General features: G+C 57.7%; 4 protein-coding genes and 1 long non-coding RNA gene across 13 annotated transcripts; 3 read left to right on the forward strand and 2 right to left on the reverse strand.

Annotated features, from left to right (window-relative positions):
• Window positions 1-1,550: 1,550 nt before the first annotated feature.
• Window positions 1,551-6,063, forward strand: LOC142819682 (uncharacterized; the record flags this gene model as incomplete). Its single annotated transcript, XM_075908215.1, has 5 exons — window positions 1,551-1,660; window positions 2,983-3,099; window positions 3,760-3,851; window positions 4,290-4,430; window positions 5,193-6,063. Coding segments are annotated over 5 exons (726 nt in total), but the record flags the coding sequence as incomplete, so codon positions are not given.
• Window positions 6,064-11,139: 5,076 nt separating this feature from the next.
• Window positions 11,140-20,997, forward strand: LOC142819535 (phospholipase A2 inhibitor gamma subunit B-like). 5 transcript variants are annotated; one of them, XM_075907399.1, is made up of 6 exons: window positions 11,140-11,280; window positions 11,893-12,008; window positions 17,840-17,956; window positions 19,129-19,281; window positions 19,607-19,747; window positions 20,530-20,991. In XM_075907399.1, the coding sequence occupies exons 2-6, from the start codon at window positions 11,960-11,962 to the stop codon at window positions 20,742-20,744; spliced, it is 675 nt and encodes a 224-aa protein (XP_075763514.1). In that variant the 5' UTR covers window positions 11,140-11,280; window positions 11,893-11,959; the 3' UTR covers window positions 20,745-20,991. The 5 variants fall into 5 exon arrangements, with proteins under 5 accessions (XP_075763514.1, XP_075763515.1, XP_075763510.1 ...); XM_075907400.1 differs by lacking the exons at window positions 11,140-11,280; window positions 11,893-12,008 and adding an exon at window positions 17,213-17,495 and having other exon boundaries at window positions 20,530-20,988; XM_075907395.1 differs by lacking the exons at window positions 11,140-11,280; window positions 11,893-12,008 and having other exon boundaries at window positions 17,521-17,956; window positions 20,530-20,997.
• A 6,671-nt stretch (window positions 20,998-27,668) lies between these two features.
• Window positions 27,669-33,805, forward strand: LOC112545390 (phospholipase A2 inhibitor PIP-like). Of its 3 annotated transcripts, XM_075907357.1 has the most exons (7): window positions 27,683-27,827; window positions 28,684-28,819; window positions 30,337-30,441; window positions 31,183-31,299; window positions 32,064-32,216; window positions 32,462-32,602; window positions 33,436-33,805. In XM_075907357.1, exons 3-7 carry the CDS (start codon window positions 30,393-30,395, stop codon window positions 33,648-33,650), a joined length of 675 nt encoding a protein of 224 aa, XP_075763472.1. In that variant the 5' UTR covers window positions 27,683-27,827; window positions 28,684-28,819; window positions 30,337-30,392; the 3' UTR covers window positions 33,651-33,805. The 3 variants fall into 3 exon arrangements, with proteins under 3 accessions (XP_075763471.1, XP_075763472.1, XP_075763473.1); XM_075907356.1 differs by lacking the exon at window positions 28,684-28,819 and having other exon boundaries at window positions 27,669-27,827; XM_075907358.1 differs by lacking the exons at window positions 27,683-27,827; window positions 28,684-28,819 and adding an exon at window positions 28,933-29,061.
• Window positions 33,806-36,455: 2,650 nt separating this feature from the next.
• Window positions 36,456-42,541, reverse strand: LOC142819526 (uncharacterized). Its single transcript, XR_012897446.1, has 3 exons — window positions 42,222-42,541; window positions 38,078-38,218; window positions 36,456-36,580 (listed from the first exon to the last, which is right to left on the reverse strand). It is a non-coding gene; the product is annotated as an uncharacterized LOC142819526 (long non-coding RNA).
• Window positions 42,542-47,281: 4,740 nt separating this feature from the next.
• On the reverse strand, window positions 47,282-56,229 carry LOC142819570 (phospholipase A2 inhibitor gamma subunit B-like). 3 transcript variants are annotated; one of them, XM_075907573.1, is made up of 6 exons: window positions 56,069-56,229; window positions 51,808-51,988; window positions 49,994-50,110; window positions 49,402-49,554; window positions 48,866-49,009; window positions 47,282-47,621 (listed from the first exon to the last, which is right to left on the reverse strand). In XM_075907573.1, exons 2-6 carry the CDS (start codon window positions 51,854-51,856, stop codon window positions 47,404-47,406), a joined length of 681 nt encoding a protein of 226 aa, XP_075763688.1. In that variant the 5' UTR covers window positions 51,857-51,988; window positions 56,069-56,229; the 3' UTR covers window positions 47,282-47,403. The 3 variants fall into 3 exon arrangements, with proteins under 3 accessions (XP_075763688.1, XP_075763690.1, XP_075763691.1); XM_075907575.1 differs by lacking the exon at window positions 56,069-56,229 and adding an exon at window positions 53,626-53,743; XM_075907576.1 differs by lacking the exon at window positions 56,069-56,229 and adding an exon at window positions 52,251-52,515.
• Between the last annotated feature and the right edge of the window lie 11,033 nt (window positions 56,230-67,262).

The raw sequence follows: 67,262 nt of genomic DNA on the forward strand, positions 1-67,262 counted from the left end.
CCCACCTCCACCTCCCTCACCCCTGCGGCCTCCTTCTCATCGAATCCTAGAACCGTAGACCCGGCAGGGACCTCGAGAGGCATCGAGTCCAGTCACCTGCCCCCACGGCAGGGCCCAGCACCATCTCCACCATCCCTGAGAGGCGTCTGTCTGAGCTGCTCTTCAGTATCTCTGGGGATGGAGATTCCACAACCTCCCCAGGCAACTTATCCCAGTGTTCAACCACCCTGCAGGCAGGACATTTTCCCTACTGTTCACTGTCAACCTCCCTTGCTGCAGTTTCAGCCCATTGCTTGTCCTGTCCCCAGAGGCCAAGGGGAGCAAGTTTTCTCCCTCCTCCGTGTGACGCCCTTTTGGCTACTTGAAAGCTGCTCTCAGTCCCGTCTCCGTCTGCTCTTCCCCCGACTGGACAAACCCAGCATTTGCCATTGTCCCTCACGTGCTCTGATTTCTAGGCCTTTCGGCAGCTGCCGTTTCCTTGACTTGCTCCAGCTCCCACGTGAATGCCAGGAAGGAAGACGAGAGTCCTGCTCTCACGCACCTAAAACTGAACCTGGGCGCCCGGCCGCCCTGTCCTTGGTGTGACCCACGACTCCTCGCCCTCCAGGGAGCTCGCTTCATTGATTCCCCTCTTCCGATTCCTGGCAGGAAGAAGAACCGGCTGGCTTTGTGCGGGGCCAAGGGACGGGCAGGGCGAGCGAGGAGAGCTGGCGAGTGCAGACGCTACCTGATCAAGGAAGAACCTCCGCGTAGCTGCTGCCTGGCATCACCGCGGGAACCCAGCCCGGCTATATTAGCCAGAGGGCGCGACAGGCACCAGCCTGCCCCGAGCGGGAGGCACAAGTGACGGGTCCGGCTTCTCCGCTTGGCCAACGTCACCCCCAGGAAACATCTCCCTGCAGAGTCATTGGTGAGTCACAGCCCTCGGGTCTACGGGTGCTTGGAGCACTGGACCTCACTCTGGTTCCACCCCTATGGGCTGCATGGTGCCGACCCCCATCTCATCTCCTTGCAGCCCCTCTGGGATCGCCCCCCAGCTGGAGACTGGGCCGTCCCTCCTCTGATCTCCTTGCAGCCCCTCTGGGATCGCCCCCCAGGTGGAGACTGGACCGTCCCTCCTCTGATCTCCTTGCAGCCCCTCTGGGATCGCCCCCCAGGTGGAGACTGGACCGTCCCTCCTCTGATCTCCTTGCAGCCCCTCTGGGATCTCCCCCCAGCTGGAGACTGGACCGTCCCTCCTCTGATCTCCGTGCAGCCCCTCTGGGATCACCCCCCAGGTGGAGACTGGGCCGTCCCTCCTGTGATCTCCTTGCAGCCCCTCTGGGATCTCCCCCCAGCTGGAGACTGGGCCGTCCCTCCTCTGATCTCTGTGCAGCCCCTCTGGGATCACCCCCCAGCTGGAGACTGGGCCGTCCCTCCTCTGATCTCTGTGCAGCCCCTCTGGGATCGCCCCCCGGCTGGAGACTGGGCCGTCCCTCCTCTCATCTCCTTGCAGCCCCTCTGGGATCGCCCCCCGGCTGGAGACTGGGCCGTCCCTCCTCTGATCTCCTTGCAGCCCCTCTGGGATCTCCCCCTGGCTGGAGACTCGGCTGGACCGGCTGCCCCAGCACCATGATGGCGTTTCTGGCCGCCTGCCTCCTTGCTTCTCTGCTGGCCACGGGTGAGTGGGGCTGGGCCCCCCATTTCTCACCTACGCTAAGGAGTCCACAGCTCCGAGCCGCCCCGCAGGGGTTCTCCTCGTTGATGTGGCCGAGCAGTGGTGGGGGGTGTCCGGGTGATGGCAGGCGAGGGGGGAGGGCCGGGGGCTGCACAGTCCCTGTGGCAGCGAGGGCAACAACTGTGGAAACAGGAGATGATATTGATACTGCACATCACTCGACACGTGTCCTGGTCGCCGCCTGTCAGCACCGGCCGGAGGCCAAGGACACACCCGAGGGGATTTTCCTCCAGTCTCTGGCACGGAGCCGGTTTCTGTAACAGGAGGAGGAGGTGCAGTCACGCAGGTCGCAGGAAATGATAATGGTGTTTCCACAGCAGGGCGCCCACTGGGGGGCAAGGGGCTGTTGTTTCTGTGATGGGGTGCTCACAGACGACCCCTCGGGGTGACTCCCGGGGTGCTGACCCGGCCACTGCCTCTCGCCTTCCTGTTCTCGGGGACTCCTCCCCACCCAGTCCTGCGGGGCCAGCTCCCTGGTCCCCTCCAGCCAAGACCCCCAGCTGAGGTCCCTGGCCCCCAAGAAGCAGCACAGACACTGAACCACTTCAGGTCCAAGGAGAGGGCAGTTTGGGGCCCAGCTTCCTGGGATCCCCCTCCCCAACTGGGATCAGACCCTGAAGGATTAGGTGAGCCCCTCTAGCAATGAAAGGGGGATGTGCACACCGGTTGCCCCCAGGTCACAATTCCTGACACCGGGTGTGATAGAAAACACGAGATTTATTAAGTACAAGGAGGAAGATAGAAGTGGGAACAGGCCAGAAGAGGCAGGCAAAGCCGGTTACTAATCAAACAAAGCGCCTGGGTAATTCGACACCGAAAGCTCAGGAGAAACTGACTCTCACTCACCCGAAAACCTCTTTCCGATCTGCCCCTCCAAGGCCCCCTGGGCCCTCCGGCTCCTTCCCTTGGGGGCAGCCCAGGCCAAAGACCCCGGCCCCTGACTCTTTCCAGGTGTTTTAAGGGACAGAGGGGGCCCCCGCCAAGCCCCACTCAGGCTAAAGGACAGAGGAGGTTTGTGCCAGTTGCTCCTCCAGCCTCCGACGGGTTTGCCTGGGTTGGCACGTTCACACCCCACAAAGGATTCCCCAGGCGGTATGGCTAACACACAGAAATGATCCCCACAGCACAGCGAGATACAGCGAGCCAGAGGGTCATGCCATGAAGATGGGTGGGTCCCACAAAGGGAGGGGGGTGACTCACTGCCCCGCCCTGTGCCTCAGTTTCCCCACAAATCGAGCCCCACCCTCTTTTCTCTCCGTCCCCAGGGTCCGGCCTGCAGTGCGAGGTGTGCGCCGCGGTAGAAGAGGACTGCTCGGGCAGCCTGTAGCCCTGCCCCGCCGGGCAAGACTCCTGTGGCATCATCCTCACCGAAGTCACGCTGGGTAGGTGGGCTGGAGGCTGGCGCCGGGGGAGGGCTCCGGGTGCCTGGGCTCTGCTCCACCCCTCCTCCGGGGCCGGAGCGGGCTGGCTGGGTGGAGCATCCCCTGTAGCTGCCCAGGTGACGAACCTGCCGGCGCCCCCAGGGGAAGGGCCAAAGGCAGCCTGTGAGTGGGAGCCACCTGGGCCAGCCAATAGGGAATGCCGAGGGGGAGGGTGTGGCCTAAGCCCCGCCCCCCACTGAGAGGTTGGCCCTTAGTCCTCTCTGGGCTCTGGATGGGCGCCACGGCCGGGAAGCTCTTGTCGGGAATCCGGGGTCTGGACTGGGCCCTTCCTGACAAAATACAGTCATGAAGGAGACCCCAGCAGGTGGGGGGCACATCAGGGGTGGCCCCCCCGCCCCCGCGTGGAGCTGCTGGTGGAAATTTTCACATTGGAACGACACTTCAGGTAGGTGATTCAGTGCCCCTAAGAGTCAGCACAGCTCAGTGGAGGGGAGGGGGATGAAGGATCCTACTGCCGGCTCAGGGGCTGAAATCACTTGGTCTGGCAGGATGAGTCACTGCCCTGCTCTCTGCCTCAGTTTCCCCACAGTGCAGATGAGGGGGGTGTTGATGGGGTGGATGTGGAAGGGGAATCTATCTCCGGCTTTTCCTCCTGTGCAGATGGGGTGAAGTTCCTGAGCATCATGAAGGGCTGCGTGACGCCCAGCCAGTGTACAGCCGGCCCCACCTCGGTGTATTTGGGGAACGCAAGGGTGAGGATGGGCACCGCCTGCTGCACGGGAGATGCCTGCAGGACAGTCAACGTCACACGTAAATTTTCCCCTTTCAGCCAGGCCTCCTCGGGCCCTGAGCATCCCCCACTCCTGGAAATATCCACCGCCTCAACTTCCTGAGTCTGGTCCTCCCATCCTGCAGGGGGCGTCCCGTGGAATAACACTCAGTGCCTGGGAGGGTGGGGCTGTAGCTTCCCCTCAAGTGTGAACCCAGCTGACCCCACCTGGGGTGGGATCCAGGGTTCTTTGCTGCAAACCTCTCTCCTGCCCCTGCTGCCTCCGGCATCCCCAGAGCTGCAGCGCCCCCTGCAGGGGGCCTGGGGCTGAGCAGTGCAGACCCCAGCTGCTCTTCCTGTCCCGACACCCCTTGGGGCTTGTCCCTTGAATTGCCTGTGTTTGCCCCCCCCCTCTTCCCAGTGCCCCCACCTGACACCGAACCCAATGGCCGGCGCTGCCCAGCCTGCTTCTCTGCTTCCACTGCTCCCTGCAGAGAGGAGACCGTAAATTGTACCGAATCCGAGTTCCAATGTATCGAGTCTGCTGGGACCATCAACATGGGTAACGTGTGTCTGCTTTGTCGGGGTTATTTCTCCTGTGTTATCCTAGTCCACAAAGGGCAGAAGCCAGGTGTTGGGGGGAGGGAAGATACTGGCTGCAGGTCGGTACACTTGGGTTCTGTTCGAGCGGTGCCCTCCGGTCCTTCCCTGTGTCTCAAGGTCTCCTCCATCCAATGTTAGTTTATAGTTTCATCTGTAACCCCTTTGTGGGAGGAGCTGGCTTAGTGCTGGGACTCCTGCTGTGCCAAGGCCTCGACCGAGCACTGACCCAGATTGGGGTGCTCTCCTGTGATGAAGGACACCTCATGAGATATGACCCTTGTTCCCAAAGCAACTGTCATCCAAAAGGGGCAAAAGAAGGATTTTCCTTCCCATTTTAAAGATGAGGAAACTGAGGCAAGGAGCGGTGATGAGAAGCTAGTTTTGTTCAGTCCGATCCTGGTGTCTTAGCTCACCACCCGGCCACCTTGCTTGACGATCCCACTTCTGACACCAGCACTAAGCTGCTGCTTTGCCGATGAGCGGTGGGATGAATCCAACTGAGCCAATCCAAGCGTCAGTGGTGGGCTCTAGCTCGGGACTGCAAGTGTCTTGGTTATGGACACAGCGGGAGCCTGTGTCAGAGCGGAGGGGAAGGGGAAGGCCATCGTGGGCCAGGCAGTCTGGGAGGAGCAGAGCCAACGGGGAGATGGAGGATGAGGGCGGGGCTGCTGTGTCCCAATCCAGACTGAGGACCGAGTTACTGCTCTCCCCCCGCATGCAGGTGAAAGACCATTCGAGTTCACCATGAAGGGCTGCGCTTCTGCCTCTGCCTGCGACCAGTTCCAAATGGGTTCGGGGACCTTTCTGGTACCCTACTTGACTCTGACCACGGCCAAATGCACAGCGGCCTCCAGTGGAACGAACGTGTCCCTGTCAACTCCGCCCCCCAGCCCAGCCTCCAGGACCTCCCGTGGTGCGGGCGTGGCTCTAGGACCAGCCAGGCTCCTCCCAGCCCTCGCTGGCCTCCTCCTGTGGCTTCTGTCCTGAGTCCCCTACCCCGGGCCAAGCACCATTGCGCTCTGGTGTCCCTCTACAGCCGTTGCTACCTGCCTGCCCCCGCACGAGACTTCTGTGCCCGGGGTGGGGTCACCGCTTCTGGAGGTGGCTGCTAGTGACCGCTTGGGCTTCATCGCACTGGAATTCTCATGGGAGGGGCTATCAAGAGGCAACTGGCTTGAACTGCAGCAAGGGAGGTTCGGGTTGGACATTAGGAAAAACTTCCTGCCTGACAGGGTGGGGAAACACTGGGATGAATTGCCTGGGGGGGTTTCTGGGGTCTCCAGGTTGGACACACACCTGTGAGCGATGGTCTTGGTGGGGTTTGGTCCTGCCCTCATGGGACGGAACTTGACGGCCTCTCGAGGTCCTGCCGGTTCTGGGATTGTAGAAAGCCGTATTTCACAACCTTCTTTTATTAAGTACCCCTTTTTTAAAAAAAGAAGGCATACGTCCCCCCAGTAACTACAGTTTTCCAACCCACAACATTTTTTTCTACCATCGCAACACGTTTGTTTCATCGTAGCCGGACGGGCGATTACATTTTTGGGTGCAAAAACTACAAAAATAATAAAGCGCTGCAACATTTAAAACAATCATTCACTTTTCTCCCAATGTCAGCCGTGTTGATGTGCCTCCCCCCCCTTCCCCGACTTCTCCTGAGCACCCCCAGAGGACTTTTCCCACTGCTTGAGAAATGCTGATATAAAGCCAGGGTTGGACTGGAGACAGGTTGCCCTGCAAGGGGGCAGTTAATGAGTCCAGAGGAGGATGGTGCGGGGCAGGGAGCGAGGTGGGTTGCAGAGGGAGGTAGTAACGAGCTTGACACCGCGAGAGGAGGGAGTGCCGGTGAACCTAGAGGTAATTCCCAGAACGGCCAGTAGGAGGTGCCATGTAGTGACTCATAGGCTGATAGAATCCCAGGGCTGGCAGAGCCCTCAGGAGGCATCGAGTCCAGCCCCCTGCCCAAGGCAGGACCAGCCCAACTCAATCAGCCCAGCCAGGGCTTTGTGCAGCTGGGACCGAAACACCCCTGGGGATGGAGACTCCACCCCCTCCCTAGGGAACCCAGCCCAGCGCTTCCCCACCCATCTAGGGAAATGGTTTTTCCCAATATCCAACCTAGACACCCCCCCCCCCCACTGAAACTTGAGTCCGTTCCAGGTGTCACAGGGCGAGAGGTCGGAATGTCGCTCCCAGCCTGGGACGTCCCCCGGGGCCACCCTACGCCTGGGTGCAGGCAGGGAGCGGCTTGCGGGGAAGGCCAGGCTGGAAAGATGGGGGGGGGGGGGCGTTCAGCCCAGCAGAGCCCAGACGGAGGCGCTGGCACGGAGGAGGGTGGGAGGAATCCCACGGAACCCAGCCTGGGCTCGCCGACGGCACGAGCAGGCAGCCGGGGGAAGGCAGACAAGAGGCCGGACTTTCCGCCACAATGCACATGCGCTCTGCTGGGCTCTGTCTGCCCCGCTGTGTGCCGAGCGGGTACCCGTGCGCCCCTTGGCATCCCCTGTCAACGCCTGCAGCCAGCGATGGGGAAATAGCTCCTGTCACCCGGCTGGTGGGAGGGGGGAGCCGGGTCTGGCCAGCCTGGGCCGGAGAAGGGCCCTGTTCAGTGTTTGTCTCCCGACGCCTCTCCCCCAAAGCCGGGCGGTTTTAGTCTCCGAGCCCCAGCCGGTGCTGCCCTGAGGCGGTTCAGTTGCCCCTGGTGGAATCAGAGGATGTTTCTGTCCGTCCCCCGGCGTCTCACGTGGCAAATACAGATTTTTTTTATTCATCGGTGGGACTTTTCACAGGTCCTGAGGGCTCTACTGGTACCAGGTTGTACCCGCCTGGGGACAGGTCTCTCTGCCGCCTTCCCTCCGAGCGGAGCGTGACCGAGAAATGGCCTTGCTTGGAGGGCACGTTGTCCTGATAACACGCAAGCCGGCTCATGTCACGGCGTGTTTTCATTTTGGCGCGGCTGGGAATCGGCCGGCAGGCTCCCGGCAGCCGTGCGCCCCGGATCCCTGCATCCCGTTAGGAAACGGAACTGTTCCTGGAGGCTAACCCCGGCTTTCAGATCTGTCCTTTGGGAAGTCCCCCTTTTTTTTGTAAGCTCCGCTTTTACATGCGTTGTTATGTTCTGAATCGTTGCACCGTTGGTATCCTGAACAGGAGTGTGTCGCTTTGTGCTGGAGAAATATCAAAGGCATCGCACAAGTAGATTACAGTGCTGAAGACTTTCTCTCTGGTTACTGAGTAATCTAATAGGAAAAGAAAACACAACACCCCTGGGGAAAAGCGATAACGTTCCTATTTACTGGAAATGCACCGTCAGGCGTTGAAGAGCTGACAGGAAAACCTGGCCAATCTATGGTTGTGTTTTCTTTCCCATTCTTGCTTTAAAGCTTTGTCTCTCCTTGTTATTTTAAGCCAGTGCTAACATGAATGTCTTTGATATTTTATGAAAAAAAAAACCCACTGATAAGTCCTGTGGCATCTTTTAGGGACTAACCGGTTTCTTAGGATGTGAGCTTTTGTGAATGGGAGTGGCGGTCAGAGAGGCAGGGGTCTATGGAAGGAAGGAGTTAACCTGAACGTCGCTGGACAGTCAGCGATGGATTTGAAAGTAGCCCCCCTTCCAGAAAAGAATTGCAAACCCCAGTTACAAATGGGGAGAGAGGCGCTGGAATTCATTTGCAAATCCAGCACTACTAGTTTAGGACTGAAGAAGGATCTTAACTTGTTAACGCAGTACAAAGGCAAATCCCCCTCCTTGGATAGTCACATCTCCACGCCAAATGCTATGAATGACCCACTTCCACCCTGACTTGACAAGCCTCATTCACACAAGGAACTTTTCCCCTATATAGACCCTGCCTCTCTTACTCCCACTCCAATTCATCTGATGAAGTGGGTTCTACCAACCAAAGCTGATGCCCTAATTAATCTGTTAGCATGTCAGGTGTCCCAAGACCCTTGCTGTTTTTTGCAGATACAGACTAACCCCTCTGAGACGAACTGTTTAGGGTGCGTCTAGACAGCACCCTTCTGTTGGAATAGGCTACACAATTTGCGCTACGCACATTGCATAGCTTATTCCGCATTGAAATAAAAAGAGCTGATTTTGAAATTTGGCACCATCTACACAAAATTTCAAAATAAGGCACTATTCTGACAAATCCCTTAACCCTTGTAGAACATGGCATTGCTGTTTCAGGATACTTCCAGTATTACAGTTATTAGTCTGCATATTAGTTATTCCAGGTTTTAGAAGGAGATTTAAGGGGAAACTCAACTTTTTTAGACTTTATAAGAACATAAGAACATAAGAACGGCCGTACTGGGTCAGACCAAAGGTCCATCTAGCCCAGTATCCTGTCTGCCAACAGTGGCCAGCACCAGATGCCCCAGAGAGGGTGGACTGAAGACAATGATCAAGTGATTTGTCTCCTGCCATCCCTCTCCAGCCTCTGACAAACAGAGGCCAGAGACACCATTTCTATCCCCTAGCTAATAGCCTTTTATGGACCTAACCTCCATGACTTTATCTAGCTTCTCTTTAAACTCTGTTATAGTCCTAGCCTTCACAGCCTCCTCTGGCAAGGAGTTCCACAGGTTGACTACACACTGTGTGAAGAAGAACTTTCTTTTATTAGTTTTAAACCTGCTCCCCATTAATTTCATTTGGTGTCCTCTAGTTCTTCTATTATGGGAACTAATAAATAACTTTTCTTTATCGGCCCTCTCCACACCACTCATGATTTTACAGACCTCTATCCTATCCCCCCTCAGTCTCCTCTTTTCTAAACTGAAAAGTCCCAGTCGCTTTAACCTCTCTTTATATGGGACCCGTTGCAAACCCCTCATCATCACCGTATCATGAGAAATGAGACACACAAATGCTGCGGGTTTGCTTATGATTAAGAGTGAGGGGGAATTTGAGAGCAGCCTTCAACTTCCTGATGGGGGGTTCCAAAGAGGATGGAGAGAGGCTGTTCTCCATAGTGACAGACGGCAGAACAAGGAGCAATGGTCTCAAGTTGCGGTGGGAGAGGTCCAGGTTGGATATTAGGAAAAACTATTTTCCTAGGCGGGTGGGGAAGCACTGGAATGGGTTCCCTAGGGAAGTAGTGGAGTCTCCATCCCTAGAGGTGTTTAAGACTCGGCTTGACAAGTCCCTGGCTGGGTTGATATAGTTGGAATTGATCCTGCCTAGAGCAGGGGCTGGGATTGATGACCTTCTGAGGTCTCTTCCAGTTCTATGGTTCTATGATTCTATGATTTTCCAAAAGGTGATATAAACTCAAAAGAAGAAAGGCTGGGGGTGTTTGAGAGGGATTGGTGTGACGGGGAAGGAGCAGTGAAAGAGCACAATTTTCGGCATACCTTTTATTCGTCAGTTAAAGTGATCCGTTCCTATGTCTAGACCAGTGGTCCCCAACCACTGGAGGTTGCCGGGCGCCAGGGGGCGTGGCTGTTCGCCCACCGGGCACCAGAGGGCGGGGACACTTGCGTGCCCTGGGTCAGGGCCCCCGCATAGGTGCGTGCCCGGGGGCAGGGCCCCCTCCAAGTGCCACGTGCCTGGGGCCGGTGCCCCTCCCAAGTGCCACGTGCCCGGGGCCAGCGCCCCCTCCAAGCACCACGTGCCCAGAGCGCAGGCGGCCAATCCGCAGCGCTCCCGGGGCCGGCGCTCACCGTGCGCCATGCGCCCGGGGCCAGCTCCGGCACCATGCATTCACCATGTGCCCAGGGCCAGGCCAGCCCTGAGCACTTGGCAGGCGCACACAAATGACCCCGTGGGCGCCCGCAGGCACCGTGTTGGGGACCACTGGTCTAGACAGTATTTGGTCCTGCCGTGAGGGCAGGGGATTGGACGCGGTGACCTCTCAAGGTCCCTTCCAGTCCTAGTGTTCTCGGATTCGATGAGTCCTGTATTAAGGCTCCAAAGCTGGACTGAGACAGTCAGAGCACAGTGAGGCGCATTGGAAAAGAGAATCCCAGCTCTACGTACAAAACAAGGGGGGCGAGATTAGCTGTTACCGTCCGAGAGAGAGATCTCGGAGTCACCATGGACTCCCAGGGCAGACAGAGACCTCAGAGTCAAGTCCAGCCCCCTGCCCAAAGCAGGACAGACCCCAACTCAATCATCCCAGCCAGGGCTTTGTCCAGCCGGGACTGGAACACCCCTAGGGATGGAGATTCCACCCCCTCCCTAGGGAACCCAGCCCAGCGCTTCCCCACCTGCCTAGGGAAATTGTTTGTCCTAATCTCCAACCTAGACCTGCCCTTTGCAACTTGAGCCCCATTGCTCCTTGTTCTTCCACCTGCCACCCCGGAGTGCTCTGAAAACATCTGCTGAAAATGCAGCAGCAGGCGACACTGGGACCTGGATGTCCAAGGCCTTCTTCAACTCTGTCCAGCGTCCCACCCCATAGAACCCACTCTAACCACTAGGTCCCACTTCCCCCCCAGGACCGGGGTAGGATGCAAGAGTCCCGCCCTTCATCGGCACGGCCCCAGGAACAGAACCCAGGAGTCCTGTCCCTGGCCATGTGACTGACCGCCTCCCTGGCAGGAAGGGAGGGAAGTGTGCCGGAGGGCAGCGGTGCCCAATGGGCAGGTCTGGCAGGGGGAAGGGGAGTCACAAGCCCTACCAGGAGCAACATGCCAATCTGTTAACAGGCTCTCTATCGCGTCACCGCAGGCACCTGATAAAAAGAGCGAGAGGCCGAGACAGCCCCGGGGGAACAGGGAACAGGGAGAGACTGGTCCAGCTTTTCCATAGCCGGCGCCTGCTTCACCCCGGCAAACTGAGATTTAAGGAGCGTTTGGTAAGTGATACCCCTCAGGCTGTGTGTGCTGTGACCACTAGACCGCGCTCTCCTTTGGAAACCAGGGACAGTAGCTGGGTGTCCTGGCTCTTAGCCATGCTACTTTAACCCGCTAGACCCTGCTCGGGAGTCCTGTTCCCAGCCCCTCCTGCTCTAACCGCTAGACCCCACTCCCCTTCCATTGGGGGCTGCGTCCTGGCTCTCAGCCCCATTCCTCCACCACACTGGCTGAGTATACAGGGAACTTTCTGCAGTCCAAAGCTCCCAGTTTAAGGGGGGCGGATAAGTGGGGGTTCCTAGATCCGCTGTCCTGGGTGGAACCCGACGCAGCCTGGCCAGCCCCAGCCTAGCAGGCGGAGGGCTGAGTTATTTCTTTGTCGGCTCCGTCCCCCTCTGGTCTCTGGTTCTCGCGGGTGATTCTCCTGCGTCCCCAGAGACACTCGCCTTCCGCTGCAGCAGGCACGTGGGAGGGTCGCATCTGACCCCTCCCTGCGGGCGCACGGACACACCAGCCGCAGCGAGGCCGGAGGGGCGGCTCTCCCCAAGCTCTGTGGTTCCCCCGCCTGCCGACCGGCTCGCCCATGGCCAGTCCCTCTCCCGGTCTCGTTTCAGCCCGTCCAGGACAAATCCTGCAGCCGGAGACGGGACCGCCCCGCGCCCAGCGGCTGCTCCCGGCACCATGCTGGCTTCTCTGGCCGCCTGCCTCCTCGTTGCTCTGCTGGCCACCGGTGAGTGGGGCTGGTTTCCCGACATCTCCAACGGGCCCCCAGCTCCGAGCTGCCGGCTGGGGGACAGTGGGAACGAAGGCACCAAACCCAGCAGCAGACTAAGCCACTGGTGCTGGCTGAGGAGAGGGCTGGTCCCCACACAGGCCCCGTGGCAGTGGGTAAAACCATTGTGGCAATGGGACGAAATCTTTCTTATTTCCGTCACTAGAGACGTGTCTGGCCGGGGTGGGCAAGGTCCCAGAATCTGTCCAGGAGAGAGTCAGATGCCATTCAGCTGACAGGGCCAGCAGCCTGTGTCTCTATGCATGGTGCACATCCACACACTCCCCGGTGCAGAGAACAAAATGTATTCCGCACATGGGTAGAACCATTGAGAGGCATGTGCCCCTGTACTCCTCGTGTTTGGGCTCAGAAACAAGCAGTACCAGAGATGAGGAGAGGGGAGTGTCCTGGTCAGGAATCTCCCCGGAAAGGAGATTTTCCCTGTGAGTTTGAAAGGTGACAGGTTATGTCCCTCTCAGGAGCTCAAGGCAAGCTCACGGGCATTTCTGCCAGGTGCCTGGCTAGGGTCAATGGGCCGTAGCTCTATTGAATCATAGATCATAGATCTGGAAGAGACCTCAGGAGTCATCAAGTCCAGCCCCCTGCTCTAGGCAGGACCAACCCAACTAAATCAACCCAGCCAGGGCTTTGACAAGCCGAGACTTAACCACCTCTAGGGATGGAGATTCCAGCCCCTCCCTAGGGAACCCATTCCAGTGCTTCACCACCCTCCTAGGGAAATAGTTTTTCCTAATATCCAACCTAGACCTCCCCCCCTGTAACTTGAGTCTATTGCTCCTTGTTCTGCCATCCCTCAGTGCTGTGAACAGCCTCTCTCCATCCTCTTTGGAACCCCCCTTCAGGGAGCTGAAGGCTGCTCTCAAATCCCCCCTCGCTCTTCGCGTCTGCAGACTGAACAAACCCAAATCCCTCAGCCTCTCCTCATAAGTCATATGTTCCAGCCCCTTCATCATTTTGGTCGCCCTCCGCTGGACCCTCTCCAATGCGTCCACATCCTTTCTATAGTGGGGGGCCCAGAACTGGACACAATACTCCAGATGTGGCCTCACCAGAGCCAAATAAAGGGGAATAATCACATCTCTGGATCTGTTGGCAATGCTCCTCCTAATGCCCCTAATACACCATCAGCCTTCTTGGCTACAAGGTCCACCTGTTGACTCATCTCCAGCTTCTCATCCACTGTAACCTCAGGGCCTTTTCTGCAGAACTGCTACTTACCCAGTCGGTCCCCGGCCTGTAACAATGCCTGGGATTCTTTTGTCCCAAGGGCAGGACTCTACACTTGTCCTTGTTGAACCTCATCAGATTTCTTTTGGACCCTGTCCCTGCCCTCCAGTGTATCTACCTCTCCCCCCAGCTTAGTGTCATCTGCTAACTTGCTGAGGGTGCAACCCATCCCCTCATCCAGGTCATTAATAAAGATATTGAGCAAAACCGGCCCTAGAACCAAGCCTTGGGGCACTTCACTAGAAACCAACAGCCATCCTGACATCGAACCATTGATCACTACCTGCTGGGCCCGACCTTCTAGCCATCTTACCGTCCATTTATCCATTCCACATTCCCTTAACTTGCTGGCAAGAATATTGTGGGAGACCGTATCAAAAGCTTTGCTGAAGTCAAGGCATATCACATCCACTGACTTTCCCACGTCCACAGAGCCAGTTACCTCATCATAGAAGCTAATCAGATTGGTCAGGCACGACTTGCCCTTCATGAATCCATGCTGACTATTCCTAATCACTTTCTCCTCTTTCAAGTGCTTCAAAATGGATTCCTTGAGGATCCCCTCCTTGATTTTTCCGGGGACTGGGGTGAGGCTGACTGGTCTGTAGTTCCCTAGATCGTCCTTGTTCCCTTTTTAAAGATGGGCACCACATTTCCCTTTTTTGAATCATCTGGGATCTCTCCCGATCTCCATGAGTTTTCAAAGATAAAGGCCAAAGGCTCCTCCATGACATTTGCCAACTCCCTCAGTGCCCTCGGATGCATTAAATCCAGACCCATGGATTTGTGGATTTGGTGCCAATGGCATCCGGGGGAAGCGAGGGGGGAGGACGGGGGGGGGGAGGAGGGGACAAATCTAGACCCCTCATGGTCTCAGCCCTGAGGGTGACGGTAGCTCCCTTGGCTCAGTGCAGGACGGCTGGTAACATTACGTGTGTTCAAGGGAGTGCCGCGTTCCTCACAGTGTGCAGTGCAAACGTGAAAACTACCAGGACGTGGGCTGAGCCGCTGATAAAGAGAAACACTGCGGAGCTGAGTTCTGTGTATTTACCTTCTTATCTTTAAGACTTTGCTGGTCCCATGGGGAGGGGAGGACACGTGCGGTGTGTGTGTGTGTGTGTGTGTGTGTGTCTGTGTGTGTGTGTGTGTCTGTGTGTGTGTGTGATACACACACACTCCGTACACCTCTTTCGCACGGGGTGCAGGAAGGTGACTGACCGGCCCTCCCTGCTTGGCATGCTGTGCCCTGCATGTCTGGCTGGGCGCCCAGAACAGACCTGCCTTGCCTGGACCCTGGTACTATGTGTGTCTGAGACCAAACACATGGGGCACAGGATCACATGCAATGGTCGCTCTACATTTTTTTATCCGTATGTGGAATGAATTTTGTTCTGTGCACCAAGGAAGGTGTGGATGTGCACCACCCAGAGACACACAGGCTGCGGGCTGTGAGCACTCTGCTAATCAGCTGGGTGGCATTTGACTCTCTCCTGGGCAGCCACCCAAGTGCCAGCTGACAGGAAGCACTGGTCACATGATACCCCCTCTGGGCTCACACCAGAATGTGGCCTTTCAGTACTGCGTGGGGACTGGGGGGAAGGGGGAATCCTGGCCCATGTCTGCAGAGCTCAGGCCTCCCTCCACCTCTTCCTCACCCCCCAATCCACTCCTGTCGTGTGGGCAGGAAGGGGTGTAACAAGGCAAGTGCTGGTTAGACATTACAGACAGCAGCAATTCTGGGCAGCCACGGCCCAGAACTGAGGATTCTTATCTTGGCATTTAAAACTAATAAAAGAAAGTTCTTCTTCACACAGCGTGTAGTCAACCTGTGGAACTCCTTGCCAGAGGAGGCTGTGAAGGCTAGGACTATAACAGAGTTTAAAGAGAAGCTAGATAATTTCATGGAGGTTAGGTCCATAAAAGGCTATTAGCCAGGGGATAGAAATGGTGTTCCTGGCCTCTGTTTGTCAGAGGCTGGAGAGGGATGGCAGGAGACAAATTGCTTGATCATTGTCTTCGGTCCACCCTCTCTGGGGCACCTGGTGCTGGCCACTGTCGGCAGACAGGCTACTGGGCTAGATGGACCTTTGGTCTGACCCAGTACGGCCGTTCTTATGTTCTTATGAAAAAGTTCAGAAAAAGGCAACAAAATTGATGAGGGGCTTGGAACGGTGTCCTATGAAGAGAGATTAAAAAACCCTGGGACTTTTCACCTCAGAAAAGAGGAGACTAAGGGGGGGATATAAAATCTTGGCTGGTATGGAGAAAGCGAATAAGGAAAAGTTATTTACTTTTCCCCGTAACATAAGAACTAGGGGGCATCAAATGAAATGAATAGGCGCAGGTTTAAAACAAACCAAAGGAAGTTTTTCTTCACACGGCGCATGGTCAACCTGTGGAACTCCTCGCCAGAGGATGTGATGAAGTCCAGGACTTTCCAAAAAGAGTTCCAAAAAGAGCTAGATAAAGACATGGAGGCTAGGTCCATCAATGGCTATTAGCCAGGCTGGGTAGGAATAGGGTCCCCAGCCTTTGTGTGCCAGAGGCTGGGAATGGATGATGGGGAGGAATTACTGGATAATTCCCTGTTCTGTTCCCTCCCTCTGGGGCAACAGGCATTGGCCACTGCAGTCAGACAGCACCCTGGGCTGGATGGGTCATTGCTCTGACCCAGTCTGGCTGTTCTGATGGTCTTAGGTATGTTGTTAGCCTTCACTGACAGGGTCCCCCAAAACAGCCTGGAGAGAATTCCTGTCTCACCAGACTGGCCAGCAAGAAGTCATACAAACAATTCCCCCTGGAACCCCAATTCCCCTGCATCACCCCCACTAGCCCCTCTTCTACGGATGTGTGGTTACGAAAACCAGTCTCGACAAATAACAGGTTCTTCTAGTCCCAAAGGACCAGCCGCAGCCTCAGGGCTGTATGTAACTCAGTTCCCACCCCAAAATTGCGCTGTTGTCAAGCCTTTGGCTAATTCCACACTGCGGAGCTTTTCCGGGATAGCGGCGGTATCTCGGAAAAGCTCTGCCGCTTCCAGGGAACGCATCCGCTTTTTCGGAGCAGTTTCCAAAAAAGCAGACACATTCTTTTAGCTTCTCTGTACTCCTCGTTGTATGGGGAATAAGGGGTGTTCCGAAAGAGAAGGTTTTTCCTACATTTGGCCCTGTGTAGATGGGCCAAATTTCAGAAAAGCCTCTTCCAAAAAAAAAAGTAAAAAAGAATATTCAAATGAAGGTTCACAATTTGCGTATCTTTTTTCAATGTAACTCTGCAGTCTAGACATAGCCTCAGGTATCTCAGATCTAAAGGTGTCTGGAAAGAAAGAAAGAAAGAAAGAAAGAAAGAAAGAAAGAAAGAAAGAAAGAAAGAAAGAAAGAAAGAAAGAAAGAAAGAAGAGATGGAGGACGGAGGGATGAAGGAAGGATGAAGGGAGGAAGGGAGAAGGGAGAAGGGAGGGAGGAATGGAGGAAGAATGAAGGGATGGAGGACGAAGGGAGGGAGTGAGGGAGTGAGGGAGGGAGGATGAAAGGAGGGAGGAAGGGAGAAAGGGAGGGAGGGAGGAAGGACGAAGGGAGGGAGGGAGGAAGGAAGGCTGAAGGGAGGAAGGGAGAAGGGAGTGAGGAATGGAGGAAGGAGGGAGGGATGGAGGGAGGGAGGATGAAAGGAGGGAGGGAGAAAGGGAGAGATGAATGGAGGAAGGACGAAGGGATGGAGGGAGGGAGGATGAAAGGAGGGAGGAAGGGAGAAGGGAGGGAGAAAGGGAGAGATGAATGGAGGAAGGAGGGAGGAAGGACGGAGGGAGGGAGGGAGAGATGAATGGAGGAAGGAGGGAGGAAGGACGGAGGGAGGGAGGAGGGAGAAAGGGAGGGAGGGAGGGAGTTTGAATCATTACAAGAATCAGATACAACAATTGCAAAACTGGATGGAGCAAACTGCTGCCTTGAGTCAAGTCTCGGGCCCCTTTGTGTGGCTGCTCCCCAAGCTGTGTAAATCCACAGCCCTGAGACTCAAGCAGGAGCGAAGCTGGAGCAGGAGCAGAGCAAACCGGTGGAGTCCTGGGGCCTTTGTGTCCCCCCGCCCCCTGGGAGGTGTCATTGCAGGAGCCGTCACGGCAAACCAGCTGCCCACGCCTGCCTCAGGGCTTGGGGCGGAGGTCGTGGCTCCCACGCTGGTCGGAGCGCCCCCAGATGGCAGGTGATGCAGGCAAGGAAAGGCACTGCCTTCCCCAGAACACGGATGTGGCCCTGCCCACGCTCCAGCCAGCCGGGAAGGCTGGGGTCGCAGTGTGGGGTCGGGGCCAGGGCTGCCTGGCTGCTCTGGGGGCTGGGGTGAGGGACCCCTGCACTCAATGCTGGTGGGCAGGCGGTTGGGGAGCCGGGACTGGCCAGCAGCAGGACCCACCAGCACTGAGGGGGGAGATGGAAAAGAAGGGGCACTCGGCCTGGTTTTAGGAAAAAGCCGGGACAGCTGCAGGCGGCTTCACGACGGGACCGTCCCTTTAAAAACGGGGTGTCTGGTCCTCTCCTCTGCTTCCCCAGGGGCCGGCCTGCAGTGCGAGGTGTGCGCCTCAACAGGACAGAACTGCACGGGCAAACTGCAGCCCTGCCCCGCCGGGCAAGACTCCTGCGGCACCGTCCTCACCGAAGTCACGCTGGGTAGGTGGGCTGGGGGTGGCGCCGGAGGGGGAGCCCGGGCGCCTGGACTCTGCCCTGTGCTTCCCTGGGGCCGGAGCAGGGTGGGTGGGTGCAGACAGGCCGTGGCTGGGTGCCTGGACTCCTGGGGCAATGTTCGATTCCTGTCCCGGCAAAGGGGGGAGGAGACAAAGCCGGAGCCTCCCTCCCACAGCTCCGGGGCCTGCACGGTGGCAGAGCCGGAGCCAGAACCGGGGCGGGGAGCTCGGGGAAGCGGCTCCGGGATTCCAAATGACCCGGTGGCTGCAGCTGTGTCCCCTGGGGCTACCCTGGGGAATCTGCCCAGGTGACGAGCCAGCCCGGGGCCCACTAGGGATGGGATGGGACAAAGCCAGTGCAGCAGTGGGAGGCACCCGAGTCAGCCAATAGGAAATGCCGAGGAGACGGGTGTGGCCTAAGCCCCGCCCCTCACTCAGAGTCCCGCCCTATGTCTGTGCCAGATTCTGGAAGGGAGGAGTCTGGACCAATTGGCCCCAGAGGCCAGGAGTTCAGCTGGGCCAGGGGGAGCCAAGTTCAAATCCCCACATGGCCCAGATAAGGCTGGGGACTTGGGCCTGGATCGCTCCCCTCCTGCCTGGTGCCCGCTCCCGGGGTGGGTCCCTCTGGCTCCCGGGGTGACGCCCGCTGTATGGAATAGTTACACATTCCCTGCCCACGATCTCCCCCACCCACTGGGCTCCTGGGCATCTGGGGGGCAGCCCCAATCTCCTTCCACCGGGGCTTTGTGCAGGGCATGAGCTGGTGGGCACGCTCTCAGACAGTCCTCGGATCAGGCCCTGCAGGGGATGTTGGCAGGGGACGCCTGGTCTGGGAATCCTGCCGCAGTTACGGGCCAAGCTGGACCCACGGTGGTGGGATTTCCAGCCCTGCCCATACTCTTTGGAGGAAACTTTGGCAAGAGAAGGACTTTATGGGCAGGAGATTCGGGGCCCCCAGGGGTTGGGGGGAGCTGGAGGATCGAAATGCTGGAGTTAGGGGCTGAAATCATTCGGCTGGCCCTGTGGGCCCTCGGGTGAGTCACTGCCCCGCTCCGTGCCTCAGTTTCCCAAGGGGAGAGGACGGTAGGTGGCTCAGGGTCCGTGGTGATGGGGCGGGAGTGGAAGGGGGGTAAATCCCAGACATCTCCCCCCATGCAGTAGGGGTGAAGATCCTGATGGTTAACAAGGGCTGCGTGACGTCCAGCCAGTGCAAAGCCGGCCTCGTCTCTGCAAATTTTGGGAATGAAGTGGCATCACGGACGGCCATCGCCTGCTGCGTGGAAGACGCCTGCAGAACAGTCAACTTCACAAGTAAATCTCCCCTCCCTGCTGCTCCTCCTCCAGCCCTCGGCCTCTCCCGCTGCCTGGATCCTCCCCCTGCCCCGTTCACTTCCCCAGCCTGCTCCTCCTGCCCTGCAGGGGGCGTCCCATTGAGTAACACCACGCCCCTGCCTTGGTGGCAGATCTGGGGCTCCCTGCTGCAAACCTCTGCCCTGCTTCCCCCTTCCTCAGAGCTGCAGCGCCCCCTGCAGGGGCATCCAGGGCTGAGCGGTGCAGCCCTCAGCTGCTCTCCTTACTCCGACGCCCCCTGGGGCTCGTCCCCTGAACTGACTGCGTTTGCCCCCCCCATTCCCAGTGCCTCCTGCTGACACCACCCTGAACGGCCTGCACTGCTGCGGCTGCTTTGCTCTGACCACGGAGCAGTGCCTTGAAGATCCGATCAAGTGTACTGGAGCCGAGACCCAATGCATCGACGCTGTGGGGACCATCTCAGCCGGTATCTTCTGTCCATCTGTTCTGGGTTGTTTTTCCCCCCATAGGGAGAAAGCTAGAGGGTGGGTGTGGAGGACGCTAGGTAAAGGGGACACCTGAGTCTCTTCCCAGTGCTGGCCTCTACTTGTCTTTAGTTCAGTCTCTAGCCCCTTTGTGGTAGGGTCTGGTTTAATGTTGTGGGAGCCCCTGGAATGCTGGGCACAACCCAGACCCCTAGCTAAGATAAGGGACCCATGGTATGCTGGGCACTGAAACTCATAGGGAGATATAGTCCATGCCACAAATATCCTGCAATCTGTGTAGGCAAAGTGAGAATCATTTCTCCCCCATTTTAGAGGTAGGTAAACTGAGGCACTAAGAAGTGCTTTGACTTACCCACATAGGTAGGCTATGGAAGGGCTGGGAATTGATCCTAGTTTTGTGAAGTCTTATCATGATACCTTCATTCACCGCAAGGCCAGCCTGCTTTGAGATCCCACTGCTGCCACCAGCACTGAGTTGCTGCTTTGTAGACGACCAGTGGGGTGACTACAGCTCTGATCCAATCCAAGTGTTGCTGGTGGGCTCTAGACTGGAGCTGAAAGTGACTTGCTCAAGAACACACAGTGACTCTGTGTCAAAGGGGGTGGGCACCCAGGGCCAGACCAGCTGGCGGGAGCAGAGCAAATGGGAGGCTGTGGGGGAACGTGGAAGGGCATGGATGAGCGGGAGGCTATTTTGTCCTGCTCCAACTTGAGGAATGGAGCTGCGCCCCTGAGAAGCCCCTGCTTCCTCTCCCCCCAACAGGTGGCTCCCCAGTGGAGATGGTCATGAAGGGCTGCGTTACCGCTTCCATGTGCACCCACTTAAAAGAAGATTTCTGGACCTTCGCAGGCATCAGTTCCAACCTCACCACAGACAACTGCACAGAAGCCTCTGGTGCAGGGGGCATGGGCCCAGGGGCAGCCGGGCTCCTCCTGCCGGCCCTCGCTGGCCTCCTCCTGCTGAAACTTCACCCCTGATTCCCTCTGCCCCCGTGCAACGGCGACACTGCACTCACATACACCCCGCAGCCTGGGGCAGCTGCTCTCCAGCCCCAGGGCTTCTCGGCTCCTAGATGGAGTCAAGTTCCCCTGAGGTGGCTGCACTGAATAAACCACGGAGAGCAAACCTGTTGGGATGTTTATGTATTTTATTTACAGTGGGGAAGACATTGAATGTCGTGAGTGGGGCATGAAGGAGCCAGTTCAGAACGTCAGAGGTCGCCGCCTCTCCATAAAGATCTCTTGGCACTGGAAAAGGTTCAGAAAAGGGCAACACAAATGGTGAAGGGTTTGGAACGAGTCTCATATGCAGAGAGATTAAAACGACGGGGACTTTTCAGCTTAGAAAAGAGGAGACTAAGGGGGGATATGAGAGAAGTCTATAAAGTCAGAGTGGTGTGGAAGAAGTGAAGAAGGGAAAGTTGTTTACTTATTCCCACAATATAAGAACTAGGGGGCACCAAATGAAATAAAGAGGCAGCAGGTTTCAAACAAACCAAAGGAGGTTTTTCTTTACTCAGCCCAGAGTCAACTTGTGGAACTCCTTGCCTGAGGAGGCGGTGAAGGCTAGAACTTTAACAGGGATCAGAAAAGAGCTAAATAGATTCATGGAAGTTAGGTCCATCAATGGCTATTAGCCAGGATGGGTAGGAATGGTCCCTGGCCTCTGTTTCTGTGGAGGTGGGTGACAGGGGAGGGATCACGTGAGGATTACCTGTTGTGATCCCCCCCTCTGGGGCATCTGGTATTGGCCACTGTTGGCAGACAGGATACTGGGTTAGATGGACCATTGGTCTGACCCAGTTTGGCCGTTCTTATATTCTTAGGGGCCTCAGCTAGTCCTGTGTCAGGCCTCTGCAAGTGACACAACTAGAAGTTCCCAGGCCAGGTGCACCTCACAGCAATTTAGAACAGACCTGTTTCTGTTCCTGTCTTCCTCTCTGGGCTTTTGGCAGAAAGAGGTTTAGGGTTTGTCCCTAAACATCTTTCTAATGGCTGCCAATGACCCCATCCTCTAGGAATTTACCCAGTTTTTTGAATCCTCCTGATATTTTTGCCCAACCCCACATCCCCTGGCAATGAGTTCCACAGATTAATTGTGCACTGTTGGGGAAACAGGTATGATCTCTGTTGGGGAAACAGGTATGATGGCAAAAGACCAGCTTGGCTTAACAAGGAGATCTTGCACGATCTCAAAATAAAAAAGGAGTCATATAAAAAATGGAAACTAGGACAACTAACAAAGGATGAATATAGGCAAGCAACACGGGAATGCAGGGGCAAGATTAGAAAGGCAAAGGCACAAAATGAGATCAAACTAGCTACAGGCATAAAGGGAAACAAGAAGACTTTTTATAAATACATTAAAAGCAAGAGGAAGACCAAGGACAGGGTAGGCCCACTGCTTAGTGAGGAGGGAGAAGCAGTAACAGGAAACTTGGAAATGGCGGAGATGCTCAATGACTTCTTTGTTTCGGTCTTCACCGAGAAGTCTGGAGGTGTGCCTAACGTAGTGAATACAAGCAGAGAGAGGGTAAGTTTAGAAGATAGGATACACAAAGAACAAGTTAAAAGTCACTTAGGAAAGTTAGATGTCAGCAAGTCACCAGGTCCTGATGAAATGCATCCCAGGATACTCAAGGAGCTGATAGAGGAGGTGTCTGAGCCTTTAGCTATGATCTTTGAAAAATCATGGCAGACAGGGGAGATTCCAGAAGACTGGAAAAGGGCAAATATTGTGCCCATCTATAAAAAGGGGAATAAGAACAACCCAGGAAACTATAGACCGGTCAGTTTAACGTCTGTCCCAGGGAAGATAATGGAGCAGGTAATTAAGGAAATCATATGCAAACACTTGGAAGGTAATAAAGTGATAGGGAATAGCCAGCATGGGTTTGTGAAGAACAAGTCATGCCAAACTAATCTGATAGCTTTCTTTGATAGGATAACGAGCCTTGTGGATAAGGGAGAAGCGGTGGATGTCATATACCTAGACTTTAGTAAGGCATTTGATACGGTCACGCATGATATTCTTATTGATAAACTAGGCAAATATAACTTAGATAGGGCCACGATAAGGTGGGTGCATAATTGGCTGGATAACCGTAGTCAGAGAGTTGTTGTTAACGGTTCTAAATCCTGCTGGAAAGGGATAACAAGTGGAGTTCCTCAAGGGTCTGTTTTGGGACCCGTACTGTTCAATATCTTCATCAATGATGTAGATATTGGGATAGAGAGTACGCTTATTAAGTTTGCAGATGATACCAAACTGGGTGGGGTTGCGACTTCTTTGGAGGATAGGGACATAATTCAAAATGACCTTAGCAAGTTAGAGAAATGGTCAGAGGTAAACAGGATGAGGTTTAATAAAGAGAAATGCAAAGTGCTCCACTTAGGAAGGAACAATCAGTTCCATACATACAAGATGGGAAGCGACTGTCTAGGAAGGAGCATGGCGGAAAGGGATCTAGGGGTCATAGTGGACCACAAGTTGAATATGAGTCAACAGTGTGATGCTGTTGCAAAAAAAGCAAATAAGATTCTAGGTTGTATCAACAGGTGTATTGTAAGCAAAACTCGTGAAGTCATTCTGCCGCTCTACTCTGCACTAGTTAGGCCTCAGCTGGAGTATTGTGTCCAGTTCTGGGCGCCACATTTCAAGAAAGATGTGGAGAAATTGGAAAGGGTACAGAGAAGAGCGACAAGAATGATTAAAGGTCTAGAGAACATGACCTATGAAGCCAGGCTTCATGAACTGGGCTTGTTTAGTTTGGAAAAAAGAAGATTAAGGGGGGACATGATAGCGGTTTTCAAATATCTAAAAGGGTGTCACAAGGAGGAAGGAGAAAATTTGTTCCTCTTGGTTTCTGAGGACAGGACAAGGAGTAATGGGCTTAAAGTGCAGCAGGGGAGGTTTAGGTTGGACATTAGGAAAAACTTCCTGCCTGTCAGGGTGGTCAAACACTGGGATAAGTTGCCTGGGGAGATTGTGGAATCCCCATCTCTGGAGATATTTAAAAGCAGGTTGGACAGACACCTGCCAGGGATGGTCTAGATCAGGGGTTCCCAACCTTTTTCGGTCCCCAAACCCCCTTGGCTTTTAGTAAAACTTCCCGTACCCCCTATTCAATATGAAAGGAAATAAATTCTAGACTCTAGAATCCACAACTTTTCTCACTAACATTACTACTGTGGGAATATTTCAATTAGGAGAACGTAGTTATTTACCAAATATTCTCTGTACCCCCTGACAAGCTTCTCGTACCCCCTGGGGGTACGCATACCCCAGGTCGGGAACCCCGGGTCTATATGGTGCTTGGTCCTGCTGTGAAGGTGGAAGACTGGACTTGAGGTCCCTTCCAGTTCTACTCTGTGGGCTCCTCGGGGTTTTATCTGGCTGGATGACATCAGGGAGGAAAGATGGCAGTGGCCGTTTTTGTTATTAAATATCTGGGCCTGGCCTGGCTTGGAGCCTCCTGCTCTGTTGTTATCTGTGCTAGAGTCGGTGGCCCTGTTACACCCGGCGCCCCTTGCTCGGAAATGCGAATTCTGTTCATAACAGGGCATTGTCCAGGCTAGAGAAAGGCAAGTGTTTGCTCTGGAGCATGGGTGCGCGGCTCACCCCAGGTCGGCCACCCTGGCCGGATACAGACACATGCGGTGGGTCTAGATGAGCAGGTACAACTCGCTTCCCAAGCCAGGAGCGACCAAGGACCGCGCGGCGGGCGAGTGCCGGTCCCCCCACGCCCTGTGCTGCCAGGAGAGCTAGTGAAGGGGGAGGGGGAGAGACAGAAGGGGGCATGAGGGGAAGGGATTTCAAATCCTGCTTGGAAAAAAACTCTGGCTTGCCCGATGCTGTTAATGCCTGTTGAGCTTCATGAGTGTTTTGGGCAAAGGATGCCGGAGGAGGGGGATGAATGAAACCAACTTGCCCCCCCATGTTTACTATCCTGGGGGCCAGGACAGTCCCAGTCTCCCCTCCTACGAGGCAGTGCGGAGGACAGATGCCCCCAATCCCAGGCAGAGCAAAGCAGCTCTGTACTTGCAGCAATGGGGGGACTCGCCTCCTCCCCCCCACATACACCCCTTGCCTCGGTTTACCCCTCAGCCACCAGCAAACTGCCCCCAAGGCCTTCCCTCCTATTCTCCCGACACTGCCGCCTACAGGCTGGGAGCAACCAGCATTGGGGGGGAGGGATCCAAGCAAGCAGGGTCTCCTGCTGCCGACCAAGCCCGACCCTGCAGAGGTGGGTTTCCACCCCCATTTGGGGCGTGGCTTGTACTGAGCATGCTCAGTAACACTTCTGAAGCCTCTGCCCTCAGTCTATCACCCAGGCTGTCACTCCCCTCCCCCACCAAGGCATGCACAGGTCAGCCCCCTCCTCCCAAAATCTGAAATGGCACCACTAGGCCCCCAACTCTACACTACCCATGGTGCCCTGGCAACCAGACAGCCAGGCCAGCCACTCTCCAGGGCTGGAGTAAGAGTGAGCCCAGCCCACCAGCCATCTCTTTTATACCGCCCTCCTGGGCTCTGATTGGCTGCCACAAGGCCTCTCCTGATTGGCCCCTCGCCACAGCCCCCTCTCAGGGATCTTTTAACCCTTTGCCTGCCTGGCATGGGGAGGCCTCTTGGTACAGGGACTCCGTGGAGAGGCTCCGGGAAGGGCGTCTCCGTGCCGCCTAGAAACGCCCCGCAGCCGGCAGGGCTGCCCGCGTCGCAGTCAGTGGGTGGGGTCCCAGATGCTTTCACAAAAAATACTGAACCAAAAAAAAAAAAAGGAAGGAAGGAAGGAAGTGACCAGGGCTGAAATGCCGCCACAGCCCTTTTAATTCCCGGGCGGCTCCCCAGCCGCTCCCCCGCCCCCGCCAGGCGCTGATCGGGAATCAGGGGACTCAGCCCCAAATGCTCAGGGGCTGGAAGCGACGCCCGGGCTCCCAGACCCCCCTCCGTCCCCCGCTGGGCTGCACCCGCTCCCGCACCGGGGGGCCCAGCGCGTTCCCAACGGGCCTGCCCTGCAGGTGGCCCTGCAGCAGGGGGCGCTCCAGGAGCGCGAGGTGGAACGTGGCTGTGGGGGCAATAACGGGAGATTCTCTGCTGAGCTGGCTGGAGTCAGCCCGGCCCTGGGGTCTCCTCGGGGGTGCAGTGCCCGGCCCGGGCTGCCTCGTTACTCCACTCGATGCGGGGGAGGGGAGAGGGGGATGCGTCAGCAGGAGGAGCCCACAGGGTGGGCAGCAGGACCCCGGCGGGTCGCACAGCTGTGCTGACCGTTCTGGAGGCTACTCTGCATCTGGCCCCAGTTAGATCTGCAGGGAGCTGATCAGTGTGAGGGGTGCAGCTCTCTTCCTGGAGATGGATAAGGACACAACCGCCTGCCTGGCCTCAGATCTGCCTCTGGGCGCCCCATGCTCAGTGTTGGTGGAAGCGGTGGGATCTCAGACACAGGTGGTTTGTAGTGTGTTAAAGCCCATCCTCCAAAGAGCCTGCAATCTGCAAGCAAAGTGGGGAATCATTCTCCCCAGTTAAGTGGTGGGGAAACTGAGGCAGGGAATGGTACCGGGACTGGCCCAAACTCACACAAAGAGGTTGTGGCGGAGCTGGGAACTGAAGCTAGTGTCGCAGAACCCATCTTGGTGTGTGAACGGACAATGAAGCCACCGTTCTTTGAGATCCCACCACTGCCACCAACATTGAGCTGCTGCTCTGCAAGAGCCTGACCCAATCTGGGTGTCATCAGTGGCTTCTAGAGGGGGCGGCAGGTGAATTGTTCAGGGACCCACGGTCAGTTCATGTAAAGGAGAAGGGGGGAGGCCACGCGGGGCCAGATAGGCGGTGGGGTAAGGGGGAACAGAGCCGAAGGGGAGCTAGGGGCTGTGGGCGGCCGACGTGGGGCTCCCAGAGGCAGATCTGAGGAGAGGGAGCCCTTAGATGTGTGTGCCAGGGGCAGAAACTTGAGGTGTGGAGGGAACTTTCGCAGCACAATTGTGAAGGCCCAGGGGTGGCAGCTGCCGGGGCCTGGCCAGTAGCTGGAGGTAGGGCGCTGGGATGCCACTGGTGCCGCGCTCTGGGGGCAGGCACAGGGAGTAGCTGGAAGCCAGCTGGGAGCATGGGTGAGTTTAGCTGCAGGCTGGTCTTCACCGTCTCGGGCCCCAGGCGGTTTAACCACCCTCTGGAGAGGCCGTTTGGCAGTTTCCTGCAGGAGAAGAGCCGGATGGCGCAAGGCAGGTCCCTCCGCAGCGCCGAGACCGGGCACACATGCCCCTCCCCCTGCCAGGAAGAGGCCCAGCACCCCGAGTTCCCGTCTGGGGTGTGGACACAGCTCCCCACCCCCCTCCGCTCCACTCCGCTTGCAAAACGGTGTCCAATGTGGTGCGGCCGGAGCAATGGCTGGGGGAGAAGGGGGGCTCGGATCCTGGGCCAGGCCTCCCGGGGGTCAGACGCCGCAGCGGGGCCCCGCACTGTGGGCGAGTGACACCCAGCACATCCCGTGTCCTTTCTGGAGAGTCCCCAGGAGTCCCAGATCCGCCCCCCGCTCTGGGGAACCCTGGAGACCTGACTGCCTGTCCCAACCCCCCCCCCCCCGCTCGATGTGGGGCCACTGCTCCCCCAGGCCTCGAACCCAGGAATCCTGCCACCCCCACCCCTGCTCCAACCACTGCACCTCGCTCCCCCAGAAGCCGGCTGTTCAGCAACCCGCCCTTAGCCAGGCAGGAATAGAACCCAGGCGTCCTGCTGCCCCACCCATTGGGGGCCCCCCTCCCGCCAGGGCCCCCAGCCCCACGACCGAAAGGAGCCGCGGATTCGATGTCCCTGTGAGTTTCTCTGCAGGAAGCAGGGAACGTTTCTCAATCTGCTCATCCGTGCGCATTGTGTCACCGGGGGGGGGGGGGGGGCGGAAGAGGGGGAGGGCTGACCAGGGGACTCGACACGCACCCAGCCCCACACAAGCGTCGTCACTCGGTGCGCTGGCCACAGCCCGTCTCTGAGGAGGGGACAGACACCGGCGCCTTTGCCCGTAACGACCCCCCAAACGTTACTCAGCCGAGCCCTGAGGGGTTCTGGTAAGTGACACCTTTTCGTCTCCTGGGGCTCTAACTCCTACACCCCACTGCCCTCCGCCAGCAGGAATAGAGCCCAGGAATCCGGGAGCTCAGCCCCCCAACCTGACGCTGAGACCCCACTCCCTTCCCACAGCAGGGCTAGAACCCAGCATGCAGAATCCCAGCCCCCCCCCCGCGCTAACTCCTAGACTCCACTGCCCTCCCACAGCAGGGCTAGAACCCAGCATGCAGAATCCCAGCCCCCCCCGCGCTAACTCCTAGACTCCACTGCCCTCCCACAGCAGGGCTAGAACCCAGCATGCAGAATCCCAGCCCCCCCACGCTAACTCCTAGACTCCACTGCCCTCCCACAGCAGGGCTAGAACCCAGCATGCAGAATCCCAGGCCCCCCGCGCTAACTCCTAGACTCCACTGCCCTCCCACAGCAGGGCTAGAACCCAGCATACAGAATCCCAGGCCCCCCGCGCTAACTCCTAGACTCCACTGCCCTCCCACAGCAGGGCTAGAACCCAGCATGCAGAATCCCAGGCCCCCCGCGCTAACTCCTAGACTCCACTGCCCTCCCACAGCAGGGCTAGAACCCAGCATGCAGAATCCCAGGCCCCCACGCGCTAACTCCTAGACTCCACTGCCCTCCCACAGCAGGGCTAGAACCCAGCATGCAGAATCCCAGGCCCCCACGCGCTAACTCCTAGACTCCACTGCCCTCCCACAGCAGGGCTAGAACCCAGCATACAGAATCCCAGCCCCCACGCGCTAACTCCTAGACTCCACTGCCCTCCCACAGCAGGGCTAGAACCCAGGAGTCCTGCCACTCCCATACCCTGCTCTAACCACTGCACCTCGCTTCCCACAGGCCGGCTCTTCAGCGACCCGCCTTGAGCCAGCCGGGAATAGACCCCAGGCGTCCTACTGCCCCAGCCATTGGGGGCTCCCCTCCCGCCAGGACCCCCACCCCCACGGCCGAAAGGAGCCGCGGATTCGCCCTCCCTGTGGGTTTCTCTTCAGGAAGCATGAAACATTTCTCAATCTGCTCATCCATCCACATTGTGTCACCGGGGGGGGGGGGGGGGGGGGAGGGCTGGCCACGGGACTTGACACGCACCGAGCCCCACACAAGCGTAGGTGCCCCAGCTCCAGCCTGTCTCTGGGGCGGGGACAGGCACTGGCTCCTCTGCCCGTCACCACCCGTCTGCTCCCCAAAGGTTACTAAGCCGAGCCCTGAGACCATCCAGTAAGTGACACCCGCTGCTCGCCTGGGGCACTAACTCCTACACCCCACTGCCCTCCCCTAGCAGGAACAGACCCCAGGGATTCGGGATCCCAGTCCCCCTGCGCTAACTCCTACACTCCACTGCCCTCCCCTAGCAGGAATAGACCCCAGGGATTCGGGATCCCAGTCCCCCCTGTGCTAACTCCTACACCCCACTGCCCTCCCCTAGCAGGAATAGAACCCAGGGATTCGGGATCCCAGTCCCCCTGCGCTAACTCCTACACCCCACTGCCCTCCCCTAGCAGGAATAGAACCCAGGGATTCGGGATCCCAGTCCCCCTGCGCTAACTCCTACACCCCACTGCCCTCCCCTAGCAGGAATAGACCCCAGGGATTCGGGATCCCAGTCCCCCCCTGTGCTAACTCCTACACCACACTGCCCTCCCCTAGCAGGAATAGACCCCAGGGATTCGGGATCCCAGTCCCCCCTGTGCTAACTCCTACACCCCACTGCCCTCCCCTAGCAGGAATAGACCCCAGGGATTCAGGATCCCAGTCCCCCCTGCGCTAACTCCTACACCCCACTGCCCTCCCCTAGCAGGAATAGACCCCAGGGATTCAGGATCCCAGTCCCCCCTGCGCTAACTCCTACACCCCACTGCCCTCCCCTAGTAGGAATAGACCCCAGGGATTCAGGATCCCAGTCCCCCCTGCGCTAACTCCTACACCCCACTGCCCTCCCCTAGCAGGAATAGACCCCAGGGATTCAGGATCCCAGTCCCCCCTGCGCTAACTCCTACACCTCACTGCCCTCCCCTAGCAGGAACAGACCCCAGGGATTCTGGATCCCAGTCCCCCTGCGCTAACTCCTACACCCCACTGCCCTCCCCTGCCAGGGATTCGGGATCCCAGTCCCCTGAAAACAGCAGGGGGAGAACCCAGGAGTCCTGCCCCCCCCTTCTTCAACTACTAGGCCCTACTGCTCTGCTGGCGCCAGCAGCGGAGCCCAGCCGGGTGCCCCGTCTCTCTCCCTGGGCCGTGCAGAGCAGCCGCCTGGTCGTGCTCCTCTCGGTCTCCCAGTCTTGGGGCTGGGCTCTCAGAGTCGAAGGCGTTTGCCGGTCCAGACTCGCCGGGTCAGTGTCGGGCTCTGGCTTCGGGAGGGGGGTGGGGGGGAAGCCTCCAGCTCTGCAGGGGCCGAGGGGCAGCTGCCCCAGAACTGTGGCAAAGGGCTCGGGGGTTCCCCCCGCGCTGCCGTCCGGCTCCCGCCTGGGCAGCCTCTGACTGATCCCGTTCCAGCCTGTCTAGGACCGATCCCCCGGCTGCCCCAGCGCCCAGCGGCTGCTCCTGGCACCATGAAGGCTCCTCTGGCCGCCTGCCTCCTCGCTGCTCTGCTGGCCACGGGTGAGTGGGGCTGGTTCCCCGGCGGCCCCAGCTCCCAGCTGCCTGCCGGGGGCCCTGGGCATGGAACCGAGCAGCAGGCACCGAGCCAGGGGCTCAGCCGGGGTGTTGGGGGGACAGTGGGTGAGGGGCAGGAGTGACACAGCTCCCAGGGCAATGGAGCAGGGCCTAGCCATTGTCAGTAGGCCAGGGTGCCAGTGGGGCAGGGCCTAGCCAGTGGGGCAGGGTGCAAGTGGGGCAGAGCCTAGTCATTGGGGCAGGGCCTACCCAATGCGGTAGGGCCTAGCCAGTGGGGCAGGGTGCAAGTGGGGCAGGGCCTAGCTAGTGGGGCAGGGTGCGAGTGGGGCAGGGCCTAGCCAGTGGGGCAGGGTGCAAGTGGGGCAAGGCCTAGCCAGTGGGGTAGGGCCTAGCCAGTGGGGCAGGGTGCCTGTGGGGCAGGGCCTAGCCAGTGGGGCAGGGTGCCAGTGGGACAGGACCTAACATTGTCAGTGGGGCCCTGCCCTGGAGCAACACCAGCACCCGCCCGCTGGGGTCTCCTCTGGGGCTGGTGATGGGGAACCCCCTGGGGGCCCCCAATCTGAGCGGCCCGGGGCGGGAGGGGCCCAGCCACCGAGCAGTGTGGAGTGCCTGGAGCCCACTGGGGGCAGGAGCAAAGAGGCAGCGCGGAGCAGGGGGGACCCGGGCGTGGGGCCGGGTGCTCCCCTGGGGGGCCCAGCGGGGGGCTCACGCTCCCTCCCTCCCCAGGGGCCGGCCTGCGGTGCGAGGTTTGCTCTGGGCCCGAGGAGGACTGTAGCGGCGACCAGAAGAACTGCCCCGCTGGGAAAGACTCGTGCGCCGCCGCGCAGATAGAAACGACCAGGGGTAGGTGACGGGGCCGTGGAGGGGGCGGGACCTGGGACACCTGGGCCCCCCCTCGGCCCAGCGGTTAAGCAGTCGCCGATGCCAGCCAATGGGAAAGGCCGCAGAGACGGTTGTGGCCGGAGCTCCGCCCCTCCCCCGGAGGTGGTTCAGCCTAGCCCCCCACTCTGCTGGGCTGGGCAGCGGGGACCCCTCGCCGGGTGCCGGGTCAGAGCTGGGCCAGTGGGGAGCCCAGTTCAAATCCCCCTTCAGCCGGAGTTGGGAGGCAACTTGAGCCCAATCTCCCCCCTACACCCTGATTCTCCCCTTCAAATGGGGAGCCCCCAACCCACTGGGCTGCTGGGTCCATTGGGGCACCCCCCACATCCCCTCCCCGGCTGGGCTCTGCGCAGGGCCCGATGCGGGGAGAGCGCCCCCAGGGGTCCCCTGGATCAGGCCCCCAGGGGTCATCGGCAGGGGACCCCTCGTCTGGGAATCCCGCGGGAGGCACGGGCTGAGCTGGGAACTTTGGCAACTGAAGTATTTTAGGGGCAGGAGATTCGGGGGCCCCCCATGTTCAGAGGCAGCGTTAGGCCCTAAATGCTGGAATTCAGGAGAGAAATTGCTTGGTCTGGCCTCTTGGAACTTCGAGCGAGTCACATCCCTGCCCCGTGCCTCAGTTTCCCCAGGGAGAGGACGGTGGATGGCTCAGGCCTGTCAATAAGAAGAGGATGTTGATGGGATGGGAGTGGGAGGAGGTTAAATCTCAGGCGTTTCCTCTCACGCAGGGCGAGAGAAAAACCAGACCTCACACAAGGGCTGTATGAGCTCCCGCGAGTGCAACGCCGGACCCACCTTCATGACTTTTGGGAAGGGGAAGACAAAAAGAGCGATCATCGCCTGCTGCCAGGTGGACGGCTGCTCCCCAGACGTGGCTAAAGGTACAGCGCCCTGTCCCCGCCCCCGTCTCTGCACCTCCTGCTTCCTGGGACCTCCCCGCCCCCATCCTCCCTTCAATGGGGCGCCCCATTGAATAACACAGAGCCCGGGATGGGTGGCAGGTGGGGGAAGGGCTCTAGGCAGGCACCAGGTGTGAGCCTCCCCAACTGCTCTCCCTGCCCTGATGCCCCGTGGGGCTCGTCCCCCGAGCTGACTGTGTTTGCCCCCCACCCCACCCCGTTCCCAGTGCCCTCGCTAGACACCACACCCAATGGCCGGCGCTGTCGTGGCTGCTACAGTCTGCCCCCCGAGCAGTGTCATGAAGAGACCATCGACTGTGTGGGAGCTGAGACCAAATGCATCGAAGTCTCTGGAACCACAAAAGCTGGTAACTTCCATGAACTTTTTTGGGGGGGATTTTCCTTGGCCGTTTCCCTTCCTCTGCCCCCCGTAGGGCAGAAGCCAGACACCGGGTGGGGCCCATTAGAGAAAGGTGTCGTCAGCAGATCAGGACACTAGGCCTCCGTGCCTCTGGACTGACCTCACACCCGGGTCTTCCCTCCTCATGCCTCTCGCTCTCCACCCGACCTCATCAGTGCAGGGCCTGGCTCAGCACAGGGGGCCCTGGCCATGCTGGGCCCTGCCCTCACAAGGAACTGAGCCATGCTAGGCACTACAGGCTTGCAGGGAGGTATTGCCCATGCCCCAATGAGCCTGCAGTCTGAGTCGGCACGGTGGGGAAACGCTCCCCAGTTAAAAAGTGGGGAAACTGAGGCAGGGAATGGTGCCAGGACTAGCCCCAACTCACACAAGAAGGTTGTGGTTGAGCTGGGAACTGACGCTAGTTTTGCAGAGTCCCCTTATGGCGCTTTAACGCACGACAAAGCCTCCGTTCTTCGAGATCCCACCGCTGCCACCAACACTGAGTTGCTGCTCTGCAAGAGTCCGACCCAGTACAGGTGTCCTCAGTGAATGGGGGAGGCAGGTGACTTGAAGGACACCCCATGCATGCATGGGAAGGAGAAGGGGGAGGCCATGGCAAGCCAGACCAGCGAGAGGGAGCAGAGCCGAAGGGGAGATGGAGGCTGGGGAAGGCCGACGGGGAACGTGGGGCCCAGAGGCAGATCTGAGCCAGGCAGGCTCCTGTGTCCTAGTCCATCCCCAGGAAGAGAGCTGCACCCCTCACACTGATCATCTTCCCCCCGCCCTTTTCCCACGCAGGTGGGACTGCCCGAAAGGCCATCATGAAGGGCTGTGTGACCCCGGCCGCCTGCACCTATATCACAGAAGGACAGGGGCCCTTTGCGGGGATCAATGCTGATCCAGCCGATGTCAAATGCACAGAAGCCTCCAGTGTGATCAGCAGAGCCGTGCGCCCCGCCGGGGTCCTGCTTCCTGCCCTCGCCGGCCTCCTCCTGCTGATGCTCCGCTCCTGAACCCACCCCCCCAAAACGCTGGAGCACCGCCCACACCGGGCCCCCTGCTGCCCGCATTAGCCCCTCTCTGCTGCTCTCCCCCAGGGGCCCTGGCCCCAGCCGGATTCGCTCCCCCTGTGCAACGTGCTGCTTAATAAAACAAATGGGAGAGCAAATTCTTTGAGACTTGGGTCTTGATTGTGTGCGCGTGGCGGGGAGGGGCATTGATGAAGTGGGCGGGGCTGTGAAGAAGCCAATTAGTCTGAGCGTGGTGTAACAAGGCAGCCCAGCTGATGCCCTCTCCAGCCCTGGAGAAGTTGGCAGTAGCTGCCCATCTGCTCCAGGAGCGGGGGTAGGAGGGCGAAAGTAGCCGGTGTGGGTGAGGCATTTCCCCACAATCCCAGGCTTCAGAGTCTGGTCTCCCCCAGCCAAACCACAAAGTTGGGGGCACAGCCCAGAGCTCTGTGAAGGCTCAGTCATGGGGACCTGACATAGCCCCCCAGGGAAAACAGCCCCCATGGGACCAGAACCCCAGACCGATCCGTCTGACTCCGTCAAAAAGCTTTATACAGAGCTCGTTAGGACACCAGGCGCATTCCCCCCTTATCAGTGAATTAGAGGCAATTCTTGTCCCCCTGCCCGGTTACAATTATTTACACTGGGTCCATTGATCAACCAAAGCGCTTGTATTAAATATCAAGAGCAGATCTCAGTGGCTGCAGGCGATGGCAGCCAGATCAAAGTTAGTTACTAAGCGCAATAAAACAAACTGCACCCGCCCAGCCTCGTGCGCTCAGAACACCTGGTGCAAATTCTAATTTCTCACCCTCCTCCCGACTTCAGGCAAAGTCCGTTTCGGGCCAGCGCGGATCTTTCGGGCCTGCGTCCAGCACCGCGCATCTCCATCCCTGCCACTCGAGTTCTTTAGTTTCCAGCTGTTTGCAGGTATCCTCGAGGACCTGGGAGCCGGCTGTGAAGCTAGATTAAGACAAACAGGCTATGTCTGCACTCGCGGCTTCTTGCGCGAGTAATATGCAAATGAGGCTAAGCGTGGAATATCGCCGAGCCCCATTTGCATACCTAACGAGCCACCATTGTTTTCAGAAGAGGCTCTTGCGCAAGAAGGAGCATCTACACTGGCCCTTCTTGCGCGAGAAAAACCCTCTTGCCGTTACACCTATTACTTTTCAGGAAGAACGGCCTTGCGCAAGAGGGCTTTTCTCACGTAAGAAGGGGCAGTGTAGATGCTCCTTCTTGCGCAAGAGCCTCTTCTGAAAAAAATGGTGGCTCGTTAGGTATGCAAATGAGGCTCGGCGATATTCCACGCTGAGCCTCATTTGCATATTACTCGTGCAAGAAGCCGCGAGTGTGGACATAGGCCCAGTGTTTGCTTCCCATCCCTTCAGTTGCATTTCCCCAGGGGGAGAAGTCTGTTCCCCATCACACACCCCTCCCTAGGTTGTATCAACAGGTGTGTTGTAAGCAAAACTCGTGAAGTCATTCTGCCGCTCTACTCTGCACTAGTTAGGCCTCAGCTGGAGTACTGTGTCCAGTTCTGGGCGCCACATTTCAAGAAAGATGTGGAGAAATTGGAAAGGGTACAGAGAAGAGCGACAAGAATGATTAAAGGTCTAGAGAACATGACCTATGAAGCCAGGCTTCATGAACTGGGCTTGTTTAGTTTGGAAAAAAGAAGATTAAGGGGGGACATGATAGCGGTTTTCAAATATCTAAAAGGGTGTCACAAGGAGGAAGGCGAAAATTTGTTCCTCTTGGTTTCTGAGGACAGGACAAGGAGTAATGGGCTTAAAGTGCAGCAGGGGAGGTTTAGATTGGACATTAGGAAAAAATTCCTAACTGTCAGGGTGGTCAAATATTGGAATAAATTGCCAAGGGAGGTGGTGGAATCTCCCTCTCTGGAGATATTTAAGAACAGGTTAGATAGACATCTGTCAGGGATGGTGTAGGTGGAGCTTGGTCCTGCCTTGAGGGCGGGGGGCTGGACTCGATGACCTCTCGAGGTCCCTTCCAGTCCTATTATTCTATGATTCTATGATTCTATGAAAAGCACAACCTTCAAGGTGGATTCCAGCTCTAGAGGACTCAGGCTACCTCTAGCTGGCAGGCTTCCTTCGGAAGACGCTTTTCTGGAACAACTTCGTCCCAAAGAGCGTCTACATGCCAGAAGTGCAAAGAATAAGCGATGTGCATTTTTGAAGGCGCGTCCACACTGAACGGACACGACATCGCATTTCGGTTGTGATGAGTATGGATTCAGTGGTCACGAGGGCACTGCTGTTAGTTCCTGGAGGCCTCCTCTTTTGAAAAGACTCCCTGTCCCCCGTCCACATGCTTTTTTGGAAAAAAAGCTTCCTCCTCCTAGAAGGAGGTTCACCGCGGTCAGAAACCCCCTGCCGTTCTTTCAGTTTTCTGTCGAAAAGGGCAGTGCGGATAAGTATTGTTTTCAGGCAAAGTTCTGCAGTGTGGACACACCCTCAGCGGTGTGAGAGACGGAGCGTTGTCAGGGACACCGCTGGGGGCCTGCGTTCGGGAGTCTGGCTTTCAGTCACAGCCCAGAGCGGTCTGAGGCTGCAAAAGGGGCGCTCGTACACAAAAAACAGTGGCTGCTTTTGGGAGGGTGTCACCCCTATCGCTAGAGACAGCCGCACGCCCAGCCTCCCTCCTCGACAATCAGCGAAAGGAGCAATGAAGCCTCTTAGCGGAGTCGAGAGCAGCGGAGGATGGAGCGACGGCCCAAGGCGCCCGGCTGGGCGGCCTGACCTACCCCCACAGCCATGCAGAGAAGAGCCGCAGCCCAAGGGAGAGCCTGGGAGAACTGAGCTGTGCGGTCCTTGGTTGGGGGCCGGCAGGGGGTTTCTAGGCATGGAAGCTGCCTAGTGTTGCCAGGTGTCCGGTTCCAAACGGGACTGTCCGGTATTTGAGGTTTCTGTCTGGGAAACAAATTGAGAAAATCCTGGACTTAGAAATGTCGGGTATTTTCTAATTAAGGAAGTTGTGTTATTATCATGAGTCTCAGAACGCAGTCGTGTACTGCCCGGCTGGGAGACATGCTCACGCTGCGTACGCAGCAACGCTGTAGAGGGGGCGGGCGGGGCCGGGGAGGGATTGAATCCCCAGGGCTGGACTCATCCATGTGCGGGAAACATCAGCACCCTGGGATCTGCATGTGCCCAGGCCAGCCCCACTCCCCGTCAGCTGGCTCCCCCCACCAGTGCCCCCAACGTCCTGGCCAGCCCCTCTCCCTGCCGGCCAGTTCCCGCTCCAGCTGCCCCTGACCTCCTCCCAGCCAGCCCTCCTCTCTGCTGGCTGGTTCCCCCCTGGCCAGGCCCACTCCCCCTAACCTCCTCCCAGCCAGCCCCGCTCCCTGCTGGCTGGTTCCCCCCTGGCCAGGCCCACTCCCCCTAACCTCGTCCCAGCCAGCCCCGCTCCCTGCTGGCTGGTTCCCCCCGGCCAGGCCCACTCCCCCTAACCTCCTCCCAGCCAGCCCCGCTCCCTGCTGGCTGGTTCCCCCCTGGCCAGGCCCACTCCCCCTAACCTCGTCCCAGCCAGCCCCGCTCCCTGCTGGCTGGTTCCCCCCGGCCAGGCCCACTCCCCCTAACCTCCTCCCAGCCAGCCCCGCTCCCTGCTGGCTGGTTCCCCCCTGGCCAGGCCCACTCCCCCTAACCTCCTCCCAGCCAGCCCTCCTCTCTGCTGGCTGGTTCCCCCCCTGGCCAGGCCCACTCCCCCTAACCTCCTCCCAGCCAGCCCTCCTCTCTGCTGGCTGGTTCCCCCCCTGGCCAGGCCCACTCCCCCTAACCTCCTCCCAGCCAGCCCTCCTCTCTGCTGGCTGGTTCCCCCCCTGGCCAGGCCCACTCCCCCTAACCTCCTCCCAGCCAGCCCCGCTCCCTGCTGGCTGGTTCCCCCCTGGCCAGGCCCACTCCCCCTAACCTCGTCCCAGCCAGCCCTGCTTCCCACCAGCTGCCCCCCAACCCCATCTGAGATCAAGCATGTCTGGTATTTTTTTGAAATCGCCCGGTAACCCTAAAGCCGCCTGCTGCTTCATCTGAGAACAGACCCGGGCCCGTTCGTGGCCGACAGGGCTGCGCTCAGCCAGACGGAACTGCCCCTTCCATTCCCCAGCACCATGGTGGGGCTCTACACAACTAGCGTCAGTTCCCAGCTCAGCTGCAACCTTCTTGTGTGACTTTGGGCTAGTCTGGGCACCACTCCTGCCTCAGTTTCCCCACGCCTAAACTGGATGGAGAAGATCGAGCGGCACAAGGAGGGAAAGACAATGGTCCAAGGTTGCTCCAGAAGCAGGCCCTGGGCATACAATCCAGGTGTCCTGATCTGCTGGTGACACCTTTCCCTAATAGGCCTCACCCAGTGTCTGGCTCCTGCCCTCCGGGGGCGGAGCAGGAACGGCAGAAAAAGTTTGTGGAAGTTACCAGGTTTTGTGGTTTCAGAAGCTTCGATATATTGGGTCTCGTGTCCCACACACTCGACGGTCTCTTCGTGACACTCCTCAAGGGACACAGCGTTGCAGCCGTGGCAACGCCGGCCATGGGGTCTGCTGTCAGGCGGGGGCACTGGGAACAGGAGGGGAAAACACAGTCAGCTCAAGGGACGAGCCCCCGGGGCATCAGGCAGGAAGAGCTGCTGGGGGCTGTATTGCTCGGCCCCTATAGCTCTGGCGATGCAGGGACCAGCAGGGCTAGGGGAGAAGTTTGCAGCAGGGAGCCCGGGATCTTGCCCTGGGTTGGGTTCACACTGGGAGGGGCATCCTAGAGCCCCGCCTACTAACCAACTCCCACCCAGCAGCTCTGTATTATTCAATGGGGAGCCCCCTGCAGGGTGGGAGGACCTGGGGGGAGGTCCCAGGCAGCAGGAGGTGCAGGGACGGGGGAGGGGATGGGGCGCTGTGCCTTTTCCCACATCTGGGGAGCAGCCGTCCCCCCGGCAGCAGGTGACACTCGTCCATGTTCCCTTTGTCTTCCCTATATTCACAACCACGGGTCCGGCTCTGCACTCGCGGGAGCTCAGACAGGCCTTGGCATCCGTTTGGAATTTTCATCCCTCCGCATGGGAGGAGACTCCTGAGATGTACCCTCCTCCCACTCCCACCCCATCAACACCCTCTTCACATCGACAGCCCTGAGCCAGCAGCCTTCCTCTCCCCGAGGGGAAACTGAGGCACGGGGCAGGGAAGTGACTTGCTCAAGGTTCCACAGGGCCAGACCAAGCGATTTCTGTTCCGAACTGCAGCATTTAGGGCCTAAAGCTGCTGCTGAATATGGGGACCCCGAATCTCCTGCCCCTGAAGTTCTTCAGTTGCCAGAGTTGCCAGCCAGGGGTACATCAGGGGGCTCACACCCCACTATCGAGTGTCCAGCTCATCCCTGGCTATGGCAGGATTCCCAGACGAGGCATCCCTGCCAATAGCGCCGGCAGGGCCTGATCCCGGGGTCCCTCTGGGAGCGCTGTCCCCACATTGGGCCTGGTACAACGGAGGATCTCCCCATCCCCTGGGGACTGGTAGCATCCCCCTCCATTGACACTGACGGCTGACCCATGTCAGACCCTGGTGCCCCGCTGCTTGGCTCAGGCAGAGCAGGAGGCTTCCTTGCACGGGGACCGATGCTAAACGACCTCTGGGGGAGGGGCGGGGCTTAGGCAACAACCGTTTCCTCGGCATTTCCTATTGGCTGGCCAGGCAGCTCCACCTACAGAACCCAGGCCTCCAGGCTCCATGACTGCTGCTCCAACCCGGCCCCCATGGCCTTCCCAGAGCCGGGCTGATGGGAGGGCCCAGGCGTCCCTGCTCCCAGCCTGCTCCCCGCCCCTGTCGGTTACAGCCGCTCACCCACCCAGTGTCATTTCTACCAGCGCCGTGGCGCACCAGTCGGTCCCAGCCCCACAGGGCCGGCGGATGCCCCGGCAGCTGACCCTGGAACGACGCAGACCTTGCACCCCACACCGGCCCCTGTTGAAGGGGGGAGAACGTGAGCCCCTGGCTGAGTCCTGCCCCACTGGCACCAGCTGGGCCCTCCCCACTGACATCAGCTGTGTCCTGCCCCACTGATACCGGCTGTGTCCTGCCCCATTGGCACCAGCTGGGCCCCACCCTACAGACACCAGCTGGGTCCCTCCTCACTGGTACGAGCTGGGCCCTGCCCCACTGGCACCGGCTGGCCCTCCCCATTGACACCAGCTAGCCTGCCCCACTGACACCGTCTGGCCCTCCCCATTGACACCAGCTAGCCGCCCCACTGGCACCGGCTGGCCCTCCCCATTGACACCAGCTAGCCTGCCCCACTGACACCGGCTGGCCCTCCCCACTAACACGGGCTAGGCCCTGCCCCACTGGTACGGGCTGGGCCCTGCCCCACTGGCACCGGCTGGGCCCTGCCCCACTGTAGGGTTGCCAGGTGTCCAGTATTGTACTGGACAATCCGGTATTTGCATGTTCTGTCTGGTAAAAAAAATTCAGAAAATACCAAACATGTGCAATGTGCAATGTCCGGTATTTTCTGATTTTTCCAGCTGCGCACCTAGGGTTGCCAGATGGTTTAAATAAAAATACTGAACAACCCCTCTCTCCTCCCCCCCCAAAAGAAAACACTGGGGAAAAAATTCTGTTGGGAAAAAAAGGAGACCCTCCCCCCCCAAAAAAGGACTACAAGAGTTATTATGCAAAAAACATTAAGGGTGCGTCTAGATTGGCAAGATTTTGTGCAAAAACAAGTGCTTTTGCTCAAAAACTTGCCAGCTGTCTACACTGGTCGCTTGAATTTGCGCAAGAGCAGTGACTTTGTAATGTACGAAATCAGTGGTTCTTGCGCAAATACTTTCACGCTCCCGCTTGGGAAAAAGCCCTCTTGCGCCAGAATACTTGCGCAATAGGGCCAGTGTAGACAGGGAAGAACTGTTTTGCGCAAAAAAGCCCCAATGGCTAAAATGGCGATCGGGGCTTTCTTGTGCAAAATCGTGTCTAGACTGGCCACGGATGCTTTTGCGCAAAAGCACTTTCTGTGCACAAGCACCCGTGCCAATCTAGATGCACTTTTCCGCAAAAAAGCCCCGATCGTCATTTTCGCCATTAGGGCTTTTTTGCGGAAAAGGCTACTGTGCTGTCTACACTGGCCCTTTTCCGGAACAGTTTTTCCGGAAAAGGACTTTTGCCCGAACGGGAGCAGCATAGTTTTTCCGGAAAAACACTGACAATTTTACAGTAGATCGTCATTGCTTTTCCGGAAAAGCAAGTGGCCAGTGTAGACAGCTAGCAAGTTATTCCGGAAAAGCGGCTGCTTTTCCGGAATAAGTGGCCCAGTGTAGACACAGCCAACCAGAAAAATTAAAAAATAAAGCCACATGGCCCCTTTAAGAAAATCCTGGGCTCTCTCACTGACTTGGAAAAGGGGGGGGGTCTAGTGGTTAGATCGGGGGCGGGGGGGGGGGGTTGAGAGACAGTACTCCTAGGTATCTCACTAGCTTGGGAAGGGGAGGTCTAATGGTTAGAGCTGGAGAGGTGCTGGGAGCCAGGACTCCTGGGTACTCTGACTGGCTCACAAAGGAGAGTCTAGTAGTTAGAGCTGGGGTGGGGGGATTCCTGGGTTCTCTGCCTGACTCTGGCTGCAGTGTCAGATTTAGTGGCCGGAGGGAGGGGGCTGGGTGCCTGTAGGGGAGCCTGGAGAACCCCCGTCTTCCCCAGAATAATAATGTCTGCATTGGCCGACCCTGCCTTAACTGAACTAACGATGCCGCCTTGAGCAAAGTGCGGGTTTGTAACACAGCAAACCCAGGCCCGACTCACGTCGGGTGCAGGTAGCAGGCAGGTCAGGCTGGGGGGAGTTCTCTAAACAATCGTGTGTAGGGAGCATGGCCCAGTAACACCCTGCCAAGAACATTGGGAGGAACCCGGTACCAGTACACAACATTTCTGACAAGCAAAAATCACAGGTACAGCCAGAAAATTGACAATCAAGTATCTCATTTTCGCAACAGCCTGAATAGCAGCATGTATCCCAAATATGGGCACAATAGAGGTCGTACACAATATGGCCGATTGGTAGATATTACTAGAACGACCAAGTCTGGCGTTGCTATCAAATGGGCTTAGTAAGAAGAATCGATGGAAGGGAGGGAGCCAGTTTGACCCACACGTCCTGCTCGATGTAACTAGAAGTAATAGCCCCCTTCACACTGGCCACCCAGCGCAGGGTATCAAAGGGACCACTGCCTCCTGCCCGGCACTGTAGGGAGCCTACGGGTGCAGTGTAAGTGAACTAGGCTTAACTATTGTATTACAATAATCTAGTAATTGCTCTGGCATTGCTGGGCGCTGTGTTCATGGCTTTAGAATGGATCGGATTGAAGGTTGAAATTCAACAGCCCTTGTTTGTAAGGCTTGTAAAATTTAACCAACTCTATCAACTGCTTAAAGCTCGCAGTGAATAGGAAAGTGGTGAAGTGTCTCTGGAGTGTCCTGGTCGCCCCGAGCCCCAGGGCAGTGCCCAGAGAGTTGGATTCCAACCCCTGCTCTGGGAGGAGAGTGTTTCCTAGGGGTTAGAGCACCACTAGGGTGCCACTTACCAAATGCTCCTTAGAGTTGGGTTTGCTGGGTGTGAAATCAGGGCCCCGTTCCGCCAAGCTGCACCCGTCTCTCACTTGGGTCTGTCCCAGAGAGGTTGGTGCTGGGGCTGCTTCGCTTTCATGGTTTATACACCAGTGGCTGTGGCGTAACTTAGAAGATTTAATGGGTTTCCACTCAGCTCCAAAATAGAGTCTCTAACTTTTTATTCCTCTCACCAGCCCTGCCCTGCCTCCAGGCCTCTGTGCACCCTGGCACATCCCCCGGCCTTCCTGCCGGGAATTCCAGGAAAGCGAGACTCTTTTAACCCTTTGCCTGCTCTCGGCTATAGAGACTCGGTGGAGAAGCTCCGGGAAGAGCACCTCTGTGCCCCTGAGAAACGCCCTGCAGCTGGCAGAGCAGCCTTTGTCTCACGAAGTGGGTGGGCTCCCCCCCCCCGAGGGTGGTGAGTGGTGCACTCAGGGGGAAGCAGCAGACTTAGCCCCAAATGCTCAGGGGCTGGAAGGGACGGCCGGCCCTGGTCCCCTCGGAGGTGTTGCATTCTAATGTGTGAAATCAGGGCTTCTTGCTCAAGAACTCTGACACTCCCGCTCAGGAATAAGCCCCCTCGCGCAACTGTTCTTGCTCAAGAGGCCAGTGTAGACAGGCAACGTTAATTTCTTGTGCAAGAAACCCCTATGGTTAAAATGGCCATCGGAGCTTTCTTGCCCAAAGGCCTGTGCCAGTGTAGACGCTCACTTGTGCAAATACTTTAGTGCAAGAACTCTTGCATCAAAGAGTATTTGTGCAAGATCACGCCAATGTAGCCGTAGCCCTGGGGTCCGTCCAGAAAGGACACGGGATGGGCTGGGTGTCACCTGCCCACAGTGCGGGGCCCACAGCCCTGCTGCTGCGTCTGACCCCTGGGAGGCCCAGCCCAGGGTCCGAGCCCCGCCCCCCTCAGCCATTGCTCTGGCTGCACCGCATTAGACACCGGTTTGCAAGCGACGAGGAGCAGAGGAGGGTGGGGACTCAGGCTGCTGGATCTCTCCCTGGCATGGGGAGGGGCGTGCGGGCCAAGTGCTGGGTTGATGATCAATGTCAATTTCCCCGTGCGAAGGGCTCCCCCTCTCCCAGGAGGCCCTTTGTGGGCACGAACGTCTCCGCCCGCTGGCTCTGGAGGGGAGGTGCCCCCAGGAGGCTTTTCTGGTCGGTCACCTGGGACCAGGCTTCTTCCGACCCCCTTTGTGTTGCTGTTGGGGGGGTGCCGTAGTGGGGGTCTGTCTGCTCTGTAACCCGGTGTCCCCTGTGCTGGGATGTGTGATTCCCACGGACTCACCCACATGTGCATTGGCCCAGACACCCAGGCCCAGCCTGAGGAGAGAACAAGGCGCTTCCCGGGGGGAGACAAAGGGAGGGAGGGGGAGACGAACACCAGGTTTGGGGGAAGGGTTAGTTGCTGGCCGGGGAACACAAAGGAAACGGCCTTAGCTGAGGGCTGAGGGTCTGGGGGGGACAATGGACCCCCCACCCCAAGGGGTCTGAGGCATCCTGGCCCTGACTCCTGTAGCCACGTCACGTCTGTGCTGGGCTGTATCCCGGAGAAGCAATAAACCCTCTTTATTCCACTGGCTGGTGGAGTCTGTTCTTGCTGCTACGGGGCTGCAGGATCAGGGGAACCCCGACTCGGCGTCACAGGGGGACTTTGGGACCCGGCCCTGGGACCCTGTAAGTAGCAGCTACCTGTTCAGTGTCACTGCTCCCCCTGCTACTCGCTCTCGGGGCCACGGCCCCAGGAGGCTGCTCCACCCACCCCCGCTCTCAGGGCTGTGAGGTCGAGATCTCACCCCAGGGCTCTGCAATTCGCCCTTGTCTATCACAGCCGGTCTGCCGCTGGACCTGGGTCTGGGCCAGATCCCAAGGCCAGTGCCCACTCGGAGCTGTCCCAGGTACCACTGTCCTCTCAGACTAAGTCCCGGCTACTGCATTTTTCAGCAAAAGGTATGGAAACGGCTCTCTGCAGTGTGTGCACCTTTTCCCAATAGCATTGTTGGAGGGAGAAGGGGGGTCTGATGTCAGAGTGTCCCTCCTGCCCCCACTCCTGTACCCCGTCTCCTCACAGAGAGGAGGAGCTGGAGGGAGCTTGGCAATGCAAGTCTCATTCTCTCTCACACACACCCGGCCCAGCACTCTCCTCTCCCGACCCAGCATGTTACCCCCAAAGTTCCCACTGGAGACCCCCCAGGGTTACAGGAGGGTGGACGTATTGATTGAGGAATTCACACTCCACTAGATGGTTCAGCTAAAGAGGGCAGAGCTGCCACTGAAGGTTTAAAATAAGAGGAACCAGCTCTCCCTCCTCCCCTCCCTCCTCCCTCCCCACCACTTTCCCTCTCTCACACACCAATACACACCCCCCTTCATTCATTCACACACACTCATTCTGCCCTCAGACCCTCACTCACTCCCACTGGCATATGGGTGGCAGATGGAGCCGAGGCCTGTGGATCCTGGAGGGTCTGTCGGCTGATCATGGCTGGGGAGCTGGTCAGAAGAGAAAGAGCTTCTCAGACAGAGGGCTTCTGCCCCAGCTCTCTCCTCTTATTGCCCCCGTACAACCCCTGGGACTCATCCACCTTCCTCACCAGCCAGCAGGCCCAGGCTGCCCTTGCTCCAGCAGAGCAGCAGTCTCCTGAATTGGTCCCGACTCCTCCCCTGGCTGCAGGTGCTCAGCCTTGCGGTGTCTGACCCCAAGTACACAACAGTCTCCACTCTCACCCCCACAGTCCTGGCTCAGGGGAGAATGCTGCTGAGAGCTAGTTACAAGCAAATCTGAGGAAAGCTGCAAGAAGTTACAATGGTGGGAGGTTCAACAATCACCCAGCTGACTGTAGGATTCTGAACTTACAAAGCAAAGGGGCTGAGAGTTACACAGTTGCAGAGTTTAACAGGCGATGCAGCTGGAACAGTTACAAAGCTTCAGAGAACTATTGACAAATCACCAGTAATGAAGTGACATAGAAGACAACTCCCCTCCCCACCTCCCTCAAGCAATGCCGTCAGCAGGAGGTTTTGTCAGTCTCTAAGTCATGTGTTGGCAGGACCTTAGAGTTTAGTGTGTTCCCAAGAAATGTACGTGGACATCGAGCAATAGCTCAGGTGGAGGCTTTCATTCCACACCACATACGTGGGGCGTTGTGGTTACTTCTGTCCCTGCTTGCAGAGTGGGGTGGTTTGGGGGTTTGGCTGCTCTGGGCATTTCACCATGTTCATCACGTTTATTTCTGTGAGCAGTGAGTTCTCAAATGCCGAACCTCTCGTGGCCGGAGTCATCACCCCGTGGTCACTGCTGCCCCTGGACGTGGCTGGCCTGTCCCTGTGGCCCCTGTGAGAGGCAGAGCAGGGGGTCTCCACGCGTTGTCCCTGCCTGCAGACACCGCTCCAGCAACTCCCAGTGATGGGGAACCGTGGCCAGTAGGAGCTGGGGGCTCGGTGCCGGGAGCCGAGGGGCAGCGCATGGGCCAGGGAGCCATCGCTGTAGCTGGGAGAATTGTATCAGGAAAACCTTCCTCTCTCTCCCTTAAAAAAAAAAAAAAAAGGTCTAAGAAAGCCTGGGATGGTTCACAGCACCACAGCTGTACCCTGGACCCAGGCCTTTGGCCCCTCTGCTGGCTGGAGCCTGTATAGCAGGTGAGGGAGCTGCTAATCCACAGGGCTACAGATAGAATGTAGCCGTGTTAGTCTGGTGTAGCTGAAACAAAATACAGGACTATGCAGCACTTTAAAGACTAACAAGATGGTTTATTAGGTGAGGAGCTTTCGTGGGCCAGACCCACTTCCTCAGATCATTTTTTTAATTGTATCCTTTGGTATACAGGCAGTCCCCGAGTTACGCGGATCCGACTTATGTCAGATCCGCAGTTACGAACGGGGCACTTCCTCTCCCTGGTCTCCAGCAGACCAGGGAGAGGAAGCAAAGCGGCGGAACGCCCGGCGGAACATCCCGGTAATTAGTACACAGGAGGGATGTTCTATAGACTGTGTGGAAAGCATGTGCCTCAGTTTGATAGGTATTCTGGAGAACATGAATTTGACCTTGTAATTCAGAGATTTTCTGGACCTCTGGTAAGAGTGAAAGTAAATTCTGGAATCGGTCGGTACTAGAGTAGTCCAGTCGCGGGGTATTTGGAATCTAAGGGCTGTTCGTAGGACCTTGTCAGCGGGCCAATAAATGACATGATTTCCCATAACAGTGGTGAGATGAAAGTGCATGTCTTGGAAGGTGGTGGTATTAACGTGTACACAGCTATCATTGGCCTGAAAGAGCAAATGTCCTGTCAGGGTATATCCTTGTCCCATACCTTCCCAACAAATGCTGTCGTGCACAGTTACAACTTCCCCTGCTCTCAGCTTTCGTATGCACTGAAATGTTGCTCAAATACCCTTGCTAGCCTATCTAATAATCGGCAGGGAGTTCGCCTTTAGCGGCTGTAAGCAGAACAATTTTTGTCCAATCAGTTTTCTTCGGGCAAACCTCTGAAATGGCGTCCAACAGACAGGGACCAACAACATGAGGAAAACTGAAAGAGCAGAGGGGTTTTTCCGGCTTTGGTAACCCTCATTCTACGAGGAAGAAGCCTGTTTCTGAAAGAGCTCTTCTGGAAAAGGCCTGTGTGGAGGGGGAAGAGGGAGTTCTTTCCCAAGGGAGGAAAGAGGGAAAAGCAGAGGTGCCCTGGTGGCCACTCAATCCACAGTAACCACAGCTCACATGCGAGAGAGCGTCCGTTCAGTGTGGACGCTATCTGTCGAAAAAGCAGATCACTTTTTCGATGCGCTTTCGCAGTGTGGCTGCTCCCTTTCAGAAGACGTTTTCCCAGAAGATCTCTTCTGGAAAAGCTTCTTTCAAAAGGAGCCTGCAGTGTAGACATAGCCACACTCATTACACACAAGAAGACACACAATACCCGAGATTCACTAATACACACACACACACACACACACACACACACACACACACACACACACACACACACTCCAAGAATCAGCCTCCTTCCCCCTCACAAACACAGACACAGACACCTGATCCCGTCCAGTTTTCTCGTGTCTGTTTTATTCTGTTTCTCCCGTTCCAGGGGAAGTGAATCCCAGCCCTGCCACCAGCAGCGTGGCTCCCCAGGGCAGGGGGGTTGTGACAGGAGAGGGGGATCAGGAGAGGCCGTTCACAAGCAGGATGGTAAGGAGGGCTGGGAGGACGAGTCTGGCCGGTTCCAGAGCCACAGTGGCCATGCGGGAGGAGGCTCGGCTGCATTCGGCCGTGGTGAGATCCACACCGAACCCCTTGAAAATCCCTTTGAACTGCTGCATATTAGTGCAGGTAGACTTACTGGCGCAGCCTTTCATGGTGGAGTTTATGGTTCTCTCACCTGTGGCAGACAAAGCAAGAGGGTCAGTGTCTGAGAACCCCTTTGGGAAGCCTTTTATGTTTCTGGTCCTATACAACGTGGTCTCCTTTCCCCTCTGAGCCACTCCCTGCTGCCCATCTGGGACCTCGTGACAATCTCCCTTTCTCTGCTCTGATGCAGTGTTACTCAGTGAACCCCTGATCTCTAATGATCTAACAGGGTGACAACAGTCCCACCATTCACCTGGCAATGGTGCTGCTCACTAATGGTGGCAGTAGTGGGATCCTTAACCAGTTCTCATCCCAAGGCCCTGTACAGACCCTGGCAAACAGAGACTCCCAATTTTGGCAAGGGCAAGTATGCAGCAGAAGATTCACCTCTCAGCCAAGGGGTCTGTGCAACATCTGGAACAAAAAGGCCCCGATCTCAGTTGGGGCGTCTGTTACACTGTTCCACAACCAGTAAAGAAATAACCCTGAGACATCCGGGTCCCACCAGCTGAGAGATTTCTGCAGCAGACCCAGGCAGGGTGTGTTTGTACTGTCACTTTTCCTGTATTCCTTTAGAGCCTGCTAGTCAACAAATCAAGAGACAACAAGGCAGTTTGGGGGCCCTTGTTCAGGGCGCTGTGCACAGGAGAGTATCCTGCCTCAATCACCGGCCAGCACTAGATCCTGCCCAGAAAGGTATCCAAACCACCGATATGAGGGATATTACTAATAACTAGAAATCAGTGTAATACTGGAAAACGGAGGTTCAGCAGTTTTCTGATCATTCATTCTGATCACTCCAGCTCTTCTTAATAAGCAAGAATCTTTTAGAATTTTACATAGCTCCTGACCACAGCAGTTTCCAGTGATGGGGAGTTCCAAAGATTAACAAGTTATTGACTGGAAAAAGCATTGTTTTCATCATAGTGCACTTCTCCCTTTTCAATTTCATCTCCTCTCATTTGCCAGAGACTGCTCAGAAATTCTCTTGTGCTCTGAGATTTTTTAGCTGAAACCTTTCTGCTGTTAAAAATAGAAATCTGAACATATTTTGTGAATTCAGATTCGTCAGACTGTGTCAGTGGGAAGAGACCCCCATGAAAACAAACTCTGGGAAAAATCAGACTGGTTCATTATTGAAATTCAAAACAACTTTCCCTTCCAACGTTTTATCTTAAAGAAATCTTTAACGTTCCCCACAGCACGGGCCTGCCCACTTGCGTGGTGTCTCCTGGGTGGGGAAATCAGACAGAGACACAGAGGGATGCCAATTACCGATTTTCACTGTGCTGCTGACATGAAGGCAGTGGGTCTGGGTGCCTGTGCAGTTCATAATCTCTTCTTTGCTGCAGTGATGGGATAACTCAGAGTAGCAGGCTGGGCAGCGCTGGCCGTTCAGGGTGGTGGTATCCGGGGGCACTGGGAAAAGTGTAGCAAACACAGTCAGCTTTGGGGACAAGGCCCAGGGGGCGTCGGGGCAGGGAGAGCAGTCGTGGGTTGCACTGCTCAGTCTTGGATCCTCCTGCAGCGGGCGCTGCAGCTCTGGGGCACAGGAGATTGCAGGGCAGGGAGAGATTTGCAGCAGGGAATCCTGGATCCGGTTCACAGGTGGTGCAAGCCTAGAGCCCCGCCCACTGACCTCCCCCCAAACAGGGGTTCAGGGTTACCCAATGGGGCGCCCCCTGCAGGGCAGCAGATTAAAGGTTCTTTTCTAATCCCATTCTGTCTTCCCACAGAGAGGCCTGAAGGGGCCAGGCAGGGCAGGGGGCGCCGGGGAGTGGACAGGCTGGAGAGGAAGGCGGGCGCTGTACCGCTAACAGTGGCTGTTTTGCAGGCCTCCCCGACACAGCAGGCGACTTTCCCGCTGAAGGAGATCTCGTTCCCAATAGTCATGTAGAGGGGTGCAAGGTTGCACAGGCTGGAGGACACGCAGGTCTTCGCAAAGATCGGGGTCTTTATCTCCCCTGCATGGGAGGAAGAGGAGATGAGGCTTCAGATCTCTGCCTCCCCCTCACAATACTTCACAGGTGTGATTATGACCTATCTAGAGAGGGGGAAACTGAGGCACGACTCACACCTGGTCAGTACAGAACGAGTAGGACTGGATCCCACAGCTGCCCCTCACCCGCTGGATTTCTCTTTCCTCCCAGAGCCAGGGAGAGAAAACAGGAGTCATGACTCCCCCGGCTCTAATCCATGGGATGTCACACTCCTGTCAGGACCAACAAGAGACTCCCCCAGCCTCTCCCTCCACCCACCAGCCCCAGCCCCCTCACAGAGCCACAGAGATCCCAGGAGTCCTGGCTCCCAGGCCCCCTGCCCTAACCCAACAGCCCCTGGTTCTTGGTGGCCTGACTCCTACCCAGCCTGTGTTCTGGGCTGGTCAAAGTCTCCTGCACCTACTTCGCATGGATTCTACTTTAATGATCCCACAGGAATCCAGTTCCTTGCTGCAGACTTGTACCGGGCCCGTACAGCTGTCACCTTCATTGTGGCAGACCTCACAGGAAACACAGGTCCCTAGAGAAGCAAAGGCAACAGGATCCATCAGTGCTGAGCCTTCGCTGCAGCCCCATTGATTGTAATGGAGCTACGGCCCATTGACCCAGCTGGGATCTGCCCCATTGACTCCAATGGAGCAATGGCCCATTAACCCAGCTGGGATCTCACTTGGTTTTTTGCCAGTGTTGTGCATCCCTCTATTGCACAATTAGGGGGAGGGGCAGATACACTGGAGGGCAGGGATCGTCTCCAGAGTGTCTTAGACATATTGGAGGATTGGGCCCCAAGAACTCTGATGAGGCTCATCAAGGAGAAGTGCAGAGTCCTGGACTTGGAACAGAGGAATCCCAAGAATTGTTACAGGCTGGGGATCGACGGGCTAGGCAGCAGTTCTGCAGAAAAGGACCTGGGGGGATTCCAGTGGATGAGAAGCTGGAGATGAGTCAACAGGGCACCCTTGCAGCCAAGAAGGCTAATGGCAGATTAGGGGCATTAGGAGGAGCATTGCCAGCAGCTCTAGGGAAGTGATTATTCCCCTTTATTCAGCTCTGGGGAGGCCACATCTGGAGTATTGTGTCCAGTTCTGGGCCCCCCACTACAGAAAGGATGTGGACGCATTGGAGAGGGTCCAGTGGAGGCAACCAAAATGAGGAGGGGCTGCAGCACATGACCTATGAGGAGAGGCTGAGGGATTTGGGTTTGTTTAGTCTGCAGAAGAGCAGAGTGAGGGGGGATTTGAGAGCAGCCTGCAACTCCCTGAAGGGGGGTTCCAAAGAGGCTGGAGAGAGGCTGTTCTCAGGGGTGGCCGGTGACAGAACAAGGAGCAATGGGCTCAAGTTGCAGTGGGGGAGGTCTGTGACATAGTGGGGGTACTTTGCTTGGGTTGTGAGTGACCTCCACGGGCTGCTGTTTGTACCAAGGTGCAGCCGAGTAGCTGATGGGACAGGAAGGTGACCTGTTCTACCGGTTACCCCCCAGGGAGAGGAACAAAGGAAGGTGGGATGCCGCCCCTGGTGGAAGGGATGGTCTTTAGTTTTGGGCTGGGAAGCAGGGGAGAAGGGGCAAGGGAGGGGGCTGGGATTGTAGGGCCCAGCCACCCCCCATCTCAAGGGTGGGGCACTGAGGCCTCCTAGCCCCAGTTCCTGTGACCAGATTACATCTGTGCTGTGCTGTATCCTGGAGAAGCAATAAACTGGCTGGTGGAATCTGTCTGTGCCATTACGGGGCTGCAGGAGACGGGAAACCCCAACGCGCCATCACAAGGTCTGGGGAGATTAGGACAAATGATTTCCCCAGGCAGGTGGGAAGTGCTGGGCTGGGTTCCCTAGGGAGGGGGTGGAGTCTCCATCCCTAGGGGTGTTTAAGTCCCAGCTGGACAAAGCCCTGGCTGGGCTGGTTGAGTTGGGCTGGTCCTGTTTTGGGCAGGAATCTGGATTCGATGTCTCCCAAGGTCTCTGCCCACCCTGGGGTTCTGTGAGTCTATGAGAACCGAGGCAGGAGACCCCGTCTCCCCGGGGAGAACCGTGAGGACCATCCCCCATCCCGTGTGGGACAGGCGCTGAGCAGCCCAGGGAGAAGATCTCAGAGCTGGTGCAGATTTCACCGGGGGGGGGGGGGGGGAGGGAGCCCCTCTCCGGCAGAGCAACTCTCCTGGGTGGGTCTTTGTCTGTCTGCACCGGGTAGGGGTCCAGGCACCCTCCCGGCCCCGTTCTCACCTGTCTCCAGCAGGGCCCAGAGGAGGCAGCAGAGGAGAAGCGTCTTCATGGTGCCGGGGCGGGAGCTGGAGCCGGTCTGGGGTCTGAGCCAGGGGGCTCTGGAGCCGCAAACTGTCTGTCGGGGGCTGGCCGTTCTTGACGGAGGCCGGGCAGGGTCGCAATGAGAGTCACCGGCCCTGAGCTGGGGGCAGGAAGGTTTGTAGCTCAAGTCCTGGGAATATCAGCACAGAGGCCCCAGGAACGTAAGGGCCAGACCCAGCCCCCACCCCAAAGTGTGACTGGGCTTTGGGCACCAGGGTGATGGCTGTAGGCTGCAGCGGGCTGGGCGGGGCGGTGCCAATTTCACTGCAGCTGCCTTGCTCAGCAGAGCGAAGGACACACCCCGGGGGGCAGGGATGGTGGGGCAGGCTGAGGGGATCCCAGCAGGAGCTCCGATTACCCACCCTGGGCTCCCTGTTCCTAATGCAGCTCCGTCTACACCCAATATGGGCACCACCACCTTAAACTGTCCACCCCCTTGGTCCTCGCTGGTCATAGGACCCTCAAACATGTGGGACCCCGAATGCCCTAGGGGGGCAGGCGCTCTGTGGTCTGGTTGGCGCTGGCGCAGGCCGGTTCCCTGAGGGGAGGCCCGTGCTGGACGCACATGCACCTCGCACCATTTTACTGTTTTGAAATGAACCTTCTGGAGGATGTTTTGCATATTGCCGGTGGTTCCTGAGCACGGGGGGCGGGGGGGGGGGGGGGTTCTCTGCTTGCTTCCTTCTGCATTTCTTAGCCCCAGGCCCTCAACTGGCTACTTGGAAATCGTGTTAGGCCTTGGCCTACATGTCTGGTGTTTCAGCCCTAGGTACTGAGAGCCCCCCTGCAATCTGGATTTTGTACCTCACTGGTGGAAGCCCGAGGGCCCCTGGCATAGGGTAGCAGGGAATGGGGGGCACAGAGGGGAGGGGAGATAGGAGACACAGGGTCCTTGACCTGAAGGGAGGAAAGATGGGGGGCCCACAGAGCTCTTTCATTGAGAGACTTGGGGAGTACATAGAGGCCTTGACAGTGGCAGAATGGGGTCCCCTGGCATGGAAGAAGGGGGGTAACTGCTGGGGGGTGCAGAAAACCTCGGTGGCTGAGGGGAAGGTGTGAGGAAGAAAATGTTCTGTAGCCAGTGTGAGCAGAAGGTGAATTGGTTTTAAAGTGACAGACCTGGAGTGGGGGGTGCAAGATGACCCTTCCCCCCACGGCCAGTGGGGTAGGTCTCTGCTGCCCCCCAGGGGACACTCACTCTGGCCCACACCCTCAGTGGCTGGTTTCCATGGTGCCCATGTCCCTTGGGTGCAAGCCAGGGTTGGGGTGCTGGGCCCTTGAGGGGCTGGCTCAGAGGTGGGGGGTTTTGGGGTGGGAGGCCACCGACCCACAGATAAATCAGTCGGGAGCTGCACTGAGAAGCAAAAACCAAAGCAAGCCCCTCTCTGACGTGGCCCCCGACGGAGGAGAAAGACCCTCCCCACGTTCCCCTCGTCGCACGCCAGAGCCTGGGGCCCAGACCAGCCCATTCTGTGTCTCCGACCCCATGGGGGAGTGTTGAGGGGCTGGGCACCAGCGCAGGCTCCCCAGTGCTGAGGGGGGAGCCCTGAGCCTTGAGGGCTGGATCCAGGCAAGTTGGGAGCCACAACCGGGCCCTGGGCCTGAGGGGTCGCTAACCCCCCTCACTGGGCCCTGCCTGGAGGTTCCAGCCCCAGGCACCCAGTGTCCATCTCAGCCAGGCCAGGGTTCACTCCCGGTTCCAGCTGGTGCCATTCGGAGCTGCCCTGGGTCACTGACCCGCAGGGCAAACAGCCCCCAGGGGAGCGGGACCCGCGTTAACCCTCCAGGGCTCTCAGGGGTGGCACCAGACGACTGTGAGTCACTGCTCTCCGGCTGCTGGGGTCCGTCCCGTGAGCTCTGCCGCAGGCTGGCCCCCACGCCCGGGGAAATGAGAGAGCAGGACGGGGTTTGGCGCAGGGCCACCGGTGTGAGCCCACGGATGGGGCGGGCACACGGCAGGAGCCGTGACACACTGAGACAGAGGCCGGGTGGGACTGAATGGTAATTTTTTAAATTCCTTCAGCTGTTATTATGGTTAATTGTTTGTGTTTTCCACTATTTTCAGCAGGATACATTTCCCCAGGTTTGCCAAATGCTAGCATTGGAGCTATTTTTGGTTTGATGTGAATTTCCACAAGTTACATTTTCAAGTGGGATTCATTTCAGCTCCCAGAAGGGCGTCCGTACGGGCTTTGTAGCATTTTATGTGGTTGCTTTTTAAATTCCCAAACCTGTGTAAAATGTTGCGGTTTAAGCCTTTTTAAAATTGAATTTTCACAGTTGTGTAAAAGTAGAGTTTTAAGCATTTTTTGCAGTTGGGAGCCATTTCAATCCACACAGTTGTGCAAACGTGTGATTTTTAGGCTTTTTTCCCATTGAAATCTCCGCTGCTGTGTAAAATCCTGGGCTGTGTCTACATTGGCATGATCTTGTGCAAATACTGTTTAACGCACGAGTTCTTGCACTAAAGTATTTGCACAAGAGAGCATCCACACCGGCATGTGCCTTTCTGCAAGAGCATCCGTGCCAGTGTAGACGCTCTCTTGAGCAAGAAAGCTCCGATGGCCATTTTAACCATAGGGCTTTCTTGTGCAAGAAATTCATGTTGCTTGTCTACACTGGCCTCTTGGGCCTGACGCAGCGAGCCCTGTGATGGGACCAGCTCTGCCACTGGCCAACTGGGAGGTCTTGAGCATGTCTCTGCCTCAGTTTACCCACTTGTGAAAGCAGGAGCATCATAGTTCTTGCACAAGAAGCCCTGATTTCACACATTAGAACATTAGTGTTCTTGTGCAAAAACTCCCCGCCAGTGTAGACAGGGAGCATGTTTTTCCACAAAAGCAGCCGCTTTGGTGCAAGATCATGCCAATGTAGACACAGCCCTTGGTTTTAAGCATTTTGGGGCTTTTTTCTTCATTTTGGTCTATTTCAATGTTCATGCTTCTGGGAAATTGCGTATTTTAAGATTTTTGCATTCAGTTTTTAATCCATTTAAATTTCCATGTGTGTGAGAATTGGAAGCGCTCGGCAGAAATCTCAGGATTTGGGGCCGGACACAGGGCACAGCTCAGCAGAGCCTGCTGCTTCCCCCTCTGCTGTCCTCTGCCTGTAGCACACAAGTTTAATCTTTCTCACGGACTAATTCTGCAGTCCAGGGAGGAATGTGCCCTCCAGAGGCAGACAGGGGCATAGACCCAAAGGGGTGGGACAGCTCTTGGCCATCCGACGCGCACTGCAGGCCGGCGGGTGACTGCTCGGCTCCCACCGGGTGGGTCTCTGGGGGCTGTGAGTGTGGACGGGCCCCTCACTGCACGTGGAGGGCGCCCGCCTGGGGTGTCGCTGACCGGTCCCGAGGCTCTGGCTGGCCGGGGATTCCTCTGGCCCGTGGGAAGGGGCCGCTGGAGGTTGAACTGTGGGAACGTTACGGACCCAGAGGAAGGTCAAAGTCCAGGCCCAGCAGGATCCGAGGAGCCGCCCTCCCAGGTGTGTGTGTGGGGGGGGGGGGTTGATTAATGAATGGATTCCTTGGTGCCAAGAGGCCGCAGGAACTCAGAGCGTGTAGGGGTCACGCAGCCTCATTGCAGCCCCCTCCACCCTGCCGGGCTGTGACCGGGTCTGGCTCCTGCAGCTTCCCCTGGCCGCTTGGCAGGCGCCGACTGGGGAATAACCTCTCCTCAGCCACCAGCCATCGAGGGACGAGAGAGGGAGCCAACGCCCCTCCCCCGCTGCTCTGGGGAGTCGATTAAGTCACTGACCCCGGCGCAGGGGATGTTTCTTTCAGGGGAGACGTCTCTGGGAGTGTTGGGGGGGGGGGGGGTTGTACGTCGGGGTGTCGCGGGAACCTGCTCACTGAGCTCATGTAACAGGGGTGGCAGGTGGCTGGAGTCAGGGGGTTCAGCAGGGTGGGGATGACTAAAGCCCAGCCAGGCGATCAGCCAGGCGGGTCCCAGGATCCTGCGTTTAGTGTCCCGCTTTAGATTTTTAATGAGAGTCAGGGACAGTCTAGGGAGCAGCACAGGTGCCGGTTTCTCTGCTTATCTGGGCAAAGAGACGACACAAAAGCGGCCTTAGCGCTGCTGGACAAGCCCCCTCGTCCGCCAAGGGCCGGGTGTGAACAATCCGGGACTTCGAACAGCATAAAATGGTGACAGCAACAATTGCAAAGGAACAAGCGACTTACCAACGGTGCCAGCGACTCAGCCCCCTCCTGGGCGCAGAGACTCTAATCCCGACTCCGTCCTCTGCCAGGCCGACCGACACCGCGCCTTGCCGGTGCGATTTCAACTGGGAGCCAAAGGTCCCTGCAGCTTTGACTGTCAGCTAACGGATCATGGTCTAATATACTCTGTCGATAGAGGAAATGCATCTGGGGGCTCTGCAGAAAATGGGAAGCGGGGAGGGCGATTCCCTGTCACCAGAAAATGAAACCTTTAAACAAAAGTGTCCAGGGACTAATGGTGACTTGGTTCCATTCACCATCCTATAACAGGGGGTGGCACTTTCCCCTGGTGCGCCCCTCACAATCTGCTCCTTAAGATACATTTTGTTTTGTACATGTGCAGCTGTGATACCAACAGGTTAAACAGTGAACCCAGCACTGGCCATAGGCGCTCTTCCGAGTTCTGCACAGTCCACTAGGAATGAGATTACAGTGCCCTGAAAATGATACCGGTGCACCAAAAAGTGTCCTTGCACCAGTGCACCAAAGAGTGTTCTTGCACCATTGGCTTCAGACCACAATAATTACAGATTTCGAGCTCCCTGTGTTGAGATTTCCACCATTTTTCTCCTTTCTTCTCATGTGAAACAAACGCCGCAGCCTGGTGATCCGCATGTGATGGGCCAGGTGTGTTCCTGAACCAACCGTTCGGCCTTCACGGCCCCCGGAGGAAGGGCCGGGATGGTTAAGCTCGGGTCCCTCCGCGGAGCTGGGGCTGTCGCTGACCCCTGCACAGCCCTGGCCCTTTCTGGGCCCAACGGGGACATGTGCTCCCTCTGCCTGGCCCTTCCTTTCAGAGCGACTTCTAGACAAGTTCTATAGCCTTGTCGCAGGAGAGACACAGACACCCCCCCGCCTTTGCGGGTGATCACCTCGGGGTTCATCCCAATATCGTCTGACTTGACCTAGAGCCTGGTCTTACATTTCATTGAGTCTGATCAGAACTGAAGGATAGGAGCCGCTCCCAGAGCAGACCAATGTCTGCACTATTATACCAGTACTGGGTCCTGCCGTGAAGGCGGGGGACTGGACTCAGTGATCTCTCGAGGTCCCTTGCAGTCCTAGTGTTCTATGATTCTATGATATCTGCCCAGCTTCTGAGCCCCACAAGCCAAGCGCGGCTCCAGGACTCGGGGCCGCAGGGTGGTCTGGCACTGGCGATGGACCCAACATCCCTCCCAGCTCCAGTCCCTGGAAGGGAGGGATGGGATGTGGGTGGGACACCCCTTCCTGCACCAGGAAGGCAGCGTGGCCTGACGCAGCGAGCCCTGTGATGGGACCAGCTCTGCCACTGGCCAACTGGGAGGTCTTGAGCATGTCTCTGCCTCAGTTTACCCACTTGTGAAAGCAGGAGAGTCACGTCACTGGTGAGGGAAAGGCATAAAGGAGACTGGGGGGGGGGGGGGCATTACACATCTGGGTTCACCAGTGGGGGAAGGCCAGGAGACAGGGCTGTGGGTTGTTTCTTTTCCCTGTAGAAGAGGAAATTTCTGATGAGAAGAAATCCCATGGCCGGCCCTTCCTCTACCCGCACATGGGAGCCCTCCCCAGACAGGCACCCTGATCCTAGAGGTTCCCAGCCAGGCCCCGGGGTGCCCCTGCTGGCCCATCCCCCCCCAGGCTTCCCTCCAGCTGAGGGAAGGGCCCAGGCCGGCTCATGCCCATCCTGGAGACAGGCCTGTCTGCACAGACCAGGTGAAAGGAGACCTCTGTCTCCCCACGCGGCCTGCCCCTCAGTTCGACCTGCCCCGGGGCGCTGCACAGGCGGGACCTGGAGGGGAGGGGTGGGAAGGGGCTGGATACAGGGGTTCATAGGATCCCCGGGCGGGCAGGGACCTCAGGGGCCATCGAGTCCAGCCCCGGGCAAAGCATCAGCAGGGTCCAAGCCGGCTTCTTCATCCCTTGTTCCGGAGGACTCCGGTTTGCAAGTGAAGTGAAGTGGAGCGGAGGGGGTGGGGAGCTGTGTCTACACTTCCATTGGAGTCTGCAGGGTCTCTCCCTGGCTCGGGGAGGGGGAGTGCAGGACACGAGCTGGGGAGGCGGGTCCCATAGATCAGCCAAGAGCCGTTTGCAGAGCTCCCTGCCAGCTAGTCCCTTGTGCATGGGGGGGCGGGGAGGGGGTTGGGGAGCATGCGAGAGGAAGTGGGTTTGTCAGATCACAAAGCACAGTGCGGTCTCTGCAAAACCAGGCATAGGAGGCTAGTGACAGAGCGTGAGCAAAACCACTTTCCTTTGGGTCCTGGTGCTCCATGCAAGGAGCTCTGTGGGGGGAGGGGGCGGAGGGTTGGGGCGCAAGGCCTGTGTCTGAGGGTGCAGGCTCTGGGGTGGCCGGGATGAGGGGGTTAGGATCCAGGAGGGAGTCTCCAAGTTTGGGGCAGGGCTCAGGGCTGGGGTATAAGAGTGTCCAGATTCTGAGCTGGGGGCTTCTGGGTGTGGGGGAGAAGGGAGCTCAGAGCTGGGCGGCTCCAGGAGGGGCAGGGGATTGGGGCTCTGGCTTATCCGGCTCTATGCTGGGGAGAGCCCACACCCTCAGTGGCTGGTTTCCATGGCGCCCATGTCCAGGGTTGGGGTGCTGGGCCCTTGAGGGGCTGGCTCAGGGGTGGGGTGGGAGGCCACCGACCCACAGATAAATCAGTCGGGAGCTGCACTGAGAAGCAAAAACCAAAGCAAGCCCCTCTCTGACGTGGCCCCCGACGGAGGAGAAAGACCCTCCCCACGTTCCCCTCGTCGCACGCCAGAGCCTGGGGCCCAGACCAGCCCATTCTGTGTCTCCAACCCCATGGGGGAGTGTTGAGGGGCTGGGCACCAGCGCAGGCTCCCCAGTGCTGAGGGGGGAGCCCTGAGCCTTGAGGGCTGGATCCAGGCAAGTTGGGAGCCACAACCGGGCCCTGGGCCTGAGGGGTCGCTAACCCCCCTCACTGGGCCCTGCCTGGAGGTTCCAGCCCCAGGCACCCAGTGTCCATCTCAGCCAGGCCAGGGTTCACTCCCGGTTCCAGCTGGTGCCATTCGGAGCTGCCCTGGGTCACTGACCCGCAGGGCAAACAGCCCCCAGGGGAGCGGGACCCGCGTTAACCCTCCAGGGCTCTCAGGGGTGGCACCAGACGACTGTGAGTCACTGCTCTCCGGCTGCTGGGGTCCGTCCCGTGAGCTCTGCCGCAGGCTGGCCCCCACGCCCGGGGAAATGAGAGAGCAGGACGGGGTTTGGCGCAGGGCCACCGGTGTGAGCCCACGGATGGGGCGGGCACACGGCAGGAGCCGTGACACACTGAGACAGAGGCCGGGTGGGACTGAATGGTAATTTTTTAAATTCCTTCAGCTGTTATTATGGTTAATTGTTTGTGTTTTCCACTATTTTCAGCAGGATACATTTCCCCAGGTTTGCCAAATGCTAGCATTGGAGCTATTTTTGGTTTGATGTGAATTTCCACAAGTTACATTTTCAAGTGGGATTCATTTCAGCTCCCAGAAGGGCGTCCGTACGGGCTTTGTAGCATTTTATGTGGTTGCTTTTTAAATTCCCAAACCTGTGTAAAATGTTGCGGTTTAAGCCTTTTTAAAATTGAATTTTCACAGTTGTGTAAAAGTAGAGTTTTAAGCATTTTTTGCAGTTGGGAGCCATTTCAATCCACACAGTTGTGCAAACGTGTGATTTTTAGGCTTTTTTCCCATTGAAATCTCCGCTGCTGTGTAAAATCCTGGGCTGTGTCTACATTGGCATGATCTTGTGCAAATACTGTTTAACGCACGAGTTCTTGCACTAAAGTATTTGCAAAAGAGAGCATCCACACCGGCATGTGCCTTTCTGCAAGAGCATCCGTGCCAGTGTAGACGCTCTCTTGAGCAAGAAAGCTCCGATGGCCATTTTAACCATAGGGCTTTCTTGTGCAAGAAATTCATGTTGCTTGTCTACACTGGCCTCTTGGGCCTGACGCAGCGAGCCCTGTGATGGGACCAGCTCTGCCACTGGCCAACTGGGAGGTCTTGAGCATGTCTCTGCCTCAGTTTACCCACTTGTGAAAGCAGGAGCATCATAGTTCTTGCACAAGAAGCCCTGATTTCACACATTAGAACATTAGTGTTCTTGTGCAAAAACTCCCCGCCAGTGTAGACAGGGAGCATGTTTTTCCACAAAAGCAGCCGCTTTGGTGCAAGATCATGCCAATGTAGACACAGCCCTTGGTTTTAAGCATTTTGGGGCTTTTTTCTTCATTTTGGTCTATTTCAATGTTCATGCTTCTGGGAAATTGCGTATTTTAAGATTTTTGCATTCAGTTTTTAATCCATTTAAATTTCCATGTGTGTGAGAATTGGAAGCGCTCGGCAGAAATCTCAGGATTTGGGGCCGGACACAGGGCACAGCTCAGCAGAGCCTGCTGCTTCCCCCTCTGCTGTCCTCTGCCTGTAGCACACAAGTTTAATCTTTCTCACGGACTAATTCTGCAGTCCAGGGAGGAATGTGCCCTCCAGAGGCAGACAGGGGCATAGACCCAAAGGGGTGGGACAGCTCTTGGCCATCCGACGCGCACTGCAGGCCGGCGGGTGACTGCTCGGCTCCCACCGGGTGGGTCTCTGGGGGCTGTGAGTGTGGACGGGCCCCTCACTGCACGTGGAGGGCGCCCGCCTGGGGTGTCGCTGACCGGTCCCGAGGCTCTGGCTGGCCGGGGATTCCTCTGGCCCGTGGGAAGGGGGCGCTGGAGGTTGAACTGTGGGAACGTTAGGGACCCAGAGGAAGGTCAAAGTCGAGGCCCAGCAGGATCCGAGGAGCCGCCCTCCCAGGTGTGTGTGTGTGGGGGGGGGGGTTGATTAATGAATGGATTCCTTGGTGCCAAGAGGCCGCAGGAACTCAGAGCGTGTAGGGGTCACGCAGCCTCATTGCAGCCCCCTCCACTCTGCCGGGCTGTGACCGGGTCTGGCTCCTGCAGCTTCCCCTGGCCGCTTGGCAGGGGCCGACTGGGGAATAACCTCTCCTCAGCCACCAGCCATCGAGGGACGAGAGAGGGAGCCAACGCCCCTCCCCCGCTGCTCTGGGGAGTCGATTAAGTCACTGACCCCGGCGCAGGGGATGTTTCTTTCAGGGGAGACGTCTCTGGGAGTGTTGGGGGGGGGGGGGGGGGTTGTACGTCGGGGTGTCGCGGGAACCTGCTCACTGAGCTCATGTAACAGGGGTGGCAGGTGGCTGGAGTCAGGGGGTTCAGCAGGGTGGGGATGACTAAAGCCCAGCCAGGCGATCAGCCAGGCGGGTCCCAGGATCCTGCGTTTAGTGTCCCGCTTTAGATTTTTAATGAGAGTCAGGGACAGTCTAGGGAGCAGCACAGGTGCCGGTTTCTCTGCTTATCTGGGCAAAGAGACGACACAAAAGCGGCCTTAGCGCTGCTGGACAAGCCCCCTCGTCCGCCAAGGGCCGGGTGTGAACAATCCGGGACTTCGAACAGCATAAAACGGTGACAGCAACAATTGCAAAGGAACAAGCGACTTACCAACGGTGCCAGCGACTCAGCCCCCTCCTGGGCGCAGAGACTCTAATCCCGACTCCGTCCTCTGCCAGGCCGACCGACACCGCGCCTTGCCGGTGCGATTTCAACTGGGAGCCAAAGGTCCCTGCAGCTTTGACTGTCAGCTAACGGATCATGGTCTAATATACTCTGTCGATAGAGGAAATGCATCTGGGGGCTCTGCAGAAAATGGGAAGCGGGGAGGGCGATTCCCTGTCACCAGAAAATGAAACCTTTAAACAAAAGTGTCCAGGGACTAATGGTGACTTGGTTCCATTCACCATCCTATAACAGGGGGTGGCACTTTCCCCTGGTGCGCCCCTCACAATCTGCTCCTTAAGATACATTTTGTTTTGTACATGTGCAGCTGTGATACCAACAGGTTAAACAGTGAACCCAGCACTGGCCATAGGCGCTCTTCCGAGTTCTGCACAGTCCACTAGGAATGAGATTACAGTGCCCTGAAAATGATACCGGTGCACCAAAAAGTGTCCTTGCACCAGTGCACCAAAGAGTGTTCTTGCACCATTGGCTTCAGACCACAATAATTACAGATTTCGAGCTCCCTGTGTTGAGATTTCCACCATTTTTCTCCTTTCTTCTCATGTGAAACAAACGCCGCAGCCTGGTGATCCGCATGTGATGGGCCAGGTGTGTTCCTGAACCAACCGTTCGGCCTTCACGGCCCCCGGAGGAAGGGCCGGGATGGTTAAGCTCGGGTCCCTCCGCGGAGCTGGGGCTGTCGCTGACCCCTGCACAGCCCTGGCCCTTTCTGGGCCCAACGGGGACATGTGCTCCCTCTGCCTGGCCCTTCCTTTCAGAGCGACTTCTAGACAAGTTCTATAGCCTTGTCGCAGGAGAGACACAGACACCCCCCCGCCTTTGCGGGTGATCACCTCGGGGTTCATCCCAATATCGTCTGACTTGACCTAGAGCCTGGTCTTACATTTCATTGAGTCTGATCAGAACTGAAGGATAGGAGCCGCTCCCAGAGCAGACCAATGTCTGCACTATTATACCAGTACTGGGTCCTGCCGTGAAGGCGGGGGACTGGACTCAGTGATCTCTCGAGGTCCCTTGCAGTCCTAGTGTTCTATGATTCTATGATATCTGCCCAGCTTCTGAGCCCCACAAGCCAAGCGCGGCTCCAGGACTCGGGGCCGCAGGGTGGTCTGGCACTGGCGATGGACCCAACATCCCTCCCAGCTCCAGTCCCTGGAAGGGAGGGATGGGATGTGGGTGGGACACCCCTTCCTGCACCAGGAAGGCAGCGTGGCCTGACGCAGCGAGCCCTGTGATGGGACCAGCTCTGCCACTGGCCAACTGGGAGGTCTTGAGCATGTCTCTGCCTCAGTTTACCCACTTGTGAAAGCAGGAGAGTCACGTCACTGGTGAGGGAAAGGCATAAAGGAGACTGGGGGGGGGGGGGGCATTACACATCTGGGTTCACCAGTGGGGGAAGGCCAGGAGACAGGGCTGTGGGTTGTTTCTTTTCCCTGTAGAAGAGGAAATTTCTGATGAGAAGAAATCCCATGGCCGGCCCTTCCTCTACCCGCACATGGGAGCCCTCCCCAGACAGGCACCCTGATCCTAGAGGTTCCCAGCCAGGCCCCGGGGTGCCCCTGCTGGCCCATCCCCCCCCAGGCTTCCCTCCAGCTGAGGGAAGGGCCCAGGCCGGCTCATGCCCATCCTGGAGACAGGCCTGTCTGCACAGACCAGGTGAAAGGAGACCTCTGTCTCCCCACGCGGCCTGCCCCTCAGTTCGACCTGCCCCGGGGCGCTGCACAGGCGGGACCTGGAGGGGAGGGGTGGGAAGGGGCTGGATACAGGGGTTCATAGGATCCCCGGGCGGGCAGGGACCTCAGGGGCCATCGAGTCCAGCCCCGGGCAAAGCATCAGCAGGGTCCAAGCCGGCTTCTTCATCCCTTGTTCCGGAGGACTCCGGTTTGCAAGTGAAGTGAAGTGGAGCGGAGGGGGTGGGGAGCTGTGTCTACACTTCCTTTGGAGTCTGCAGGGTCTCTCCCTGGCTCGGGGAGGGGGAGTGCAGGACACGAGCTGGGGAGGCGGGTCCCATAGATCAGCCAAGAGCCGTTTGCAGAGCTCCCTGCCAGCTAGTCCCTTGTGCATGGGGGGGCGGGGAGGGGGTTGGGGAGCATGCGAGAGGAAGTGGGTTTGTCAGATCACAAAGCACAGTGCGGTCTCTGCAAAACCAGGCATAGGAGGCTAGTGACAGAGCGTGAGCAAAACCACTTTCCTTTGGGTCCTGGTGCTCCATGCAAGGAGCTCTGTGGGGGGAGGGGGCGGAGGGTTGGGGCGCAAGGCCTGTGTCTGAGGGTGCAGGCTCTGGGGTGGCCGGGATGAGGGGGTTAGGATCCAGGAGGGAGTCTCCAAGTTTGGGGCAGGGCTCAGGGCTGGGGTATAAGAGTGTCCAGATTCTGAGCTGGGGGCTTTTGGGTGGGGGGGAGAAGGGAGCTCAGAGCTGGGCAGCTCCAGGAGGGGCAGGGGATTGGGGCTCTGGCTTATCCGGCTCTATGCTGGGGAGACCCCGTGTCCCCCAGCCACGGCAGCTTTTGGGCGGAAGCTCTCTTTCCCCGCTGCAGCCAGTAGACCCTATGCAAGGCTTAATAAGCGAAGCTACTGTGCCCACCACCCTGCCCTCTGGGCACTCAGCTCCAGTCTCCCCCAGCCAAAGCACAAAGTCAGGGGCACCGCCCTGGGAAGGCTCAGCCCCCCTGAACCCCAGATAAACTCTCCTTATACAGTACAGCAGCCTTATAACAGAGCTCACTAGGCGGGGCCCCCCTTGGTCAGAGACAGAGGCTGCCCAGCTGTCTCCCTGCCCCATAATTATTTACACTGGTCCCGTAATCAACCAAAGCGCTTTCCCTGAGCATCAAGAGCGGTTCTCCGTGGCTGTAGGCGATGGCAGCCAGATCAAAGTTAGTTACTAAGCCCAATAAAACAAACTGGCCCCGCCCAGCCTCGTGCGCAGAACCCCGGCTGCCAATCCCGATTCCTCGCCCTCCCCCCGACTTCAGGCGAAGTCTGTTTCGGGGCAGAGCGGATCTTTCTGCCCCGGTCCAGCACGGCCCAGCTCCCCGCCGGTTCTCTGGGTGGCCCCGCAGCAGGGGGTGCTACAGGAGCGCGAGAGGCGGGACGTGGGGACGAAAAAGGGAATTTCTCTACTGAGCTTGCTGGAATCAGCTCAGCCCCGGGGTCCCCTCGGGAGCCGGGGATGGTGGGTACGAGTCCCACTCACGCCTGCTCCCCCAAGCCCTGCTCCTGGAGCAGACGGGCAGCTTCTGCAGGGCTGGAGACAGCATCAGCTGTGCCGCCTCCTTACACTCTACAGGCCATGCTCAGACTAATTGGCTTCTTCACAGCCCCAGCCACTCAAACGGAAATGCCCAATTCCCAGCCAACTTGCTCTCCCCTTTGTTTCATTAAGCAGCGCATTGCACAGGGGGAAGCGAATCCGGCTGGGGGCAGATTCTGGCTGGGGTGGAGAGCGGCTGCAGAGAGGGGCTACTGTACGCAGCACGGGCCCCTGTGGGTGTGGGGTGGATACTGGCACCAGCGGGGGGCTCCGGAGCTGAGCGTCAGCAGGAGAAGCCCAGAGAGAACGGGCAGGGGGACCCCGGCGGGGCGCAGCACTCCACTGAACGCGCTGGAGGCTTCTGTGCATTTGACAGTGGCTGGATCCGCAGTGATCCCTGCGAAAGCCCCTGACCCTGCTTTTACCCAGATGCAGGCGGCCTCAGTTGCACAGCCTTTCAGGGCGGCCTTTGGGGAAGTCCCATCAGCATGGGAAAGGGGAAGGGGAAGATGATCAGTGGGAGCGGTGCAGCTCTCTTCCTGGAAACGGACTAGGATACAACAGTCCGCCTGGCCTCAGATCTGCCTCTGGGCCCCACGTTGACTTCCCCTGGCCACCATCGGCTCTGCTTCCCCTTACCGCCTCTATCCTATCTAGCCCAGAATGGCCTCCCCCTTCTCCTTTGCATGCACTGACTGTGGGTCCCTGAACAAGTCACCTGCCGCCCCACTCTAGACCCCACTGATAACACCTGTATTAGTCGGACTCTTGCAGAGCAGCAGCTCAGTGTTGGTGGCAGAAGTGGGATCTCGAAGAACGGTGGCTTCGTTGTGCGTTATTACCATGGTCGGACTCCACAAAACTAGCGTCAGTTCCCAGCGCAGCCACAACCTCCTTGTGTGAGTTTGGGCTCGTCCTGGCACCATTCCCTGCCTCAGTTTCCCGTCCTCTTAACTGAGGGAATTGATTCCCCACTCTGCCCACACAGACTGCTGGCTCGTTGGGGAATGGGCAATATCTCCTTACGAGTCTTTAGTGTCCAGCGTGGCTGGGTCTCTCATCTGAGCCAGGCCCTGCTCCCTGTGCTGAGCCAGGCCTGCATTGAGGAGGTCAGATGGAGAGCGAGAGGCACAGGAAGGGAAAACCCGGGTTCAAGGTCAGTCCAGAGGCACAGAACCCTGGTGTCCTGATCTGCTGCCGACACCTTTCCTTGGGGGCCCTACCCGGTGTCTGGCTTCTGCCCTACAGGGGGGCAGAGGGAAATGACCAAGGAAAATCCCCCCAGAAGTTCGTGGAGGTTACCAGCTTTGGCGGTCCCAGAGATGTCGATACATTGGGTCTCGGGTCCCACGCAGTCGGTCTCTTCACGACACTGCTCAGGGGAGGGAGCGTAGCAGCCGGGGCAGCGCCGGCCATTCAGGGTGCTGTTAGCCGGGGGCACTGGGAACGGGGGGCAAACACAGTCAGCTCGGGGGACGATCCTCAGTCAGGGCAGGGAGAGCAGCTGGGGGCTGCACCGCTGAGTCCCGGATCCCCCTGCAGGGGGCGCTGCAGCTCTGGGGATGCCAGAGGCAGCAGGGGCAGGGGGGAGGTTTGCAAACGGAACCCTGGATCCCACCCCGGAGGGGAGCGGAGGGGGGGGCAGCTGGGCTCACACCTGGTGCCTGCCTAGAGCCCCGCCCACTCACTCCACCCCCCCAGCGACTCCATGCTAGCCAATGGGGCGCCCCCTGCAGGGCGGGGGGACCAGAGGGAGGGCCCAGGTAGCAGGAGTGGGGGAGGGGATTTGGTGCTGTACTTTTTCCCATGCGTGGAGAGCAGCCGTCCCACCAGCAGCAGGCGACGAGCGTCCTGGTGGCTGCCCCCCTCCCAAAATTCAGAACGAGGGGTCCGGCTCCGCCTTTGCACTCCCGGGAGCTCAGACAGGCCTTGCGTGTGGTCCGGTCCTTCTGTCCCTCTGCAAGGGAGGCGAGGAGGGAGATTTCACTCCTCCCACGGACAAGGAAAATCCCCCCAGAAGAAGTCATTGGAAGTTACCAGCTCTTGTGGTTACAGTGATGTCGATACATTGGGTCTCCAAAAGGAACCCAGCCCCACTGGCAGCCTGCCCCACTGGCTGCTGTGCAGCTACCTTGGGGGCTGTGTCACTCCGGGCCCTCACCTGCTGTCACCCAGATTCCCCGGCTGAGCCCCTGGCTTGATGCCTGCTCCTCAGTTCCATGCCCAGTGCCCCTGACAGGCGGCTCAGAAATCAGGGCCGCTGAGGAACTAGCCCCACTCACCCGTGGCCAGCAGAGCAGTGAGGAGGCAGGTGGCCAGAGAAACCTTCATGGTGCCGGGAGCAGCC

This window comes from Pelodiscus sinensis, chromosome 24 (assembly GCF_049634645.1).
Source record: "Pelodiscus sinensis isolate JC-2024 chromosome 24, ASM4963464v1, whole genome shotgun sequence".
Lineage (NCBI taxonomy): Eukaryota > Metazoa > Chordata > Testudines > Trionychidae > Pelodiscus > Pelodiscus sinensis.

Excerpts from the sequence above, each read along its gene's own strand:
- LOC142819535 (XM_075907395.1), top strand. The coding sequence starts at position 17,650 with ATGCTGGTGGGCAGGCGGTTGGGGAGCCGGGACTGGCCAGCAGCAGGA. Across the intron at positions 19,282-19,606 it reads CAGAACAGTCAACTTCACAA|TGCCTCCTGCTGACACCACC; the intron begins GTAAATCTCCCC and ends CCCCATTCCCAG. Across the intron at positions 19,748-20,529 it reads TGTGGGGACCATCTCAGCCG|GTGGCTCCCCAGTGGAGATG; the intron begins GTATCTTCTGTC and ends TCCCCCCAACAG.
- LOC112545390 (XM_075907356.1), top strand. The coding sequence starts at position 30,393 with ATGAAGGCTCCTCTGGCCGCCTGCCTCCTCGCTGCTCTGCTGGCCACG. Across the intron at positions 31,300-32,063 it reads GCAGATAGAAACGACCAGGG|GGCGAGAGAAAAACCAGACC; the intron begins GTAGGTGACGGG and ends CCTCTCACGCAG. Across the intron at positions 32,217-32,461 it reads CTCCCCAGACGTGGCTAAAG|TGCCCTCGCTAGACACCACA; the intron begins GTACAGCGCCCT and ends CCCCGTTCCCAG.
- LOC142819570 (XM_075907573.1), bottom strand. The coding sequence starts at position 51,856 with ATGAAGACGCTTCTCCTCTGCTGCCTCCTCTGGGCCCTGCTGGAGACA. Across the intron at positions 50,111-51,807 it reads CTGGGCCCTGCTGGAGACAG|GGACCTGTGTTTCCTGTGAG; the intron begins GTGAGAACGGGG and ends TTGCTTCTCTAG. Across the intron at positions 47,622-48,865 it reads CAGCAGCACAGTGAAAATCG|GTGAGAGAACCATAAACTCC; the intron begins GTAATTGGCATC and ends TGTCTGCCACAG.